This window comes from Xiphophorus maculatus, chromosome 5, assembly GCF_002775205.1.
Source record: "Xiphophorus maculatus strain JP 163 A chromosome 5, X_maculatus-5.0-male, whole genome shotgun sequence".
Classification (NCBI taxonomy): Eukaryota; Metazoa; Chordata; class Actinopteri; order Cyprinodontiformes; family Poeciliidae; genus Xiphophorus; species Xiphophorus maculatus.
Genome location: NC_036447.1, coordinates 19,696,187 through 19,750,063, shown reverse-complemented (window position 1 = coordinate 19,750,063; position 53,877 = coordinate 19,696,187). Strand labels below are relative to the sequence as shown.

The 53,877-nt window shown below is 38.5% G+C and overlaps 4 protein-coding genes across 5 annotated transcripts; 1 reads left to right on the top strand and 3 right to left on the bottom strand.

The window, feature by feature from the left end:
- Positions 1-21,587: 21,587 nt before the first annotated feature.
- On the top strand, positions 21,588-23,018 carry LOC111608565 (protein Hook homolog 2-like). The gene is made up of 3 exons (XM_023333439.1): positions 21,588-21,850; positions 21,922-22,002; positions 22,603-23,018. The coding sequence occupies exons 1-3, from the start codon at positions 21,794-21,796 to the stop codon at positions 22,720-22,722; spliced, it is 258 nt and encodes an 85-aa protein (XP_023189207.1). The 5' UTR covers positions 21,588-21,793; the 3' UTR covers positions 22,723-23,018.
- A 76-nt stretch (positions 23,019-23,094) lies between these two features.
- On the bottom strand, positions 23,095-31,788 carry best2 (bestrophin 2). The gene is made up of 10 exons (XM_005797292.2): positions 31,702-31,788; positions 30,593-30,782; positions 29,338-29,432; positions 28,543-28,776; positions 27,736-27,890; positions 27,524-27,601; positions 25,422-25,574; positions 25,254-25,334; positions 25,001-25,155; positions 23,095-24,805 (listed from the first exon to the last, which is right to left on the bottom strand). The coding sequence occupies exons 2-10, from the start codon at positions 30,742-30,744 to the stop codon at positions 24,028-24,030; spliced, it is 1,881 nt and encodes a 626-aa protein (XP_005797349.1). The 5' UTR covers positions 30,745-30,782; positions 31,702-31,788; the 3' UTR covers positions 23,095-24,027.
- Positions 31,789-32,436: 648 nt separating this feature from the next.
- asna1 (arsA arsenite transporter, ATP-binding, homolog 1 (bacterial)) lies at positions 32,437-37,440 on the bottom strand. Its single transcript, XM_005797239.2, has 7 exons — positions 37,259-37,440; positions 36,063-36,210; positions 35,258-35,406; positions 35,010-35,160; positions 34,737-34,844; positions 34,230-34,427; positions 32,437-33,697 (listed from the first exon to the last, which is right to left on the bottom strand). The coding sequence occupies exons 1-7, from the start codon at positions 37,399-37,401 to the stop codon at positions 33,569-33,571; spliced, it is 1,026 nt and encodes a 341-aa protein (XP_005797296.1). The 5' UTR covers positions 37,402-37,440; the 3' UTR covers positions 32,437-33,568.
- Positions 37,441-40,354: 2,914 nt separating this feature from the next.
- Positions 40,355-51,069, bottom strand: LOC102230627 (target of Myb protein 1-like). Of its 2 annotated transcripts, none has more exons than XM_014476043.2 (15): positions 50,867-51,069; positions 46,369-46,453; positions 46,078-46,156; positions 45,702-45,851; positions 44,815-44,949; positions 44,573-44,725; positions 43,213-43,329; positions 42,524-42,657; positions 42,392-42,434; positions 42,131-42,263; positions 41,836-41,902; positions 41,304-41,379; positions 41,144-41,203; positions 41,017-41,059; positions 40,355-40,921 (listed from the first exon to the last, which is right to left on the bottom strand). In XM_014476043.2, the coding sequence occupies exons 1-15, from the start codon at positions 50,937-50,939 to the stop codon at positions 40,776-40,778; spliced, it is 1,494 nt and encodes a 497-aa protein (XP_014331529.1). In that variant the 5' UTR covers positions 50,940-51,069; the 3' UTR covers positions 40,355-40,775. The 2 variants fall into 2 exon arrangements, with proteins under 2 accessions (XP_014331529.1, XP_023188898.1); XM_023333130.1 differs by having other exon boundaries at positions 41,017-41,056.
- Positions 51,070-53,877: the final 2,808 nt, after the last annotated feature.

Genomic DNA, 53,877 nt, shown 5'->3' with positions numbered 1-53,877 from the left:
AATACTTGGAAAGGGAAGCTACAGGTGAGGAAATGTGCTAGTTATTAATATTTCTCGATTATATCTCATTGAGCATGAGCGTGTAGTGTAAATTAGGAGTGAATCATTTCCTGTTGAGATGTTGGCTTGCTTCATCCTTTTTCTGTCCTTCAAGTAAATCGAGATAAGACAGTTCAGTCGTTGATTTGCTTTTATCTTTAAATCAGCCTTAGTTTTCTGCCACTCTAAACAGAGCTAACGCTACCTTAGTTGAATAAATATTGTATTCTTCCTGAGAAAAGATCACATTGGATAAGGTGACATAACAAGCTATTGAAATGCAAAATGTAGCTTTTTTTTAAAACATCTTTTAACACATTTGAAGAGTAATGACCTTTTATGAAAACCAGCCTGAACTCCATTCATGCCAACGTGTGGGAGTGCAGCATCTCATATAAATATGATTGCCACTGATTATAGCACTTCAATAGTGCTCTCATTCATAATATGCTGAATACGCGGCGAGCTGCTAACCTCACATCCTGTGCAGCAGGAAATGCTTGATTTCCTCTAGTGAAGTGTAGGTGGGGGGTTGTTGTGTATTTTTAAGCCTGAACTGTGTTTTTTTTTTTTGTTTTTTTTACACACACTGGAAGAGAGAGATTGTATTTGGGCATCTAATATGAAGATAAGCACCTTTCCCAGAAACAGACCTGAATAAAAATGAAGTCCATTAAGAGCATCTTGTGTGTTCTTGTCTTGAGGCTCTTTGGACGTGTTAAAATGGTGCGGCTGCATTGTGTCCTATTAGAAGGATGCGGTTAGGTGTGAAGCTGTCTTATCAGCAGCGGTACGTAACGTATAGCTCATATACTGAAATTCTTTAAGTTTGACGTCAGTCTGTTTTCCATCTGTCTGATAGATGAAATAACTTAGAAGTAATTAGCGAAGCTGTGTGATGGTGTTGGAAAACTAATTCAAAACATGTCACACCTCCGTCTCAGACTGATGTTACAGTCACAGAGTATAGCATTACTTACATAACTTTCACTCATGTTATGACTTATTCAGGAGTAATTTTTCTTTGTTTTTGTTTTTGGGCTTTGATAACAAACATGCCACCTCCGATCCCCCAAATAACCCCTACAGTTGTCAGGGAAACAGTCAAAGCTCATCCCATGCGCGTGTGCGTGCGTGCGTGTGTATGCGTGTGTGTGTGTTTGAAATAGCTTTGGTGACGCATACGTTCGCTCACAAGCTCCAAGCCAGCAGAAACCGCCCTCCTTCACCTCCCCATTCTGTGTTACAACATCCATCCATCTGTGCACTGATCTTTTGCATCTTCGTCCATCTTTCTTCCCCGTTTAACTGAATTTTTTCCTGTCTTCTCTCTCTCTTTCTGTCTCACTGCAAGATCTAGACTTGTTTTTTGGAAGGTGGGGGGGTTTCTGTCATGTCCAATCATCACGTTTTATATTGGCTTTAAATCCAACAAAAACCGTAGCTGAAACTAATCCCTCTAATTTCAGCCGATTTGATTAAAAACACAGGAATTTGTCCTGGAATAGCAAAGTAATCTGCCAAGGCTTGTTAGTTTGTGATATCAGCATTAGCAACAGCGCTTATGAGCCATGTATGGTTTATTTTTACGGGCAGTAAAATCCCACGAGGGCGTGATGACTTCACATTGTCTCTGATTAGTGGTTCTATGTGAGGATGGGGAGGGGGTTGGAAAACTCAGCCAAAACTGCTTTTCCTCTGTCCCTTTGAGCCATCTGCAACCTACATTTGTAAATCAGCAATGCTCCGCTGTAAAACTTTAATTTTCACATCTCACTGTCAAGCGAGAGACTATTCAAGTGTCATCTAAAATGCTATGTGGATTTTACAGTTACAGTTATGCCCAAGAAGACATAAATATGTCAGCGATCCAGCATCTGTCCCCTTGTGTCAAATTAATTTTGACACAGTGGGAAAGAAATGTCGATCCCTGGTCCTCAATCAAGTCAGAGTCGCTGCTTGAACGTTTTCATTTCTAATGAGTAACCTCAACCACACGGAATCAGCATCACACAGTCACCTTCATATCTTCTCAACAACAACGTGTGATTTATTCACTTTGAGCCACTTGCAGAAACATCTCGATAAAAGGGAGAGATATCTAACCACATGTGATGACAACTCACAGAGTCACATGTTGCCAAGTCTTCATCTTCCCAAATAAAGTCAGATCAGGGTTTCTTCTTTTTTAAAAAAAACAGTTTTCTAAGCCTAAGCCTAAGTTTGACCCCTAAGCACCAACAAACACCAGAATCTTACTATTACACAAACTCAGAGGATTATAACTAATGAAGTTTGCTGACGTTTTGGCAACATTTGCATGTATGTGAGAGTTCGTGCTCTGCGTGTGTTGTGTGTATGACTCGTTCTGAGTCACTGCTGTCCCTCCTGGGTGATTAGCCAGGCAAAAGAAGAAGAAGAAGGACTCTTATATGTGTGTGTGTGTGCGTGGGTGTGTGTGTGTTGCAAAGAGAGAGTGAACATGCTGTTTTCATTTCTGTAAGTATCTGTGTGATTTATAGATCCCATGCATTGGTGTGTAAAGTGTTGGTGCATTCCTCAGATCTGAACACCCTCCTGTAATGAAAAGCAGCTGACCGTTTCCATCAACAAATCTGTCCAAGTTTTCATCATCTCTAAGATCATTTTCTGCTTCTCGGTCGTTCCAATGACCATCGATGTACAGAGTCTGAAAAAGGTCAGTGCATCGGTCAGCGATCGTTTTTCTGTTTGCTTTCTTGTCATGTTTAAATGTTTCAAAAGAAAAAAAAATCAGACAAAGATGACTTGGGTAAATATGAAAGGAAGTTTTCAGGTAGTGACTTCATTTATTCATGAAACATATGCATTCCAAACTCAGTCTTACGTAAAAAAAAAAAAAAAAAAAAAAAGTAACCACACTAAACCTGATAACTGGGTGAGCAACTCTTGGCTATCAAAACTCCCATCAACACCTGACAATAACTAACAGTGAGTATTTTCACTGGGTTCTTAAATCCTCTACATGTGGACAATTTTTCCCTATATAAATCAAGAATCATAACTTATCAGACTTTGACTAGGTCACTTCAAAACCTTAAAAGATTGTTCTTTTGGATCATTGTTCTGCTGCTTATCCAAATTGTGCTGTAGCTCAAAATAATTACCTGATATGAGGGTACTCGCCCACTTCTACTTTATTTTCTGCAGGAGATCAGAGTCTATCGTTCCACCAATTACAGCAAAGCAACCCCCAGCCATGACACAACCACCACCGTGTTGGTGTGTTGCACTTTTGTTTCATCAATCCACACAATACCTTCCCAGAAGCCTTGATGATCCTTTGGGTTCCTTTTGGGTTGCAGTGGTTTTCACCTTTAATATCTCACATAGATGCCATTTTTGTCTCTCTAATATTGTGAATTATGAACACAAACCCTGAGACAAGTGAGGCTGTGGAGGTTTAGATGTTGTTCTGGATTCTCATGTCACCTCTTGCATGAGTCTTTACTCTTGGAGTAAATTTTGAGACCTGCTTCATGCTGACAGTCGCGTTCTTTTCAAATAATTTCTTATTTCTATTGTTACAATCAAGTCTAATTGGTTAAGCTTGATTGAAATAATTGTTCTTATAATGTGGAATCTGGATTAACTTGTTTTATGACACAATGTCCACTTAAACAAGCATAGATGCCCAAAACTATAATAACATCACATCCACCTGTCTATGAAATGAGTAAATATTGAGTTTAAAATCTTTAAGCACACTTCACTTCATACCAAAACACTTTGGTTGCTTAAATAATTCAGAATTATCCCTTGTTTGAAATGTGTATTAAACATTATAATGTACAACATACCTTAGAAATGGTTATGCTGTTGACCAAAAATGTTTTAAATTCTTTCAGAAGACATCATAAAATCGCGTGTGAAGTCATAAAGTACAACCTGACAGGGAAATGTTCAGCTGTATGGGGAAGTATTGTCCGTGAACGTTCTTATGTCTGACAAATCTACAGGGTTCATACCACCAGATACACACTCATCTGGTGGTATGATGAGTGTGTATCTGGAGTTATGAGTCAGCTGTCGTCCAACTTATCTCCTTGATCTACAGTTTCACTCTGCAGTCTAATAGGTTCTAATAATACGCAGGTTGTCAACGGTTCGAACAAAAGACACTAAGATGAGCGTTTTCTTGCAAGAATTCAACATATTTTGGGTCCTTTTGGTCCCAGAATTAGTGAATCTCTCAAACATATTGGGGGTTTCTGTATTTCCCATTTCAGATAACCATCAGCTTTCTGTAAAGGTCAGCTGTGGTTGCAGAGTGTATATCACAAACATCTTCAGCCTTTGAGATTCAGGCACCCTTTTGCCCTCACTTAAATATAAATATATTGACATAAATATGGACACATTTTCTTTAAAATGCACAGACAATGCCTCATTTGCAATTGGCTGTAAGTCCAATTTTACAAGGTCTGTCTATGTCAGATGCACAAACTCTGGATTAGTCCCAGAGTTAAATCATGGCACAAAATATGAGAAGTCCTTTCAATCAGGGCAAGGACTTTTGCAGTTCAGGACATTAATCTATTCTGTGGGAAAAAGATTCCTTGCAGTGGACTTCTGAATATGAAACGCTTGAAAACATACAAAAGCAAAGAGGGAAACTCCCATTTGCTTCTGTGATTAATACAGAAAAATAGCTGTCAACTAGTAAGAGGAATTCTAGCGTATTTCTTGTATCATGAGTTGCTGACACATGGAAGTGAAACACACAAGCAAACGTTTTAATTATTATCTATAAAAAATAAAATAAAAAGAAAAGTGACGATGTGGGACTAAAAACAGCATGTAGTTCTCAACCAGCTGGTCTGAATCATGTGCCCAGGGTTGAATCAGGCTCCCCCACTGAGTGGTAACAGATTCGGCTGAAAGCTGGTCCACCTGAACTTCAGCGTGTGACTCAGTCCCACCAACAGGGGAGTTGATCGCATGGACTGTTCCCCAGCAGAGTCAATTAAGCTGTCAGCATGTGTGTGATTGGAGCGGGCCGAGCTGCTTGTGTGACTCAGGATGCTGCCTGTGAACCAAATGGAAACCCGGCATCGTTTTAGGGGTTGTTTTGTTTTATTTCAGGGGGCCCACTGTCTGCCCTGTAGGAGGAGATGGCAGGATGAAAAGAAGTAGAGAAGGTGGTTTTACTCTCACTCTGACTCTAAGCTGCACTTCTGATGTAGAGTAAAAACTTTTCCTGGCATAAGTGTAGGAAAAACACACACACACACACACACAAGTGGTCTATTACACATACCAGCTGTGAGTGCATTTGTGGCTTTTTTGATCAGTGTTTACGTCGTCAGTTATTTGAAAAGTAAGTTTGTAGTGGAGCATTTGTGTGTGTGTGTGTGTGTGTGTGTGTGTGTGTGTGTGTGTGTGTGTGTGTGTGTGTGTGTGTGTGTGTGTGTGTGTGTGTGTGTGTGTGTGTGTGCGCGAGTAGGGGTGGGCGTGCGCGTGTGTGTGTGTTTGAACGTGTAAAGCCTTCCCAGAGTAGTCACTTTTAGGATCATTAGCATCATTTCCCAGTGTAAAAAAGCTGACCTTCAGCTGAACTGGGTCAGGTTAGCGGTCAAGCTAAATAAACACTAGCTGGAGGTGGGACACAGGAAGACTCTAGACTCATCCGTCCAAGACGGCACATGGAGGTAAAAAGCATCCAGTTGGAGACGCTCACAGAGAGAGCGTGTCTCAAACTATAAAGGGCTTGTTTCAAGCTGCTGCTGTGACTCACCTCTCCCTCTCCTGGTTTTACGGGAAGTGGAATGTGTTTTTAATTCTTCTCGTTTATTTTCCTCACCCCCACTCCTTCTTGCTTTGGCGAAGTCAAGGAGGGTCAGACAGTCGGCTATTGTTTGTCTTTCTGTGTGAATGTTGTGGTGTGTCTGTTTTGCTTCATGTGAGTGTCTCAAGTTTATACCTGAGGGCTGGTAGCCCAAATTGCTCCACAAGGTGTCTGGGATGGTGGAAACAGTGAGTGTGTATTTCAGATTTGTTTGGTTTTTTTAACAAACATTTTCTTTTTTTCCAACCCATTTCTACTTACAAAACTGGCATAACTGGGCCAGCTTCAACTTTTTATGTTGTTTTTAGAGTAACTCATTGCCTGTAAGTGGAAAATCATCATAATTAACAGAAATGATCTGTCTTAATCCATATAATGTGTTTCACTTCGTGATAAAGTTGTTGAAGTAAATTGACTTTTTAATAATATTCTCATTTATTGAATGGGTCTGCATGGCACCTTTGGGCATCTGGAAATGATTCCTAAAGGTGATCCAGGTTTGTGAAAATCCATTATTCTCCTTGTGATATCTTGACTGATTTCTTTTGAGTATCCCATGATGTCACACACAGAAGCAGCGTGTTCCAAGTGTTGCCTTTAAATACTTCAAGTGTGTCTCAGATTCATTTAAATGTTGTGAAATAACCTGTCGTTGCCTTAGAAGACATAGAAAACATAATTGTTTTTATATTTAAAAAATTATGTTTTGACTTTTAAGAAAGAAAATGAATATCTCTTAAAATAACACAATTCTTCTCATTATTTTGACATTTAGCAAACTGAAATGTTTCTGTTGATCTCAACTGGCCTAAAACAGAAAATATTTTTTTTGTTCATCTATTCTCAAATAATACACACAGACTAATGAGGAGGTCATTTGACACCATATTTTTGGCCTAAACTTTTGGCCAATGATACAGATATTTTTATTAAGATTCAAAGAAGATTTAATCCAAGTCACAAAATGCAAAGACAACTGTCTTTTTGGACATTGTTGTCTTTACTCTGATTTAATATCATTCAGCATAAATCCATTCTGAAATGTAAGCAGTGTGATGAACCCAGAAAAACATCTTCCAGCTTTTGCACAGCTGTCATAAAGTAAGCTATAACAAACTCTGCAACACATGAATGTGGAGACTTCGTGAGAATCCTCATCCAAAAGAGTTTTTGACACAATCCAAACCTGAAATGACCAAACTTAAACTGAACTCTGTCACCACAAAGCTTACAGGAGCTCTCTCCATGAAATCTACATACTTCATCCTGGTTCCACAATTTTCTCCGGCAGCCTAGAGACACACATGTTGGATAAATACGTAAATTTTAAATAGCAGTGTGTGTCTATGTTGATCCCAGGGATGAATTAAATTTCATCCACAACATTGAAAAGGAGAAAGCATGTGAGTGTCTAATTTTGTTTGCTGCTTCATTTGGTTTTTGCAATTGATGTGTCTTGATTGGGTTTAATAAAAGACCTTAACTTTCTGTAATATCTACTACCAGTGTGTGCATGAATGAATTATTTTTATTCCGTCACGGACCCATCTGCAAACTTCAGGCTACATTTAACAAAGTCAGTCTGCAAACTATCTAACGTCGTCATAGCTTTTATTTTCTCAAGTTAGGAAATGTTTTAAAGTAGTAGGCCCAAAAACTGTGCTTTTATTTTCCACCACAACTTTCATTGTTAAGGTTTCAGTTGAAAGAGTGTTGTTCCTCTTGCAACTTTACTTCATTAAGTTTTTTCACACATTGCTGCCCATGTCCACAAGAGAAACATGCGATTTCGTGACAACGGCCTGTTTTACGGGAAGTGTGATCGTATATTTTATAACAGCTAAGCTAACCAAACCGCAAGTGAAAGAAAAAGTGAGCAGTGACTCAAAATAAAAGTGAAGGTAAAATCTTGGGGTGTGTTGAAGTAAATATGCCAAAAAGGCTCTTTTGAACTTTGGGTAACTAGTTAGCTATGAAGTAAAACAAATGTTTAATTAATTGACCTACTTTTCCTTTTGGAATTAAAAATCACAAGTTTCCATCATAAAAACCAAATGAACGGATCTGATTGGTATTACGGGCAGCTTTAAGCAGCATTCTCTTCAAGCAGACTATGATCAGCACCCTCAGCAGTAGCTGAAGAATAATAACAGTTATCATTAACCTGTATGCCTCTAACCCTTACTTTATTGCTGCAAATGTACAGTCTTGTTCTGCCCTTCCCCTGTGGTTGCTGTCAGTCACAAACATCACCTCCAGCCAGGACCTGCTTGCTTCCTTGGAAACTTTCGGCCTATTTCTGTTTGTCTAGGGTTTTTCCAGCCTGGGGTGGCTATTTTGGTCAGATAAATACGGTGTTGTTTTGGAAGCAGAGGGAGGGTGGAGGGGGAGAGCGAGGTGCAGATGAGATCACCTCTCAAGGTTCCCTATGCAGCAAAACAACAGGCAGCAAGACAAGACAGGAGCTGAACAAACCTGGACACCGTTAAGTGTGCATTGAAAGTTTCAGACAGAATCTGGAGAAAACCTGCCCTGGAGTATCTTGGAAACTGAAAGAAATGTGAGAAAAATCCCTTGATATAGTTAATCCCCTGAAGAATGTCTTATTATCAGTATGGAGCTGTGAAAATGAAGCTAAAGCAATGAATCGCTGAAGCCTCTCCACCTCAGAGCATACCAGACGTGTTGGCATTTTGTTGTATTTTAACCACTTGTGTTGGGGCAAGGCCGAGGGAAAATAAGACTCACAACTTGTGGGAGTTCTTCCCAGCCGGGAAGGAGGCCACATACTACGTTTGATTTCATATTTGCATGGCAAGAATGCTTCTCACTGCCTCACGGCCTGTCTGGTTGTCTGGCTGTGTCTGTTTTTTTAGAAGTGGGTATGACTTGTGCTGCTGATATCTCCCCATCAGAGACAATGACTGTGTGTGTGTGTGGGGTGTGTGCGTGGGGGTGGGGGGGGTGAGAGAAAGAGAGCGAGAGAGTGTGTTGCTATGCGGTCGTCTGCAGCTCCAGTCAGGTGTGGAGGTAGACAGCCGCTTGTTTTCTTCTGCCAGCTGAAACACCTGCATGAGCTTTGAAACATAAACAGATGAAGTCAGAACCTGTTGCTGGTGGACGGCACGTTTACTGATGCTCTCTGTTCAGCTTGGAGCCATTTATAAACAGAACATTTCCCCTCGAGACGCTAAATTATCTCAGAGTGGCTGGGTCTTGAAGTCGCCTCTTTCCTATCTTTGCAGATTTCCTTCTTGCATTTTGGATTAATATAGTTTGTAGAAAGAGAGACACTGCAGCGTTCACTGCTTAGGTTTTTTTGTGTTTCACATTTTGCCACATTATAACCACTAACTTCAAAACAATTCAGTGAGATTTTATGTGGTAGACCCAAACATAAAGCAGTGTACAGTTGTAAAGTGGAAGGAAGATGACACATTTTAAATATTTTCTTAAATAAAAATCTGAATGGTGTGGCATTTGTAGCCAACTCCTTATGCTCTGATACCCCTACATAAAATGTAATGCAAGCAATTATTTTCAGGTGCTTTGGAATTATTAGGGTTTTGCTGTGTGGAATTTAATCTTATTAAAAGTCCAGCTGCTTTGTGATGGCTTCAGAGGTTTGTTAGAGAACCTTAGCAAACATCAGAAAACAGCAGAAAGGTCAAGTTGTCTCACAATATGCCAGACTTCTTCCACCTACCAACAGGCTGGGAAAGAAAAACATTGATCATCTGGAGGAGCTACAGAGACGTACATCTAAGTCACCAGGAAAATAGTTGTGCATTGCAGCTAAGCTCATCCTCTCAGCTGGGGAAAAAATTAAATACTTTCAAGAGTCAGGATGTTTAAATGTATCAGAGCTGGTGTTTCCCTGCTGGCACTTCGATATTCCAGTGCTGCTAAAGCAACCCATGCGCAAAGGGGACAAAAATAAAGAAAATATCAAAAGATCCAACATGCATTTATTTTTAAGGCAAAGAGCAGAAGGGCTTTTAAGGATACAGAGTGTTCCCCCCCATTTTTTTTGTTTTTTGGTTCAAATCCACAGTTAGAGTTTGTGCTTAATCCAAAAACCCAGCTGAGCTCTAAACAAGAGCTGGAACCTTGGACTGAACACCACATTAGGTTGCCAAGTAATTAATGACTCACCAGCTTGCAGAAAATGGAAGTTAGTACCTTAAGTTTAGTGTTTGAGTATAATATATCTTGCTTAATACTGCACCATTGGGTTAGGGCCAAAGGCGACAAAAAAAGTCTAAAAATTGGATTTTGCTCTTTTAAAAAAGCACTATATGTTTACAGCTCGGTCATTTCTACTGAGAAGAAATTATTTAAGTATTTGAACAACTAAGAGCCAAAACATTAATCCAAACCACAACAGGCGGAAACACGCAGAAGTAGTGACAACATGAGGAACTGACTATGAGCAAAGGAAATTCAGGACGGCTGTATGAACGCGAAAAAGTGTGATGAGTAAACATTTATAGCCAGCCGAGGAAAATAAAAAGGAAGAAAGTTTATCCAAAATTTACACGAGAAAATATTTACACAATGGAACAGGACACGTGGAAACAACAGAATGTAATAAACAAAACTCATGACTCGTAAAGCAGAAACCCAGAAATACCTGAACAGAGCCAAAAGAAACGTACGTGGTGAAGTGTGGGAAGCTACACCAGCTCATTAAAATGGGAGTAAATCTGGGTTTTTGCTCCCAGTTTTCCATAACTCTCTGTTTTTTTTTAGGAAGCCGTCCAGCACAGGAAGTGATAAACCCCTAACTTTTTGATTAGCTACAAAGATCTCTGACGTGTTTAGGATTTTTTTTTAGCTATACTTGGCATGTTTTCCAACAGACTTCCTGTATTCATTTCAATAGTTGTTCCCGAATATGATTTAGCAAGAGTATTTCCACTGAATCAGATGTAGGTTATATTTGGTGGAAAATACATGTCAGATAGTAGCACCACACATCACAGAAACAAACTAACTGCGTGTTTTTAAATGAAAATGCAGCATAAAATGCACAGTCCATGTTAGTTACAGCTAAAAATGAACTTCTGGCCAATTCACCCCTTCACTACTTATAACACTATGTCATAATTGCTTATCAGTGTATTTCTCCTGTTTTAAAACAATTTTTGATTAATTTTGTTGATATTAAATGTTAAAATCTTAAATGTGACTGACATTAATTTATTATTTGATTATACTTGATTTAACTCCTTACTCCAGTGATTGTGATTTTTGTTCAGACAGTTCACTCCTATGAAATATGAGATTATGTCAAGCTGTCAAGGCAAAGACATTTTAGAGACCAACAGTGTTTAGATAATGTTATATCAAAATGAGCTAAAAATAATTGATTGTCTAGATGTTTGCAAAACATCTCAAAGGGCAGCATAAATTCATGCCTGGGCAGTAAGAAATTTCTGTTTCAGCTGTCACTGACAGATTCTCCTCCAAAGTTACAATAAGTTTCTTTGCTGCTTCTGTAGTTAATCTCAGTTTATGTGGATTGAGCAGATAGAGTTGTACTCTTTCCAATCTCAGATGATAGTTCTGATCTATATGACACTCAAAGCTTGGGATATTTAAAACATACACAGCTGTACTTCAATTACTAATTTTATGTCTGTGAAAATGCTTTGTAAAAAGACTTTACTTACTTACTTACTTACTTACTTACTTACTTACTTACTTACTTACTTACTTACTTACTTACTTACTTACTTACTTACTTACTTACTTACTTACTTACTTACTTACTTACTTACTTACTTACTTACTTACTTACTTACTTACTTACTTACTTACTTACTTACTTACTAATTAGCTATCTTGTTGCACCAATTTTTTATGGGTACCAGAGTTAAGATGACTAAAAAAACTATAGCATGAAATACTTAATTTTTAATTGAAAGGCAATTTTAAAACTGTCATTTCCCTTCCACTTCATAATTAGTGTTGTTCTATAACATTAAACCTCAATAATATACACAGAGGTTATTATGATTTAATATGACAACATATCTTTGCTCTAAGAGCATTTCTACATCATTGTATGTTTTGTTTAAGATTTTAGAAAGGCTCAAATTGAATTCAAGAGTTACAAAAATGTAAAAACAATTCACTTTTGAACATTTGTTTTTGTCTGTACTCTGTGCTCTAATTGAATGCAAAGTGGCCCTCAGAGGTGCTCACATTTCTGAGGTGTTTGTGTGCATGCTCTTCATGCATCTGCAGCTGTTTGAGGGCAGTGGGTGGAGGGAGATGTGCCGTAAAATGAGGTCATCATCGCTGTTGATTTATGTGACAGAAACTATTATTTACACTATTGTGATTTCAGCAACATCTCCACTGACAACATGAATAATACATTTCTTCTCCACCAAAAAAAATACATAAAACAAACCCCCACACACACTTTCTCCTCATCTGCTGCTTGGCGAAGTTTACTTCATCATTACGGACGCATGTCAGCCTGGAATGAGGTGTGCTTGTGGAAGTTTGTCCCAGTTTTACTTCCATACGTGGCAGACCCCTGCGCTGATTAGCTGCCATCTTTCATCCAGTCCAGCGAGTTTAGCCTTTTCTGGGTAATTTGTGAAATTACACAACAGGAAGTGGGAAGGAGTGTGTGTGTCGGCGTGTGTGTGAGTGCGTGAGTGAGTGACTGCGCTGCACAGACAACGCCACACCCAGCGTACAATAACAGTGATTGCCACGTGCGACCGTTTCTCAACACAGGTGTCGAATTGAGTCATTTCTTATATGTTGCATTCGTGAGTCGAGGCGAGCGTCAATGCATTCAGGACCGAGACATTCTGCTTTGCACTCCCAGGAACATGCTGAGATATGCCTGATTGAGAAACGCAAATAAGTGCCAGGAAATAATAGTCATGGGAGTAGGTAGGGAGTAGAGGGGGGTTCTGGATGTGCTTTTTGACGGCCAAGCTCCGACAGCTTTGTTTCCCCAAGAAGCTGCGAGCCAGGCCGCAGGATCACCGCTTCCAAAGCGAGGTCAGCGTGGTCAGAGACGACGGGAAAGATGAAGAAGTGAAGGGAAAAGAGGGGGGGATGGAGACGGCGGGGTGTGGATGGGCCGGGGTGATGGGTTAGGGGACAGGGGACAGCCGTTATTGTCAGCCTCCATCAGGGAGCCCAGGGGTGACATGGAGGCAGGCAAGAGAGGAGGAGGAATAAAGACAGAGGTCGGGGTGGGGAGGCGGCCTGAGACGAGTCACCCCTCAGCCCTGGAGTGCACATGTTTGCCGTCTCATACCATCTCTTCCCTCCCTGCCCCATCTGTTCACAATGCAGATGTGTCGGCCTGCAGCAGTGAATCCAACAACGTGTTCTTCTTGACCCCGGCCTTGGAAAATGTTTTGCATGCTAACTGGGAGTGGGAGGGAAAGTTAGCCGAGTCTGTGCTGCATGTAGGAATAAAGATTAGGTTAAAGCTGCAGTATGTAGCTGTCACAGTTTTTATTTACATTTTTGTTCAGACCGTCACCATGTCCTGTCAGTTTAATATGAGACAGACAATCTGTGAAAAGATTGCGCTGGTCTACCTCATCACCCGAGCTAATATTGCCTTCTACAGAAATACACTGTTCCCCATTAAAAACAGCCAATCAGAGTCAGAAAGAAGGTCTTAGCTCTGTCAATCATCCTTGTGTACGCTCTGCTAAATGTGGTAATGGTGGAAAACAACTTTCCGTTCCAGGAAAACTGCTTATCCACCATCACTGGTGGGCCATGCTAACTAGCCTGGCAGGCTCTGTTGTGGTGAACCAGCTTCAGCGTAGCAGAGAGCTACAGGGAGGGTATGAGCAGCGTGAATATGAGAACAATGGACAGCGTTACGACCCTCTTCTTTGTTCTGATACGTTGTTCCTGACATCTGCTGTGTGTTTCTGCAGATAGAACCTAGGAGAAGGTAGAAGAGCTTTATTTTTACACAGATTATCTGTATCGTACCCTGCTGTCACAAGTCACAACATAATGTTAGTTTTATGTAACCTTTGTATTCTTTTATAAAAGTTACATACTGCAGCTTTAATATACCCATTTCTTCTAGACATAGTATGTAGGATTTTAATAACTTCTCTAACTATAACTACTTTATTTTTGTTTCCATGAAGGTTTCTGTCTTTACTGGCTCAAGTTTCATTCATGTCTGTTTCTATCACAGATCTCATCACTTGTCACAGTTCCTGTGTTTTTGTTGCAGTAAGATTGGATGAGCAGATATTTGAATCTCAACAAGAAAACTAATTGAAAACGTTTCTTTTTTCAAACAAATGTTGAATTATTCAGTAAATGTGTTGATCTGCTTGGTGAAAGCACCGAGCTAGTACCAGGGCACTGGTACCAGTACCAGTACGAAAGGCTAGTACCTTTCTCTTAAAACCAGATTTTTGTACCGACACGATTCTTTATTAATGGTTCTGTTACTGCAAAAAGAAAAAAAACAAAATCCATACAAAATGTTTAGGTCAGGCTCCACAGTAACGTGCGAATGTCCGTTCTGCTTCAGTCCTGGTAATAATATCACCCGGGTTGACTTTAATAATAACCTGCAGTCACGCTGTGGAGACGCTGTCTGTCTTGTTTTCAGATGGTTGAGAGAAAAACATGTTTTGCTGCCTCTGCCACTGCTGAAGGGCTGGGGCCCAGACATAAACACTGGTGGCTGGGCAGGGAGGCTGCTGCCAGGCTGATGCTTCAGGTGGCAACCGGCAGTCAGGCAGTGACCCTGGTATTTGGTATTTGAACTCTAATGTGGAAATTAGTATCAAAATCGTGTCACAGTGTGCCATCTAACAGGTGCCAATTCACACTGTGTGTATAAATGTGGCGTGAGAAAAAGATACCTGTTCTCTCAATTTTTTTTTAAATAAAAAAGAATTGAGACAGATGCTTTTAAAAGGGCATTTGTATTGACTGATGCCACTAAATAAACCCTGTATGACCATCTGCCTTTAGAAATCACCTAGAGTCCGCATGTGTGTAATTACACCTCAGTATCAACCCAGCTGCCCTATTTCTGGCCTCAGAGGTTTTATTAAATAACCATAGTTATGAAAACCAAGAAACACAGCAGAAAGATCAGGGAGAAAGTTGTGGAGAAGCTTTTCACACTTTTACCTGTAAATCGCTTTAAAAATCATGCCTCATTTTTCTTCCACTTCACAATTTTGTGCTATGTGTTGTCTTGTTCCACCATGTACCATCCGAATTAAAATGCCGTAAAGTCTGTTTAAATATCAAGTCGTGTGAATACTTTTGCAAGGCACTGTATAAAAAAAGAACCTTTTTGAAGATCCAGCAATTTTTCAGACCATGAAGTATAAAAAGAAGCTAAACCCGCACCTTGGCTGAGCACGCCTTAAACCGTTTTGTTCTTCCACCCACAGCTCATCCACTGCCAACTACAGCGATTTGCATTAGAGCGTGCATGGACCCTGGTTAATTAGATTTTTAAAGATGATCCCTTGGAAGCACATCTGAGGTGATTGTTGCCATTAAATATAACTTGGTGCAGGATTATGTAACTTTCATTTGATGCCAGCAGAGGGAATAAGTCTGATAAGCAGAATATTCCTCATATTGAGCTGAAAAGTTTAAGTAAAAATCACATGTGATTCATATTTACATTTAATCTGCAATTAAATATTCAACCTATTTGACCTAAAGAATCTACTATAAGGAAGTTTTGGTATTTGTGTTTATTAAAATCTGACGACTTTGGCACTACCTTAGAAATACATAAGAAAATGGAAATAATGGAATTGCATGAATAAAGTTGTGAAATTGAGAGAGGAAAAATTGGGGAGTTACTTGGATTTATATAATTATTTGGATTTAACTTTAGATGACAGCAAATTGAATAGATTCTCCAATAAGGGCTTCATGGATGATTATTTGTTCATTTGGTTTTAAACTTCTGGACACACTGAGAGTCTAAAAATTTAAAAAGAAATAGCTTAACAACCAAAAATAAAATTTATATGGAACATACCAAATTAAACATTAATTTTTTTTTTTTTTTTTTTATCCAGGAACATAATCACAGAGAAAATACTATGAGACCCCTTAGGAATTTTTTTCCCCTCTCGTTTAATAAAAAATTTTGGCAAAAGAAAAAAATCACAGATATTTGAAAGCTAAACAACATAAGCAACAATTTGTCTTACAAATATTTTTTATTATTATATTAGTAATTTCAAGATGAACGTTTTAGAAGTAAAAAGGGTTTAATGAGTGATGCCAGCTGAGAAAGGAAGGCACTGCCATGTATGGATGATGACTTTGTGTTGTCACAGACATGTGGTTTTGTTTTGGTAACACATACAAATAACCAAGCATTTTTCTTACAATGATCTATGCATGAAACTGTAGTGAGCTTTACAAAAGGAAAAAAATTGAGCAAGACAGATTTTTCCTCATCCATCAAAAACAGTGAAAATTCAGACATGCACTATTTGTATTTTATCTTTCCTACCATCTACAGCATGTTTAGCATTAGCTTGGAGCAGATTTTTTAGGGGAAAATCTCAAGTTGTGAGAAAACCTTTAGAGACAGATGAGCACAATTTATGTATTCAGGTGGCAAAGTTGAAGGAAGAAATGTGAGGGCTGCCACTCTTGTGACAATGCTTGTCAGAACAGGAGCAGAAATGTCAACACGTATTTGAATGCTGCTACGATTTAACTGTTTATCACAAGATCTCACTTCCTGCTGTCATAAATCACAAGCGGATGTGGCTGACTCAGAGAGCTTTTAAACCGGGTTGTGGAGCCAGTTTGATAAGTCTCCAATCTACTGTTTTCAGATGACATTTCACCTGATTTCCTCCATGTCATTGGATAAATCACTAAATATTTTTTTACCACATGAACAGTTCAAGTTTGGAGACTTGTCATTACTTTCTGCTATGATACCAGATTTCAGTGCTCCAGACAAAACATCGATATGCTCTTCTTTAGTTTATATTCTGGCTGCATTTGCTTACTTTTTTTTGATTACACATTTTACATATCTTTATAGTTCTGGCTGCAACTGTTGGGAGCTACAACTGAACCCAGTTTAAAAAGGAGTATGGCTGTAAAAAAGTACAGGATATCTCCTTAAAAGGAGATTTGATCTTATTGCCATTACTGACATTCTTTGGAAAAGGAAATGACAACTTAAAAAAAAAAAAAAAAAAAAAAAAAAATATATATATATATATATATATATATATATATATATATATATATATATATATACACACATTAGATCCTTGGACTGTTGCTAAATTTACAAGGCTGACCTATTCTTACAATAGAAATAAAATCAAATAAGGAGGTGCCTTATCTTAAAGATAACCTATCATAAACATCCAATCGCTATGGACAAACCTAACATACCAAAGACATTCATCGTACTGTTCTACTCGATAAAATTACGATCAGACGGACCATCAACAAAAGCTGATTCATCCAGGATCAGAATGAACTGATAACATTTTACTGCTTAAACAAGCCGTACAGTTTGATGGCCAGAAAGATACTACGCCTGTATCTGCTGCTGGCGAGGAGAAGAAGTACCAGTCAACCGTCAGGGCTGACCGGCAGACACACGAAAAACAAGATAGACAAGTCTTAACACTCTGAACGTACTTCTTCAGGAAGGAGGGTGAGCGAGACTGGGAGTGCCTGAAACAAACACACACGCAGCAGACAAAAACAAATGTGAAAAGTACTGGGTCAGGAAGGGAACACCAAATAACGGCTGCAGTCACGTGTGTGTTTGCTTGCTGGAAAGAGGACATTAGACCTTGTGACATAATGTTCAGAGACACAAACAAGATGGGGCTGTAAACTGGGTGTCTTAAAGCATTTTGTGGAAAAATCTCATGTGTTAATTTACTGCAGATGTTTTATTCTTCATTTACTTGCAGCTGTATAATATTTGTCTTAAATAGGCAGATGGATGCTGCCTGTGTCTCTCCTTAAACAAACTGGAACACCTCCCACTCATTAATTCCTGCTCAGAGAACTGCTTTTCTTACTTTTCTCATTCAGCTGGTTAATGAGTGCAGATGGTGCATATACAGTATATATATATATATATATATATATATATATATATATATATATATATATATATATATATATATATATATATATATATATATATATATATATATATATATATATATATATATATATATAACACCTTTCGCCCTTCTGCTTTGTTTGCATGTTGGAACCACTGATGTCACAAATGAAATGATGCAAACAAGACAGAGCATACAATTGAATAGATTTTTATTTGCATGAAGCAAATAATCTTTAAGAAAGCTGCGCACTCAGACCAACAAACTCAAGAGTTACCCTTAATATGATCCGAATCAAGTCTCATGTCTTTTCAAAAAGCATTCTGCTGGAAAAACGCTGTCTTATACATTTCATGAGTTGTTTTTTTTTTTGCCTTTTTGTCACACATAAATGTTTCAGATCCTCAAAAGTATTTTTGATGTCAAAACAAGAAGAAACATCCGCTCGACATAGCAAGACTGTGGTCCAAATCGCACCAGAAGGTCCACTTCTGAATAGCTCAAAATGTAGGTTTTGCAGTGGTCTAGTCAAAGTCCAGACTCAAACCCAATTGAGGTGCTGTGGCATGATCTTAATCAGACCCTTCAACATGGTTCAATTTAAGACGACTGCAAGAAGAGTGGGTCAAAATTCTTCCTCAGCGATCAAAAAGACTAATTATAGATGGATACTATTTATTATTTAGTTTATGTTGTATGATAATAAAACTAGTTTGATAATCTGAAACCTTTAGGAGTGACGAAGCAGGAATCTTTAAGGTGCAAACATGTTTTAAGTGGACAGATCAGTAGCTGCTGAGGGTTCAGATGACGTTTCTTCTTCTGCAAAATCAGGCGGTATCAGAGGCTGGATGTATTTGCATAACAGTGACAGACGCTGTATTGACCTGTTTGTTGGAATGTGCTAAACCCCAGTTATGACACAAACGCAAGATTATTACTGACATTTTGGGTGTGTTCATTTCCAGTTTTACTTCATATCAAAGTGAATCAGACCCCACTCCCACTCGTACTTCTTGCTGGACTCGATACCCAATGAGAAATATAATTTCACCAGCCGCGCTTTTTCAGAAAGGCGACCAAAATAAGTAGAAGAAAAATCATTTCTGCCAACTTTCTGCAGGTCGCGGGATATTTAGCAGGCTGTCCTACCCAGAGTCACAGTCATCTGTTTTGATCTGTGGGATGAGCTGCTGCGAGGAAGCTGACGGTGATGAGACAGAAATGTTCAGAAATTACAGTCTGTGAGACGGCACCTCAGAAACTGCAGCAGTAGGAGGGAAGCTTTCACACCAGATGTTCAAGCTGCTAACAGGAATCTGCCGCACTCGGTGTGTTTTTGTAGCATCGGCGATGCGCATCTCTCATCACTTAGTAAACATTCACAGGTTTCAGATTCCAAGAAACTTATCTGACACGGTTTCCTCCCTTTCCTCGTTTCTGTTTTTGCTTCATTCACATTTTCTTTTTTCCATTTCAGGAGCGACATTTTGTTTTTGCTTTTGATTTTTTTTTTTTCCACAAGTACTTCGTTAACTGTCAGCCGACAGTGTCAAACGCATACAAGCAGCCTGGCTGGATGAAACGTGCTAACATGCGAGCGCGCACAATACTTGTGGTTGAAAATGGTCTGATGGTTTATGAGGAGCAGCAGGGTAGAGCTGAGTTTCAGTAAGCCTTCCTGCTGACCTCACTACTCCTGGTTCCACAGAAAGACGCAGTTCTGTGAAATCCTCCCCCACACTTGTGTTTTCACACTTAATAACAAAAGCGCAAACCTCATTTCCCCTGAAGCCTGCACTAAAACTGGAATAGATTGACCTTTGTTGAAAAATTGACACTGAAAGAGGAAAAAATATAATGTTCTGATAGAAAGAAAAAAAAAACATAGCTGGACAGTCTGGCTGATGCTTAATCTTTTGTGGTATGCAGAGGCTGCAGGTCTTTGAAGGCGGTCAAACGAGAACCAGGGGAACCACGGAGGTTCTGGGTCACTGAAACTGCTAATGACTAAGACATGCAGATTAACTCATGGATTATTGTGGAAACATTAGAACAACAACGCGAGACACATCTGATGTCAAATAAACAAAATTTCATACAACTTTCAAGTTTTTGGTGTCGTTATTTTGGTGCTAGAATGACTGACATATTGTTCTGTACTATTAGAGAATTTCTCTTCTAATTAAACAAATTAAACAACAACCATGAGTTTAAACTTGTACAGCAAAGAAAACAAAACATGCATGGTGGCTCCCACAACACTATTAACATTGGTGCATATAATTTCTGTAAATTGTGTCTCTTGTTTGTCATTGAGATTATTCAATTATCTATTTTATTAAGCTGTTTCTGTTTGCTTAAAATGCTGTGTTAAAAGCAGCACAGCATATGATTCAAATTTACTTAAAATACGACATCAAGGTCAAGAGTTGCTTGGGAATTTTATCTAACTGAGGTTTTGTGGTGTAGTTATGAGCAGTCAGTATCTTATCTATACCAAACAGAAGCGAGGAGGATTCATACTGATTAAAGCTAACAGCTACCAGCCCTTGAGAACAGGCTTACAGTAAAACTGAGATCCTGGACTGAGTTCAACCTTCTAAATTAACTAAAATCTCAAAAATGTCCAAGCGGTTTTAATGAATGTTGCATTTTTAGGTTTTACGCCGTACCACATTTTCAAACCTATCTTATCCAAAAGAATCCACAGAATACTGTTGCTTTGAACTGGTGTGACATTTCCGAGCTTTAAGTTGTCCAACATTTACACAAAGAAGGGGAAAATTGTTGACTTCTCATTGGCAGTTGTCTCTAAAATTAATCTGAAAACTACAGGAATCTACACACTTCAGCACAACTCTTCCAATGTGTGTGAATGTAATGAACTGACAAACATGAGTTGTTTATATATATCATTTTAGAAAAACCTGCCTCTCCTCTCAACCTTCAAACTCTGATGTTTTCTGTTTAAAGCAGGTAGATAGATACTGACCACTATTAAACACTCTGCAAAACCTCCCTCCTGCACGTGGATCAGTCTAACTAAAAAATCACTTCAAACAGAATCAGAAATAATGAGAAAGTAAGAAAACCTTTTATAAATTTATGCCTTTTTAAATAGATGTATGTTTATATGCAAGCTTCACATATTAGACTTTTTTTTGTTAAGTAAATATGATTTGGTCGAATATTAAAATAAATGTGATGTTTGTACACTTGGAGTAGATAAGGTAGATCATGTATATGTTAAAACTCTTTAATTGTTTCTTAATAAATGACTAGTCTCTAAAAAAAACAAAATCCCACATTTGTTAAAAAAGCAAAAAAAATTGCTGCTCAAAAAGAAAACTTTTGAGAGATTTGTATATGTATATATATCGTTTTATACAACACAGCTCATTTATTTATAAGAAAATTCCAGAATTTGCTGCACGCACGCTGCCCTGCCCTGCATTTCAACAAGAATATAATTAGCAGTATCTGCTGTCAAGATAATTGTATTGTATCATGGAACTTAACCACTAATCTCCTGCCTGGTGACTGGCTGCCCAACAGTGAATGTGCCAGAGTCAGCAGGATGGTGCGTTTGACTGCGACGAGGAGGCGTTCAGGCCTGCAGCACCTCTCCATATTGTTCTCTATCAGCGGCACAACAAAAAGAGGGCTCTGCTGCAAAACGCAGCCAGGAGCAGCACTGATCGGCGGACAGTTGGGGCAGGTCAGAGGGGTGCTGCTGTGCAAGCTGGTCAGTCACGCAAATGTTTCTTTTTGTTGTTGGGCCCCGTTCTGCTCAGATTTGAGTAGAAAAATGAGCAGCGACAGTGAAGCCTGTCGGTCTGATGCCCTGCAGGCCGCAGCCTCACAGGTGAGTTGGTGCAACGTGAGTTAAAATGGCAGCTTGTGTTAGGTTTAGATGATTTTTCCAAACTTTTGCAGCCACTTGACTCTCAGAGTGAGACAACCTGGTCCAGACAGGAGCAAGAGGAAAAACTGATCCTAGCTGCGTGGCGAACCATGGTGAGAGAAAAGTCAGATAATAACAAACACACAAAGCTTTCAAGCAGTGCTATGTGATAATGTTTCTAGACAGACCATAAAAGTTGAAAAGGTGTGTGGGAGTGTAATGCTATGCTCTGCTGTGTTTCTATGAATCAAACATGTGGGTGTGTGAATTTAATATGTTTTAGTCATATTAATCCCTTTCTTTGCGATTGTTTTACAGCTCTGTTGTGATTGAGTCAAGCAAAGGTTCTCATTTTACTGTTCGTAATCGAACAATCCCACTTCTCCCTTTATGGCCTCTAAATGTCCTGCTAACTTTTCTTACATCCTGTTTTTTTTTTCTTTTTCTTGTCTTGCTTTGGTCTTGTCGTACATTTTTGTTACATGTGCACCACTTTTTGTGCTCCTTCTTGTGTTTTCTCAAGTTTATCATACAACCAGTTTAGTCATAGGGCTGGCATGGCTCTAAGCCAGGGATTAGATGTGGGCAAAAAGATGACGTATGATGTAATAAATTAGCAGCAAGACTCTTGACATTTGTGTTTGCTCTACTGGTTAAAAAAAAAAAAAAAACTGGACCAGACAAGTTTTAGTATTTGTACTTTGCATCTGCAGCAGCAGAGCCTGTCTGAGAAGGACCTTGCAGCTCCAGGTCTTCCTCAGTCTTTCCTGGCCAAGCAGAGGCGCTCCACCCAGGCTAGGAGGGCCCGCTCCACCCGTACGGAGCCCCAGTAAGAGCCTCTTGAACTGAACGCGTCTCTGTGCTAAAGAAGAAGAAAGGCATGCGAGTTTTTGGTGGGCTGTTATCCCCCCCTGCTGGAGATATCAATCAGAAACATACCACATGTAAAAAAAAAAAAATTATTTTTTTTTTCAGATTGTTGCTTGAAGTGCTGAAAAATATGAAAAAAGACAATAAAATCAAGTGGCGCATCGTTTGTCATTGCTAAAAAAAATTTTTATAATTTTTTATTCTGTAATTGCTTGAATCACATCAGTAAAGTATATGGAACAGTAAAACCGAAAATCTTTTATGAATCATAAGCAATAAAATAAAATAAAAACTTTTCAATCAAAACTTGTGACATTTTTGACCAACTGAAACATAAAGTGTCTTGCAAAAAAACATTCATATTTCATTATTGGGATATTATGTGACCAATAAACACGCCGCTTTGTGTTAATCATCTTCCAAAGGCTTTCTTACGCCTCGCCTCCCTTCCATTGAGGTAATAGCTCACTTTTTGACATTTACTCCCACCTGAGCCATGGTTCTCTGCAGCTCCTTCAAAGTTACCATAAGCACGCTGGCTGCTTGATGCAGCTATGTGGTCGGCCATGTGTTGGGAGGTTTACAGTTGGGTGATATTATGTTCTCGTGTGCGTGAAACGTTCAAATCCCGGGATGTTGTTTTATAAACTAACTCTGCTTTAAACTCTTTACATCTTTATTTCTGACATGTCTGGTTTGTTCATAATGTTCTCTAAGAAAACTCTGAAACCTTCACGGAACATCTGGATTTATATACACTATATTAAATACATGTGACCTCTACTAATTAGATGACTTATGAGGACAGTTTCCAATCTGGTGGTTTTAGATAATGCTGAATACAAATGCCCATTTTAATTAGTCAAAATTTCAAATCCATGTGTTTTTATTTTTGCTTCCTTTAGCAGTAAGCATGCACAGATTAAAATTTAATTTTTCCGTTGCACGCAAACAACAATCAGGTGGACTTTACAAAAGTTACTGGTTAATAAATCTCCACTGGTCAACGTGCAAAAAATCCAACATGGACTCCTCTCTTTGTTTTTAAAGTTTACAGGAGATTAAGTGTTTATTGTATAAATAAGTGATAATACTAGGAGGAAATCATGGATTCTGTTATGCTGTGCATTTAATTTCTTTAAACTACAATGTGATCCTAAAAAGGGCAATCAGGAATCAGGAACAACTCTAGTCCCACTTCAGCTTTACTTATAGAATTAAACCTCTCAGCGTTCACAAAACCAGACGTTTACACCTTGTTGCTGACTTCAGGACCCTGTGAACTCTGACCCCATGCTCACACTACGAAAACGCTGAGGCTCGATGTAAGACGGCACAGTGAGGAGGGACATTTTGTTCCCAGTGGACGGTGGTTTGGGAATGGGAGGCATTGCCCTGGGATGGCTGATCACTGGCTGGGAGCTGCAGTGCTCCAGACTGGACTGGGCGGTCGGGGGAAACAGGAAGGCAGAACGGTGGCGGGACGTGATAGGAGTGGCAGAGGCAGGGCGAGTAGATGTCTCTTTGGAGAATGGAGGAGGAGGAGGAAGCAATGACACAGGAGCTACGGAAGTCTCCTCTGACTCTGCTTCAAATCCATCTTCATCCCTCTGAACTCCTTCAACTCTTTTTACATCCCTGCTCCCGCCGGCTGAGAAGTTTCCTCCTCGTCTTCCCAGCTCCTCCCCAAACTGAACATCCACCAGCGGCGTCCTGGGACTCTTGTCCTCCCTGAAGCTGCACACGGTGCTCTGGATGTCCTGGCCCAGCCCTGATGGCAGCGACCCACCTTTGCCAATTTTACAACTTTTCTCCTCCTCGTCCTCCTCGTCTTCGCTGGAGCATCTGTCGTTGCTGGGAGAGTGGTACAGCCTCTGGAGCTGAGCCGAGGTGCGGCGTAGAGCTCCTCCCATGAAGCCAGTTGGGGATGGAGCCGCGTGAAGGAGGCGGTTAAACAGAGCCATGTTGGGGTGGCGAGTGCCGGATTCCTCCAGATTCTCAGCAATGTCCTCCAGAGGTTGGAAGTGCATCTCCTCCTTCGGGATCCTGCAAATGGAAGTCAGGATTATTTATATTTTAGGCTACTGAAAAAAAAACATTTGTTACATTTGTTGAAAGTGTTTTTTCTTGAACTCTTTCTTAAGCCTAAACGGAGAAAACGTTCTATGTTTCAAACACTAGGCAATGGGGATTCTCACTCGGGCCCTCAATGTCCCCAAGAGGACACACAGAGAAACTCACGCCATGTCGAAGGTGGACCCTTGAAAGGACGGTTTACGGAGGACGAAGAGTGTAGCTGCCGTGTAGGGCGGTCGGGGATTGGAGTCGTTCCAGTAACGGTCTCGCTCCATCATCGGGAGATCGCCGTACATCTCATCCACGGCCATCATGGATACCTGCACACAAAATGTAAAACAGAGAAGCCAAAAAAAAAAACAGAACATAACTCAAAGTCTAAAAGGTTTTAAATCAAGCTTTAAAAAAAAAAAAAAACCTGAAAGTTTCTGTCAATTAGCCAGTTGGTCTCAAAATCATCATCATCTTCTCCAAAGGGGTTAATCAGCTGCTCTGCAACCTTCAAGAGTAACAACAAAAGATTGAATGTCTCCACTTTCTCCTGACATCAAGCTGGAGCAAAACATCAAGGGAGCCTCAGTCTGACCTTGAGCCACCCTGCGTAAAAGAAGAACTGCAGCAATGTGAAGATGGGCACATAGAGGTCCAGGTCATGACCAGGGTAACCCTGACCGGGGTCCAGAAACTGACGGCCAATCAGACACACGAGGAAAAAACTGTACACTGCCAGAGTCACCACCTGAGAGACAAACAGATGCATCTGATCTGTGCTAATGCAAAAGTTGTATTTATTATTACTGACCTTTTCACTGTATTTCTTTATTTGAATCATTTTAAACAAATTTTGTAAAATTGTATCGTTGTAAAATTTAATTACTTTCACTTATTATTCCACCTCTTTGTAGAAGGAATTGTGCGGCATTAAGATAAATGTATTTAATGCCTTGGTTTTGTTCCCGTTGTTTTTATTTCTGGAAAGCTCCTTCTGTTTTATTTTCTTGTGGCGCCCTCTCATGGCCACTGGTGGTAACTCTAGTGAACTGACAATCTCAGCTCAAATGAAGAAGTTACACATTTAACTAAAGTAAAAATATCTTGTGTTTGTATTAATTTAATAATGTTACAAAAGTTTCTGTTCTGAAACAAGAAAATATTTTATAGATTTTTTTCCAGACATTGGGTATTTTGTTAAAAGTCTCAAAAATAAAGAAAGTTTTTGTGTTTTCATAAGTAACATCCTTAGCATTTATTTGGTTAATCTTCCCAGTCATCATGTGCACAGCCTGGTGAGCTAAATGATTAAAACTTGTAGAGAAACATAGAAAACAGCTCCTTCTTTGTCAGACACAGCAACCTCTCCATAAGTGAGTATTTTGATTGACCATCTCCAAAAACTAAACACAGCGAGAGCTGCCAGTGTGTGCTGTCTTTGGCAGGCTGTTCTAATATAAAATTGGCTTCACCACACTTACATTCCAGATATCTCAAATTGGTTTTTGACTAGACATATTAGTTAATTAATATATCTCTAATTACCTTAGGTTATCATTCAGGATATCCCAAATGTAGATGTGTCTAGTCAAAGCTCATTTTTAGACATCTGAAATATAATTAAAATTGTCAGATAAAACTGATTTTATGTCAAAACTGCCTGCCATACCCATACTAGGGACTGCAGTAGCTCTTGGACTTCCCCCCCAAAAAAAGGAGAGAGAAAATGTGCCTTTGCAGTCCGAACATCAGACCAACCCACTGGGGGAAGTCCCAGTCCAGTCCCAGTCCAATCCTTGTCCAATCCCAGTCCAGTCCCAGTCCAGCTTTAAACCACAGAGATCAGGTCGGAATAAGTGTTGACAACTATAAGTCATGGATTCACAAATCTGATCTTCATGGAAGAGTGACGAGAGGAAAACTGTATTGAAAGAAAGCCGTAAGAAATGTAATGTTGCCACAAGCCAGGAAGGGGCACATCAAACATGGAGAAGGAGGAGCTCCATTCAGATGAGACCAAAGCTGAACCTTTTGGTCTACATGCAAAATATTATATACACATGAAAAATTCCCTGCAGCCACACCCACCATAAAACATGATGATGCTGTGAGGATGCAAGGTTCACCTTGTAGGAAACAGACATTAAACCTATAGCCAGAGCTTCAGTTACATGTTTGAGTTTATTTGTGGTCTAGAATGGCCTAGTCAAAATTCAGACCTAAACCCAATCTGTGGTGAGGCTTGAAATTTAATGACAGCTTTGCAAAGCGGAATGGGCAAACAAATTCAGCCTATATGTTGGTCTATCACAGAAAATTCCCATAAAATATGGAAGATTGGACTTGTAATGTGAGAAAATGCAAAAAGGCTGAAGAGTTATGAATGTTTTGACCAAAAGTCCTGATTAAAATACCTAAGGCACAGGTGTCAAACTCCAGTCCTCAAGGGCTGCTGTCCTGCAGTTTCTAGATGTACCACCGGTACAAAACGCTGGAATGAAATGGCTTAATTACCTCCTCCTTGTGTAGATCAGTTCTCCAGAGCCTTAATGACCTAATTATTCTATTCAGGTGTGGTGCAGCAGAGGCACATCTAAAAGTTGCAGGACAGCAGCCCTTGAGGACTGGAGTTTGACACCCCTGATAAGGTATACTAAATAAAAACCCAAGATTTACCAAGTCTGTGAATGATCTTACCTGAGTGTACACTAGAGGCACGCTGATCATGTCATAATGAAACAGCATGCTGCACTTCCCTCTGAAACCGTTCAGTTCCTGCCCACACACACACACACAGCAGCTGTCAATCCACAATCTAAATCTCCATTCAAAAGAGTAAAGAAACTCTGCAGCTCAACACTATTAGCCAGCTTGCGTGAAGGTTTCTGCATGTTCTGGCTGTGCTGCACCTGCAGGAGAAGTTTGAGTGTGTGATCATCTTTGATTCTGCCTTCACAGCGAGCCACAGCTGCCAGGTTGGTGAACCAAACGCACGGGATCCAGTATTTGTTGTAAGGAGAGTGGAGACCCTCAAACTTCTTTCTCTCCTCTCTTGTCATGAATCCTGCACAGAAAACAACAGGAGTCATTGGTTCTATAAAGATCTATTAAAACATAGTGACTTTTTATGAATCACCGTGTTGGTGGTAAAATAATACTTTAATATACACAGTCTCTCAAACTATGTAAGCTTTTTTTTATTTTGCAAATGAAAAAAACAAAATTTATATATCAATGCTGTGGAGAATATCTGTGTTAAAACCCATAGCATTAATAGAAGTAGAGCAGATTTTAAACACCTATGGGCCAGAAAATTTGGTTACTATGGAGACTAAACACAGGTTGGTGGACCAAGAAGAAGCTGGTTTTCTAGGCAACTCCCCCTGCTGCTTGTGTGTCAAAAGATGTGATAAGGGATAGTTAAAGTGAGTGTTTTTGAATATATAAAATGACCCAAAAATAGTAATTTATTGCTTGTTTTTTTTAATCAGTAAATCTCCTTACGTGTCCTCTCGTGAGTTTAGTGAATGCAGAAGCAAACGCTTCACAATCATTGTGTGTATTACCATCTGAAACACCTCTGACCACTTTCTGGTAGTCTGATAAAAATGTATCTATGCTACGTGGTGTTAATCACAAACCCTGAGAGAAATAAGTCAAATTTTGTAAATATGTGCTGTGCAGGGCGACCATTCCCAGCGTCGCCCTGCTCTCACCAGCCTCCACCACGTGGTCCATGGTGGGGAACCGTTTGAAGACGGCCGTGCTGACAGAGCGGAGGATGAGCAGGGCTGAGAGGCTGGCGTAGCGCATCATGGTGCGTCTCAGCAAGCGGCCTCGCTCGTCGTTCCCCTGCAGGCCCCCGGACAGGACGCACATGAGCCTGTCGGGCAACGGGATGCTGGTGTACTGATTCCACCAGCGGTTCACCACCAGGGTCACATAGAAACCTGCAAACAGCAGCACAGAGATTTAAAACTGTGATTTATTATTATTATTATTATTATTATTATTTATTATTATTAACAGGTCACTTTGTTGCATACACTGTAGAATTTCCAATAAATTAAATTCTGAATTTAGAGTTAGATTTTTAGCCCCAGAAAAACATTCAACAGAATGAAGAACTATTATGATGTAGCAGAACAGACTGGTGAATTATTTATGTATTCAGTTTGTGCTGAATTATTTATCAACTAAGGATTATTCATGGGTGCTTTATATACTTTAACACTGGTTAAATAAGGAAATCAGTCCATCAGATTCATTTCTTGCACCTTTTTCATGTGTATTTATTAGGAAAACGTTAACTGGCTTTTAATTACTGGTTAATAAAGTCAGCATACATTGATCACTGAAAACGTCACACCATTGAACACCCTGAATAGCTCCTAAGTTGCATATTTAATATGTTTTATGTAATCATAAAAAAGGTCTTGTGTCATGTTGCTAGAGCCACACTAATCATAACTAACCCCAAGTCTGAAAATGCCAAAAGACTCAAAGCTTACCCAGTACAAAGGACATTGGGATGAGACTGGCATAGTGGTTGCAGTAAATTGCCAGCTTTTCAAAATACCTCTTCTGATCGTCATCCAGAAAAAATCTGAAACGGTAGAATAATCCAGAATGTGTTATATAAGGTATCATGGAGGTGATGATTATCTACAGTTGCAATTAGATTCACCCATCGTGAGCAAGAACTTTGGGATAATGTCAGACTTTTAAGGATTCCTTTGACGGTTCTGTCTTCATTTAAGGAACATTTCTCAGTCCATTGAAAAACAATTTCAAAGGTTAAAAACGTTACATTCCAACCCACAGTAATTTTTGATATAAATATCCCTTCAGAAGGTAAAACTAAATCACACACTTTCTGCTGCTGGAGTAATTTGACCTCTTATTTTGACCAAATAGTTTGTTTTTCTTTGCAGAGACCTGGATTTAAAGCATGTTAGCCTGTTTTATCCATAACAGAACCAGATTATGTAAGATGTTCCTGTTGGAACTCTATGACGTGTTAGAATTTCAATTATCTAGTTGTTGATTGGTGGTGAAGTTGAAGAACTCTGGAGTGGTTATCCAGCTTCATAATTATATCGACTTTGTGAACTAAATTATCAGAAAAACAGACCAATAGCATGATGCTACCTCCACTGTGCTGAATAACTGGTGCAGTTTTGTTGGTTGCTTGGTCTTTGTCTCGTGAACATGAAACTTTTCTCAAAAGTTATTAAGCTTCTTCATGTGGACAACTGAATGTCTCAGTCAAGATTAAAGGTATCACTTTTGGAGAAAATGCTTCTTTCTCACTTGCTACCCTCTTAGTCCACGGTGAAGTAAAACTTGTCTGACTGGACCGTGACGCTGGGCTTCTAGCATATGACAGCAGTGGGTCACAATGGTTCCTCTTTTGTTTCTAAAAATCCTAACCAGTCTCCTTTAATCTCATCATCACATCTAAAAAAGTTGCATTCACACATAGTTGTTTGAAATGATAATTTTGGGATTTGCCAACTGCAGTCAGTCATGACAACCAGCATGAAATTAGTCAGCCTTAGTCAGTCCATTTAAAAGATCTTCCAAAGGCCGCCTCAGGAATACTTTCTACTTTTTGTCCAGCATCTAATTACAAAAAAATCTAATAAATGTACATTTGGACACTTTTGTGGCTTAAATAAGGCACTAGAAGCCCCAAATTAAGCATGACATTAACACTCTTGATGAGTGTGTGTAAACTTGTCATAACAGCGGTTCCTCCCTCACCTGTAAGTGACGCTGGTGGCTGTGTACATGGCGAAGAAAGCCAGAAACTCTTTGTAAAGAACCTTGTAGATGCTGCCTTTCCAGGCCAAGAGCAGCTTGGAAAAGCCACAGAATTTGGCATTTGCAACTCTGGCGGTGTAGGTGACCGTCATCAGGAGCCGAGGATTTCCAGGTTTCCAGAATGAAAGCGCTGTTTGGGAAAAGATCCAGTTTCTAATTTAATCAGTTTCATATGTCCTCATCAGAGTTCCTATACTTTCAGAAAGTTTGAAATTTGATTTCAGTATGTTCCAGGTTTGGAATACACCGAACCCATTACTCCCATATTCCATTGTCTAAATGTAGAGTACCTTGTACCTCCTTTTTATGCTTTCTGCCTTGCTTTCTTTCTTTCTTTCTTTCTTTATTATGTACTCTTTTTCTTGCCCTACCTGCCTTCCTGACATACTGTAGTACACCCTCTCCTTCCTTTTAACTTTTACCATCTTCGTTCCTCGCGTCCTAGTTGCCTTCGTGCTGTCCCTCATTCCTTCAGTGTCCACTTCTCCTCTCTTTACCTCCCTTTATTCCTCAACTGTATCCTTTCCTCAAGCCTTCCTTCCGTGTCTCCTACCTTCCCTACAAACAAACTTTTTCGTAGCTCGGCTCCTTCTTTGCTTCCCCTTTTGTAATTGTTGGTTCCCTGCGCGTTAGTTCCCTCCTTTTTGTCCTTCCACCCTTATTTGTCTCCTCTATCTCCTTACTTTACCTTCCTTCCTATTTTGTGACCTCCTTCCTCCCCTCTTTCCTTGTGTTTTTCATTTCTTTCCATCATTCTTTTAAGCCAACAAAATTTTCTGTGATAAATATGAACGTCGAGATTTAACATTTTAATGAAAATGCATAAAATTTTTACGCAGAACCCCTGTCATAAAATTGACAGTTTAATTTAATCTTGACAAACAGCGTTAATAACTTATAATATAATTATTGATGAAAACAAAGTAAATCTTAGTTAAAGGAGGGATGTATCTAAAAGCGAAGTTACCGTTTTGAAACAAGACTGAGACAGAGATTTCTTCACAAATAATGAATGTTGCTTCATTATTTAACTAAATGCATCATCCTACCTTTCAGAGGTGCGTCGTTCAGCTGATCTCCTCAGCGTATCTCCATGCGTAATTGGCACGCGTCCCGCTCCGCGTTCAGCAGTGCCGCTCTCTCCGAAGGAGCTCACCGCCCTGATATCCTCTGGCGTCAGCTCCGCTCGTCGGCTGCGTGGTTATAATCCTCGGCGGTGGCCAGTGGTTAGCGCGCCCCGGGGCAAATCCCCTCCAAGAAAATAAAGAGGGGGAGGCTCGTTAGCACGGCCCCCAACCGGGCGAGCGATGCTCAGTGATGAACCACAAGCGACAGGCCGCAGCGCCGCGGCCGGAGGAGCGCGCAGGGCCGAGAATAGCAGGGAATTATTAAACAGCAGCAATCGGACCGTGCAAACTTTCCTGCTCAGTAAAATGACAAACAAGAACCTTGCTGGCTGGTAATGAAGCTGCAGACTATTGTACATTTCAACAATTACCTAAAATGAAGTTTAAACAGATCCATATATCCTCTTGAGATGTTTTATTTAAAGGTCATCTGAGGCCTCATGTTACCTTGAATCTCTTTTACTTGAACTTTTATTTGATTGATCAACGCTGGATAGAACTGAAAGGTGTTGCAAGCATGTATGTCCACCCTCTTTAACACGATGCCCCTAAATATGTGATTAAAGAGCTATTTTAAAGCACTCTAAAAAGACAATTAACCTTATGGAAGCATAGGACAACCCCCCCCCCAAAAAAACACAAGACCAAGAACAATTGTTAGCTGAGGAAAGTTTGTTTTAATTCACAATTGAAATATAATTTAAATAAAATCTATAGAAAACAGATTCTTGAAGCAATTAGTGACAGAAAACGAGAGATGTTGACAGGTGGAAATATTGACCTTATACTTATTTTCCAATTGGGAAAGCTTCAATTGAACCAGAACCTTTGTTTCATTCACAGCAGTAAGAATGCTTACAATCATTAGCTCAAAACTTCAGTGATAGGTTATATTCTAAATAACTACAATCAGAATAGTTATCCTGATTCTTCCTGTAATGTAATCAATGTTAGAGAGAAGTGGGTTGATGTGTTTAAGGGGTTCTGAGGGGAAGATGTAGTGACCTTTCAGCTTCACCTTACTGAAATGTCACACTTTGGTCTTATGGAACATGTGGATTCATATCTTAAAACAAACCAATGATGCCAAACAGTAAACAAACCATTCCTGCACTTTTACTGGAATACAAATAACCCACAAGAACTGAAACTAAAAGAATGATAACATTTCTCTTTTTATTCCTTTTTGCCAACAACCTGTCATTTAACTCTGTAGTTGTAGTAACTTAAATGAAAATGAAAAATATACAAGACGTGAATTTGGTTGCAAGTTCAGTCAGAACCTCGACTGGAAAAAAAAAAAGACACAAGCGCCAAAATCACAGAGAAGCCGAGGTGTTGACATCAACCATCTGAAATCTGTTAAACGAACAGAACTGTCAAAGGAAACGGTTAGAACTGAACTCTGACCCGAGATAGGATGGTTCTGTTGAGACCAAGTTGAATGCAGTAAGACTAGAACTGCCACAAAGGATATGAACACGAGAATAAACCGAGAGTTAGACTGCATATACGCACCGCCCCATCTCACAATGAGGTTGTGTGTGTGTGTGTGTTCTCATCAGCTCCCCTTCAGTTTGGGAATGTGAGTGTGTTGTTGATGTAGGAGTGTTCTGCTTCAGAGGACAGAGTGGATCATTATGAGACTGTTGCTGCAAGGTTTAAGACGAGGTGGGGTGGGAAAACTCGGAGCAGCCGCGTTCAGACCGTTGAAGTGTTTTATCTACAGACTTAGAGGGAAGAGAGGGAGACACGGGGGCAGTTGAGAAGAGGTCCGACAAGTGAGAGATCACTTGTTTGGGGGTTTGTATGGTTCCAGAAGCTGCTTCGAGAATGTGTTGACCTTGTCGGCACCTCGAACTTCATGAGGCAGCAGCGGTAACTTAACTATGTGAAAATCTTCATAAAGATCCTCCATCTGCAGGGACAAGGCACACCAATGATGAATACATGGGAAAATAGCAATCACTGCTTTAAATATTGGATAATTACACATCGGTGAAATAAGTCCTGATACGTTTGCTACTAATGTTTCCGTAATCCACTTTACATCCATATTTATACCAATATGGATGTAAATGTTACGATTTATATTTTCTATTTAGTCTCTACAGATGTTCAGGTTGCATTCTTGTAAACTGCAGGCTCCTTTAACAGTGGATGTCTGTGTGCATCTATTTGGACTATGACTTTTGAAATGTCTTTTTTTGTTTTTGTTTCAAAATAAAGGCTCTTGAGGGCAAAATGTATTACTTTATGTGATCAAGACAATATTTCAAAACATTGGGTCACATTCATTTTACATTTTTATTTAGCCCTTTTGCATAATTTGGGGGAATTGGCTGTTGGCGATAAAGAGCCAAAAGAGTCAACAAATGACCGGTAGTTCTGACATTAGTGACTGAAACAGTTAAAACTCTTCAAAGACAGAAAACACTCGCAGGCCGTACCTGGTCTAAATATTTGGACTGAATTTTGTGACGGGCTTCACACATTTTACAAGGCTTCTCTGCTTCGGGGAAAACCAGCTGGTTGACAATGATGTTGTGTGTGTCGATGCGACACTTGGCTAGTTCCTGGATCAGCCGCTCTGTCTCGTAGAGCGACAGGAACTCTGCGATACAAACACAGATGAAGGTCGTCTGTTCCTGGAAAACATTCGCAGAGACAACAGAGGAGTTAGAAAAAGCACGTGCTTTTCAAAGCACATTCAGATGGACGACAGTTGTCATAAGATACAAAGTATTTCACCCCTTTCTAATATTATCCCGTGTATTCAAAACAACCAAGTTATTCCTGGATTCATGAACAAAAGGAAAGACTGATGGACAGACGGAAGAACAGAAAGATAAATAGACAGAGAGTGGGCAGACAGGTCACATTTTAGTGACTCCTTGAGTGACTCCAGTCAGAAAGTGACTTGTAAAGAGTGACACTATTAAATGAATGATACTTACAGGATCTTTGAACTGCTCACTAACGGAGCGAATGACTGGTAGAGTTTCCTCCAGTTTGGACGCCAGCTGGTCTGCATTCATGTCACCCAGACCAAGCATGTTACACATCTGGGAATAATAATAATTATGATAATAATAATAATAATAATAATAATAATAATAATAATAATAATAATAATAATAATAATAATAATAATAATAATAATAATAATAAAGAGATGAAATTATTTCCTCACACAGCTATTTAGACTCTGGTAGAAAAATCCAGTGCACCTGAGAAATGAAGGGGCTGATCTGGTTCTTTATTTTCATGAGGCGACCCAGGCCTCGCTCCACGATGGTGGGGAAGTTGAGCAGACGCAGCGTGTGGCCAGTCGGCGCAGTGTCAAACACCACAACTGAGAAGTTCATTCCTTTCACTAACCTGTTTCAACAGGTAATTAAGCACACCAAGTTAAATAAAACATCACCAACCACATCATTTTACATTTCTAATTTTTATTTCTGCATTTATTTTTCACCTCATGACCTCTGCGTAGCTCATAGCCTCGTCAATGCCAGGGAAAGCACTCATGGCTTCCTGCATCATTTTCTTGCCCATGCTGAGCATGTTGTCCTCCTCAAAGAATTCATCAGGCAGTTCGGCGACGCCCAAGCTTGGGTCAATCTCCTGTTTAAAACAAATATGAAAGATGAAAAAAAATATACAAGTGGCCTGTTGTTTCCTGCCCTTGAGATACTGACAAGTGGTGAACTAATGCAAAAAGCTTTCCAAAAACAGGACAAATAAACCCCTTTGTGGTTTTCTTAATGGCTGACTCCAATTTCCAAATGCTGGATCAGATGAGACATTCTGACAACAGTGGCATAGATTAAAAAAATAAATAAATGAAGGACTAAGCTCAGGCGTCTTAAAGTAACATTATATCACGCACTGAATTTGACTAAATTGATCAAATAAAAAACTTGAATAATTATAGTTCTTGTGATTAAAGTTTTTTATATAATTTTGTCAGTATATCTTCAAATCTCAATGCTGTTTTAATTTTGTCACACAAGAACTATGTAGGAAAAAAACTAATAAAATCACCAGCCACTGTACAATTTGTTGCACAAAAAAAAAAAAACACACAACTTGCACGTGCAAGAAGCCGACTAGTTTGCACAAAATATAAAGGACCAATAGTTTCTAATACTATTAACCTACCTACTAACTCAAACTCTTGAACCTTGCTACATATGTTACTGATCAAAACTCAGATTCTAAAAAATATTTTTGATTTGTTCAAAAGATTTTTATTTCTTTTATTATTCATTATGACTTACCATTGCAAAGAGGTTGTCGTAGCCCTTAACTTTAGTAGGCACCTTTGAGAATTTCTGGTCAAAAGCATCAGAGATGTTATGGGCCGGATCTGTGGATATGATGAGGACGCTCTCTCTGACGGCAGCCAGCTGGACGGCCAAACTACAGCTAAATGGCACAAAAAAAAAAAAAAATCAAATAAGTTTTAGATACTTAATTTCTAGAATTTTGCAGAATGTGAATAAAACTTCAGAAAGGTAGAATAAAAAAAAACTGCACTGCAAATCTTTATGTTTAATAAGTTAATGATGCTTAGTAAAAGCCACGTAACTCAGTATAGATAATAAATGATTAGCAGGAGCTTTGTTTTGCAGATTTCCTCATATATGTGTGATTCTGAGCCATCCTTAATTAAAGCAACCCCACTAAGCCCTGTTGAATATTGGGACCAAACATTGTTGTAAGAATGCACAAAATTGTAAGTATGTTCTTTTGCCTTTTTTGATAGCCTAATGCATGTTAGGCTACAGTAGTTTTGTTTTTTTTCCATTTAACCAAATCAAAGTGAAATCTGGTGCATACCGTGCAAAATGTTAAGTAAACTCAAATATAAATTTAGCAAAGTCCAAATTAGAAAAGAAAATAGGTTGGGGGGAAAAAAATCCCAATTAAAAATAACATAACTTTAAGAAAGAAAACTGACCAATTTGTAGAACTCTCTCATGCAGACGGATCTGCATTTGATCCATTTTTCTGAAAATCTTTGACATGTTTAGTCCGTCCTTCAAGTCTGGTGGCTAACGCTGACCTTTCTGATAGTCGTTTTACGTAGTTGTCCAATTGATTTCATATTATTTTTTTTAAATCAATAAAGGTACGTGCAGGACAATCCGTAGTTAAAAGAGAGCGACACGGAGACGAGAAAGTCATGATTTAATTTCAAGAACAGAAGTTAATGAATTGTGGCAGCAGGCTAACTTTAGCTGCTGACTGTGCTAGACAGTATTTAGCTACCCGATAAACGACAGGTAACACTAATTTACCCACAAAAAATACAAGTAAGGGTGTTCTGATTACGTTTAATTATTCCTATCAATAAAAATAACAGAACGTGTTCATTATCTAATAAAAAAAAACCTTTAGCGTGTATTAAAAGCTAGCTTGAGGTAATTATTTCAGCTAGCTCGAGTCGCTAAGAGTATTTCCTCCGACTTACCTGCAGGTGGTTTTACCGACACCACCTTTCCCACCAACGAAGATCCATTTCAGGGACTTCTGTTCGATTATGTTCTTCAGGGTCGGTTCTAAAGGCTCCACATCAGGTGCGTCTTCAAATTCGTCGTCCATCGCAGCGGCCATCTTGAATGTGTACAGTCACCGTTCAGCTGAGGCAGACTGCTGCGTTCAAGAACTCCCGGAATTCTAAATTATAAGAGCAATTTTTTTCCTGCGGATGTTCGCACTTGAGGTGAGTCTGCAAATACGTTGGGATACGTAAAGTGCACTAATCATGTCAATGTTGCTTATTAAATCCTATTCTTAAATGTACGGAAACAAACTAATTTACACAGGGAATTGTTGTGTTTTCGGTCAACACACCATTAGATGTTTAATCTACATTAATCTCACTGACCATAAGCCTGATTAAACAAGCCAAGTCTGATGGTGCCAGTAATACTCAAAAACAATAATAACGAAAAAATAAAAACAAGCAAAGAAAAAGAAAAAAACGTGCATTTGGTAAATCTAACTTGCGAGACCAGAAATAGGTCTGACGTACTTCCGGTAAATAAAAGCAAGCCGCCAGTTTTGAATGGTGAAACAATTGTATACTTTAAGTAATAGTAGTAATAACACTGCATTTACAATTGTAAAAAAGCAAAATGTCCGTCAGTTGTTGTCATGGTTAATTGTGCGAACAGAAAACCCCACTGGAGCAACCCCTGACCGCAAAGACGTGATGTAGTGAACACTTCATCTCAGGTTGGTGCTGCGTTTGCTGATACATTCACATGCACATCACTATTGGTGTCACAGCTGGTAAGTCTGAAAACACTCTTGCTCGATGATTAAAGTTTATGTTACTAACAACCTATAAGGATTTTTTTATACACTGCTCAAAAAAATAAAGGGAACACTCAAATAACACATCCTAGATCTGAATGAAAGAAATATTCTCATTGAATACTTTGTTCTGTACAAAGTTCCATTTGCGCAACAGCAGGTGAAATTGATTGTCAATCAGTGTTGCTTCCTAAGTGGACAGTTTGATTTCACAGAAGTTTGATTTACTTGGAGTTATATTGTGTTGTTTAAGTGTTCCCTTTATTTTTTTGAGCAGTATATTTTTTTGCCTCAGAAACTTTCCCTGATATGTAGCAGGGAGTTTAAAAAAAACTGTACAGTGTTAATATTATTTCAACATCTATAATCTATGATATGCTAATCTCATTTTTTTATTTACTTACAGGTTCAAAATCAATTCCCCATATAAAGAATAATTAAATGTTTACTATTCATCTAGGAGTTGTGTGAAATCAATAATCAATAAGCTGATAAGCCATTTACACAAAGACTCAGAGGAGCAGTCAATGTGATCAGCTAAATAAAAACACATTGACTTCTTCCATTGCTTTAAGACACAATTTTCTTAATTTTGAACTAAACTAACCAACAAAGTATTACCAAGTGCTTCATGATAATTTATAATCTTTATTATAACACCAAGTTTGAAAGCAGTGATCATTAAAGCTATGCAGATTTAAAAGACATTAAACTCCTTTAGGCAGTGACATTAAGCAGCATAATTGCATTTTGTTAGTCAGCTTTATTCACAACCGAACGCTACTAGAACGTAAAAAAAAAAAATAATCTATTTCTGTAGACAAAGGTAAACAGGGGAGTAGTAAAAAAACATTTATTTACACAAACCGATACATGAGGTGACCACAGGATGAGACACTTGTCTCCATAAGCATCTTTTGACTTCTCCGCTTGTCTCAATCTCAGTGTGTTCACACTTTTCTCCTTTAAGGTTCTTTGATCCTTCTCTAATTTCCAGGCAGTTCCAAGCCAGAATCTTAATTTGCACAGTCTGAGCTCGCACACACTTCATCCCTTTGGGAAAAGAGCAGCTTCTCTCCTTCTCAGGCCTTTCACAGTCAGTCTGTCGCAGCCAGCGTGGCCAGAAAGCTGGGGCCAGGTCTACCCACCGGTGGTGTAGTTTACACGTTGCCAAGTTCACCGGCCAAACTCTGAATGTTTCTGCAATATCAGAGGGAAGAGAACTGAGATGCAGGTCTGCAGCATCTTTCTCCAGTTTCTGTAGATGGATTGCTTCAGCCTTTTTGAGCTTTGGAGAACTATGGCTTAACTTTTTTTTGCCAAGGTGGTGAGCTGAGAGTCTGAGAAAGACTCACTTCCAGAGGCTGATTCTGAAGGCTGATCCACAGACATCCACAATGGGTTTGAGTACCCAAAGCCAGACATCCTTGAGCTTTTAAACAATAACATGCCAAATTTACAAACATGTTATTGAGTGTGTTCAAAGTACAAGTTCCCACACCTCATTTAAGCCTCCAATATCCCAAACAGAAATTCTTGGGCAAAATCTTGTCTCTCACTTTTGCATCATTTTTGTCCACTTGCTTAATTCAACTCTTTTTATCCATCTCTAATTCCACAGTAAAGTATTTAAAGTAATTTGTGTGATTTGCAATGTCAAGTACATGAGTGCAGCTGGAGAAATTGAGAAAGATAAAACTAAATCTTAACTTCTGACCAAAAGGTTGTAATTGTGTGATTGTATGTATTTGCTTAAAAGGAAAGTTGCTAATTCTAAATATTTTTTTGTTTTGTTTTTTTAAGAATACAGATGCCTTCACTCATTTTCTTACCCAGAGTGTCATGCATTTATCTTGCATTTTGAGATTCTACTTTGGTTTTTAATATAAATATTGTTGGACTTTACTTATAAATTAATCTGGATGAAGTAAAAAAAAAGACAAAAAAGGTTATTACAGTAATTAAAAAGTTCAACTTATAACGTGTTTATTTTTCATTTATTCTGCTAATACAGCTAATAGAGATGAATAAACAGATCTCAGAAAACAAGAACATAATTGAAGTTATGCATCTTCAATCACAGAAATATTGGTCTACCAGAGTATGCCGATATACTTTTTATATTAATCACTAAATCAGTGCAGCTTAATGAAATGTCCCAATTAAACAAAAAAAAACAAAGATAAACTTGTTCTGACAACCCATCGTCTTTTCTATTTTACTTATATCTGTCAATTCTTAAGTTTAATTTTTGATTTTAAAAAATCATGTGCTAATCTCTAACAAGGATGAAAGGCAGGGGTCACGTTTTCTTTTTTCTTTTTCTCAAACCAGAAAAATACTTTCAAATAAAAAGCTCTGCATGTTTGGGGAACAGCTCCCCATTTATTTTTGATCCCACTAAATCAAGTCTCCGGTTTGAAGGCACATCATCACATAGATTTTATACATCATTATTTGCAATTACTTAACTATACAGGCTAAGGTTTTTTGTTCACATTGACATTATAGTAAACTTTAAATAGAGTTACATAAAGTTGTGTGTATGTACATGACAACATCAGATTTATAAGGAAATAAAGCATTTACTGTATAAAATTAGTTGATTATGCGGTTTGTGTACATTCATGTATCACTTTGTTGCTCTGAACCCGTTGATGAGGTTTTCTTTAAAGAGAGAAGAGCTGGTCATGCGTGGCGTCCTGTTGCTTTGCGGGTTGCGCCTGAGGTCTTGGTGTGGAGGGCGGCACATTGCGAATTGAAACGCTACTGTGGTCCGCCGCCTTCGCCCGATCGTCCAGAAACTTGTCAAACTCTAAAAAGATGTGAGTTTTATGAAGTCCTCTTTAGAACAGCAGGTTAAATGTTGGGAAATATTTTATTAGAACAGCTAAGGAGACGAAAACGTACCTTCACTGGAGACTCCTTCGCAAACCGATGACTCACCCTCCTGCTATTTTAAAACGCAAACATTAAATACTGCGCTCTACGTTCATCACCCGCTTATGCTAAACAAGTAGCAAGAGCTCCAGCCTACCAGATCTGAAGATAACCATTTGTCAATGTCATTCTGCGAAGCGTTTTTCTCTGGCACCATCTAAAATGAAACGCAAAAAACGAAATGACTCAGATATTGTTTTTAATTCAAGGTGATGATGCTCCTGTAAACTCGACGAATGTCGTCGTGGAGTACACACCCCTCCTGTGACCTGCAGCCTGGAGTCCAGAGCTTCAGCAAGGCCTTCCACCGTCTCAGGATCTTCATACTTGACGCTGGGCGCAAATAAAGAAACTTCATTATGAAAATACGGCCTTGTTTTAAATTGTGCGACGCTTAAATTGGTTTTCATCACAAGCGTGGAAAAAATGAATGCATGCAAATATTTCAGTGTATTTTTTATTTCATTTATTTTAAACAGGTTTTTATAAACAAGTAATCAGCAGGAGAGAGAAAACATGTGCATACACAATCAAGAACAAAACAATCAGCTTGCCACTATTTAAGAAGCAAACACTTATTCATCCACAGAAATAGATCACATAAAAAGATATAGTTGTGTGGATATGTCAAAACTATCAATATGGCATATTGCGTCTGAACTGCTGTTTGCTCTATTACAAAATAGCACTACCAATGAATCAAGTTAACCCCCTGCAGATATTTTCAGTTATGTAAATCATATCGATTTATGAGAAGCATTTGAGAGAAAATTATGTAGCGCTGCTCACCTTTTCCTCTGTTCAGCCAAAGAGCTGCCTCTCGTCTGGGCAAACATGTCAAACTCCTCTTCTACTTCTGCAAAACAGAATTTCAGATGATAAAAACATATAATATCCTGCTTCATTTCAAATAGTACAGATACATTTCTGTTTTCAATGCTCAGCATTATTCACTGAGACATTTGTTCAGATGCAGAAAGTATTTTCAAAACATGTGATTCCCTTTTCCTCCAAGAAATAAAGTTTTAGAAACTTTATTTTTGGGAACTTTTGTTTTAACATAAGTTATAAAAAGATTACTCACTGTGATTGGCTGATGATTGGTGATTGGTCTGGGTGCTGACGGCTGGTTGGCTGGTCGCTGTGATCGTGGCCGGCTGTTTTTTGTTCGGACTTTCAGGACCGACGTCGATGAGATTTGGGCTACTTGCAGAGGTCTGGAAGTCAGTTGTGTCATATTTAATAACAGAGTGAGCACAGGAAGAATGAAGAAAAACATTTGAAACTAGTTTCAATAAACCTTTTGTTATTTTAAACACATCAGGCAACTTCTGATTATTTTTACCTGTTGCGTATTTGTACTTTGAGCCTTGCTCAGTCGCTCAAACCTGACAAAAAAAAAAATGCAGTAGAAGATTAAGTGCTGCAAATTTTTCATCTAATGACTAACAATCCAGCCTGACCTGCGGCAGCCCACCTCTCGAAGCGAATGAAGGTGTTGTTGAGGTCGTCGTTCACCACGAGAAGCTCCTCCATAAATCCTTCATCCACCAGCTGTGGGATCAGTTCAACCACACGACTCTGCATCTTCTTACACACCGAGAAGAGCTGCTGCTTGAGCAGACCAGCAGAGAGAGAGATTAATTGCTGCAGCTAATTAAAACGTTTATGCAACAGAAAATATGATTCCAGGAGCTTTAAGGAGCATATGATTTAATTTACATCTGTCTTTTCCGGACAGATTTTTAACTGTATAATTTTTACTTTGAAATAAAAATATTTCCAACATGTTTCGTAAAATGTGTGAAGACATTTAACGACTAAACTAAGAAAAATTTTCTCTGTAGGTCGACACCTCCGTTGTTTTATGCTTTTCCTGGTAGTTTTTACTGTAAGGTTGACAGAAAATTTGTTTGATAAGCTCTATAATAATAAGTAGCTCCATAAGTGAGAAGGAACTGTTTCCAAATCAAACATTAGACAGAGACATTTCAGCTGTATTAATAAAGTTAAACTAAAATTAGTTGTTGATAAATAAATGTACACCCAAATTAAAAAAACAAAAAATAGACACGTTATTGTAAACTGGAACTGTAAAGAATAGACACAAGTATTTAGTTAGAGTTTGAGTGACAGACAGAACAGATGAGAAACAAATAGACCCACCTGCAGCAGCTCTGCATCATCTGCTGTGCTCTGTCCAGGCTTTAGTTCGTTTAACATTTGAGACATTACTGCCAGGTTTCCTTTAACCAGGGCCAGCTCGCTCCGCAGCTTCTGCTCCTGAAATTTAACAAGATAACAAAAAGCAAGAATTAAAAACAAGTCACAAAATTAGGCACATTTTTGCTTTACCTTTATCAATACCTGGTACAAATAAAGGGCACATCTTAATATCCGAGCCAAGACTGAAACATTTTATTTTCAAAATAAGAGCCTGCAGAATGGCAAAGAGCTCAACATCAAACTTGGCTTCCCTGGAGTGAGTCATTAAACTATTTCAAAACTATTTCTATTGCTTTGACTTGGATTTCATCTGTGAATTTGCCAACATAAATGAATGTTTTCCAACAGTGTAGCAACTCTAACTTTTGAGTAATTATAAAGTGGGTGGGTACACCTGAGGTGTGGGTAGATGTGAGGATATTTGATCCTGAAGGATTAAGAGTTGCTGACTGCTTTCCATTACAGTCTGCCTTGCCTACTTCAGTAGATCTGTTGTTGAAACGATATCTACAGTGATTTTCTGCTGCTACAAATCCTTGTAGTAGCTATATGTCGCCACATGGGGGGCAGAGAATAGTGGCGCTCCAACACAACACTGGTATTTTCCAGGTTTTGAGACTTTAATATGCATGATTTTCAAACTTTTCTCAGCTGTAATGTGACACATTTTCTCATCAACTGATAAGTAAATTTTGATGCTATCTAAACTAACTGCAAACTATGAATATAGCTAAATCATGAAAACAGGGAAATGTAATAAAAATAAATACAACCATAGAAGCTGTACTTTATATGCAACTCATCACATTTACTATAATTGATGGCAGGCGTGAACTCGAGAAGACTTGATGTTAATTTTAAATCAAAAACTGCTTCAACAAATAGTTATGTAGAAGCACTTTTATTTTTTACATTTCCTCCTCAAACATGTTTATATTTTTAGTTTAACTGTACATTTACCATATTGAAAGTGGACAACATTTTAAAATGATTTATCATGAACTTTATTTTTACATCTCGAAACCTGGAATTTTAACAAAGTTTTGACTAGCTTTGAGAGTCACAGTGGCCTGTTTTTTTACTCAGTTTTACTTCAACTGAAGACTGAAAACTGAGAGGAAAAAAAAACATCTTAGTATCGTAGTAATTTGGACTCAGTATTATAGTTATTTGAGGAGTTTATTTGAGAGGTGGGTGCAGATCTCCCAGTATGATCGTTGTGATAGTTAAAACTCAGTAATTCTGACCATAAAAGAAAGTATTTAAAATGTAATTTCAAGGCAGTTTCAGGGCGATCTACCTGTTCGGGAGTGAGCGGGACTGGTCCATTACTGACTTGGACTGGAGATGAGGTATTTTGACTGGCGGGGGCGGCGGCAGGAACTTGCTCTGGTGACGGACGTGTGGGAGCAGCGACAGAGGTTTCCTCAGGTGTCCCGTTCTCGGGGATACTCTGCAGGACACGAAGAAGAGGTAAAATATACGCAGACGTTCATAAAAGCATTACTGTGTGATAACCTTCCAGTTAACAGCCAGGCTCACCCTGTTTGGAGTATGAATGGGTGAGAGCGCGTCCAGGTCTGTCATAGGAAACTCCAGACCTCGCCGCCTTAGGTCATCATATACATGCACCACCCCCACCAGGGAGGGAGAGCTGCGAAATGCATCAGCCCATGACTAAAGATAAAGATATAGGAGTAGTTATGAAGAGATGGCTGACTCCTAGAGCTGCATGCAGTTAGAGCCTCCAGATGACGGGAACAAGCAATAAAGGAACAAGCAATAAGTGAGGCAACTTTGAGCAAGAGCAGAAAGGAATTGTTTTGCAGCTCATTTTTAATGTAATCATATCTTCCAATCAGCACAAAAGTTACAATTACTATATAGCAAGGAATAAAGAGCTATAGAAATCTCAAATACAGTAAGAGATAAACCAAATTTAGCCATAATCAAGTGACTGTTGAGTAAACTTTATGAACCAGACGGTCTTAAAACGGTTTCAGGCTGAAAACACTTTTATAATTAAAACCGTTCATAATTATGCCACCACTAAAAAGAGATCAGAGATGATGTTAGTTTGGAGAATCAGGAGGGAATGGTGGTAAAGTAGTGAATCTACCATCTGCTCAAAATAAAAGACTGAATTTCCATAAACTAAACCAACCAAAAAATAAAGGAAGGTTTGGTAAATATTAAATTAAATACTTTCAACCTTTTATGACTTCAATTCTTGGAACAAAGCGGATCACTTGGGGAAAAAAACTGCTTCTGAAGAAAATAAAAATCCAGACATTTTTTATAATAAATAGATTTATAATGAATATAAAAGCTCCTGTTTGTCACATTTCAACTGACTGATTCAACAAAGAAAGTAAAGACTCTTGATAACAAGATGAGTTAATTGGACACAGTTTCTGTCTGAAACAAACCTGTATGAGGCTGAGAACACGGTCATGCAGGGCTGTGGGGGGGTTGTATTTGGGCAAAATGGAACGGACCAGAACCCCTTCAACAAACTCCTGTGAGGCCACCAAAACATGGAAGCGATGGCCACAGTTCTTTACACAGGTCTCAAGAACCTGCGAGAGCAAAACATAAAGCTAAAACTATGACATGTACCATTCATTAAGCTACTATTGATACGTTCACTAAGCGATTAAATGTTTATTTAACCAGTGGGAGAAATAGTGACGCAAACATTCAATCTCTGATGATGATTCTGGTGTTTGAAAGATTCCCTGACATCCTCACACTCCTCAGTCTGTGACCGCACACTTAGTGCAGAAGCATGTAATTATTACTCACAGTGAGAGCCAGCATAATCTCTCTGAAGTTCTTGTTTCCAACTATTCTTTTCTTAATGGCTTTGACGGCATCTCTGGGCCTGAGGGAAGAAATATTTGCATCAGCTGATCTTTGTTTATTGGTTTATTATCTTGAAATTTAAAAACAAAGAATAAATTGCTGCACAAGCAGATATCAGCTGGTCAGAGATCAGAATCCAGGCAGTTTTTTTAAATCAATCAAGGGCATTGAGTTGAGTTGATTGTGGTCTTTAAAAAAACAAAACAAACAAAAAAAAAAAACAATACCTACCCCTCATCCGTCTCATTGATGATGTCACATATCTCCATGTTGAGTCCCCAGTCCTCCGACTCCAGAGAGCCGCTGGTTGCTCGATCTTTAAACAAATAATTAATATTTAATTAATTCAGTTAATTAAATATTAATTGAAGCACCAATTTAGAGATGCTATTTTATGATTACAGCTGGGCCTCCAATACAAAAGTAGCCAAGTTAACAAAACTGCTAAAATATTCCATCATATCATTCCTTGGATTTGAAAGTGCAGAATGATCTGCACTTTCTCCTGCATTTGAGGAGAATAACAGGAGGAGAATACTGCATGCTGTATGTCAGCTGGCTGAAAGAGGGCTGCTACACATTTTCCTTTCTTAAAAGAAAGACTAATGATACCATTTTTATAAATTTATGGCAGTGAAAAACAAAGGCAGATACGGTATGAAAACTAAAATAGGACCAACCATAATTTCATATAAATACAGTAAGCCAGCTGAAAGTAGCTCGTGTTTTTCATAGTCAACAACAAGCTGACTGTCCAACCAGATAATCCGACTAATTAACTAATATCAGTTTAGGTTTATGGTATGCCATAATAGAGAATAAGATGATAAAACTATATTCTGCAAAATAAGTACCTGATGTTAGTCTATATCTTTGCTTAAGAATACGTGTCAAAGTCAGAATTAAAAAACAACAAATAAAAGTTAGAAATAAATGTGATATTTTAGCATCAATGGGGATAGTTGTTAACTTTCTGTTTTAAACACAAACAATTAGATCATGTTGTATATTCTTACATGTGGTGGTGTATGCATAAGAATTTGTTGCTTATAGTTATGATATTGTGAAAATCTCTTTTCACCCCATGCTAAACTATAATACCAACCATTAGTTTCTCTTAAAAGAAATAATGTCATGCATTGCTTCTACACACCAACGCAATTTCATGAGGTACAAAGAAAAACTGTCACATATAACAAGCTTTTATAAACCTTGTTGCATGCATTTTTAAAAATTGCTTTATCCTCAGTCTGAATTTAGCTAATGATTCCTCATGATTCCTCCAATATGAACGCTTGCAATTTTTTCTAAAAAGTTGTCCACATGGAAATGTCAAATACAGCCTGCAGACACACAGAGGACACACCTGCATTAACCCAGATTTAACCTCAAATCTGGGTTACAGCCACCTGTAGTTTGATAGCAGGAAATAAACAGGCACATCATTGTAGGAATTGTTCTTTAAAGGAGGTTTTAATTAAAATGTATGCATTTTCTCCACTTTGCCCAATGTTTTCAGGATAAAGAGAAAACTGAAATTTGTATCGTCACGTAGGGAAACCATGAAATAAAGAGAAAGAGCCATTTCTGCAATAGCTCCACCTAGATAAAATTTGTTAAGAACCTTGATAAAACCAAGATCAGGCTTCGAGTTTTACATTTATCCATATTTTCCACAATTCCATAATCCTTGCATGAATAGAATATGCTTTTACAATGAAGGTTAAAATATTCTTTCTTGATTAGAACTTGGCCAACTGAAGCCTTTCCAATTGTATGGTAAATCAAGAACATAAAAAAAAATATTCTTCTGTCCTTAGCGTCATCTTGTTGTTGCTATTGTATCCTGAAACATCATGAAAGCAGCTAAAGATCTACTAAAGAACACAGCTGTTCCCATTGCCTTTGAATGCAAGGTTATTGCTCATTCTTATTCACTTATCAAGAGCCATTGTAAAGCGTCTGAGGGCCACATGCGACTCTGGAGCTCCAGGCTGCACAACACTGAACAACAGGAATGCTTGTTGCTTTTTTATTTTATTTAGCCTCAGTGACCTTATTACAAGATGACCTAAGACATGAGATTATAAAGAGAGACACTATTATGTATTTCCCAGACACATAGTGCCATTTCATAGCACAATCAAGTAACTACAGTAGTTATAAAAATGCTGCATAACTCAAACAATAACCTTTCCTTTCTCTATTAAGCCTTAAACAATTGTTTTGAGGAGAGTTGGAATGAGAATGAGTTTGTATGACAATCTCAGCAGATGTGCAATTCCATTTGGTGTTTGTTTGCTAATTGCTGCTGCCACTAGTCATGTGGAGCTGAGTGGGGGAGGGGTGTGCCATGAGGCGGAAGCTCAGCTTGGAAACTGAAGCAGATGCGTGGAAAAGATGACGCTCTGTGAGACCAAGCGTTTAGGCACCCCAAATAGCTGCCATGTGACATTAAAGGATTTCTGAATTATGCATGAAAGAATCAAAGCAGCACTCCAGGTATGTTTTTGTTGAGGGGATGACATTATATCATAATGTAAAGCTCAAAAGAGTCGACTTTACATAATACTGCCCCTTTAAGGACCTGGAGATCTGCTCTTTCAAAAACCTTGTGTGGACTTCCTTTCAGTTGTATCATCATTTCTACAGTGGAGTGGATCCAGTACTTAAGTAAAATCAACTTCTGAACCATGAAATGTTGACAGGAGCTTACACAATCATCAGCAAACAAGGTAAACTTTGTTTAGTTCAGGATTGTGCAAGTGGCCGGTTAGAAGCTTTAACAGTTTACCTCTTATCTGAGGAAGATAAAACTGTAGGAGTCCTCATTTACAATAAATCCAGGTTACTTAGGTAATGATAGCAGCTTGTCCAAGAAGGGTCAAGACCAAAGTGCCTAATAAGTCAATTTTCCTCATTTACTGTGTAAATTGCATCACTTCCTGTGTGGCACACGTACTGAGAATTCAACATATGAAGTGTTTCTGGTCAAAGTAACTTCTGATCTAAAAGTTGGTATAAAATGCAAAATGTAAATTACTTTATTGATTTTTACTCTGCTCTGTTTTTCTAGGTTACATGTTCCACTCTGAATACATGTTTGATGAAGACATGTATTCATGCGCCACCTCCCACCTCTATTTCCTGTATAAAAATTGCCGAGCTGTAAATGACCATCATCTAATGTAAAGCTGAAGACAATTCAAAAAATTTGTAACATAATGTTTCCACAAACTGCTGTGGTGTTTTGTGATTGTCTTGTGAAAGTTGGCCCTGCTGTTAGCTCCAGCCTCTGGCACAAACTGATCTGGATGTAATCCTAGAGATCTATTGAACCTGTGCTGCAGTAAGGTGTTAACTGCTTGTAAACTTTTGACTGAATTTCCACTAGTAGTGTCACCTGGGCTGCTCATTCACCAACCCTGTCTACATTAGGCCTGGGCCAGTTCAATTAGTTTCAAAACCGCTGAAGTTTTTCATTATGTTTAAAGTCTTTTTAAACTGAACTGCCGGCCAGCTGGCTGAACAAGGCCTAAGACATTTTTATTGTCTCTCGCTGATTTTAATAATGAAAATACAGTATTTTACAGTAATGGATGGGACATTTTGGCTGAATGAAAGCACAGCTGCAAATCAACAAACTCACATTCATTATAACCAGTTTTTTTTTTTAAAAAAAAAGGGTTCAGTGGTTGTCAACATAATTCGAAGGACATAAATCACCCCAGAAATTCAGTTTTTAATCTACTGTAACTTCCCTAATTTTTTTACCTACCAAGGTAATTTTGGCATCATTTGAAAATGTGTTTTGGAAGGTGAATCGTCGCCATATTGAAGACGTCTTTTATAAGAATTGCCTGTAGAAACTCAAATTATTCAGCCAACAAGGTCAACCTTTAACATCTTTCCTTTGCAGTATAATCAAGGCCAGCTTTCTTGCACTCCACTCTTCTCATAAGTCTCTAAATCCCATTCCTTTCCACCAGAAACACCTCACCAAACCCTCAACCTCGCTTTGCTCAATCCACATGTGGGCAACTCCTTCAGATTCCCTCCCTCTCCCTTGCTCTGGCCTCCTCCGCTTCATGTGACTGTCAGCTGCTTGTGTTCACATTTGTCTCAGAACCAGCTCACATCTATGTGCAGGAAAGTGAGAGGATTAAAAAGGAGGAAGGAAGGGTTCAGATGGGTGTGCGGGTGCTACTCATGACAGATCTGACACTGCGCCATTCTCCAGGCACCAGCGGCTGAATGAATGAATGTGAAAGCGGCTCGCAGAGCTTAAGATTAAATATGTGGTTTAAATCTGAACATAAAGAAAATATGTTGAAACAAATCCGTTACTTTCGCCGTGAACGATGTGAAGCTGCAGCTTTATGGAAATGCTTCAGAGACTGCGGAAGTGGGTGGAAACAATAAGATGAATGCTGATTGGCTACGCCAGCCGTCACTCAATGCGCACTGACCAATCGTACACGAGAATTAAAAACAGGTCTCACCTCCGTCTGAGTCACTGCCTCTTAAACTTATTTGTTATTTTTTGTACAAATTTGGACAATTTCGGTGTAAGTCGCGAACATAAAAACCGCCTTTTACACCAATACAACCCAGGAGACGTTTGTGTTAACCACCGAAATCTCGAAACATGTCGAAACAAATCTCTAATGACACAAATGACTACAAAAAACACAGCTGTTAATATGTTTAAAAAAAAAAAAAAGCTCACCGATTCTCTGTCCGACGGGCGTTGAAAATGGATTTCCGAGGAGAAACTCCATGGTCTCCCCGAGAGAAAACATCCTGGGAATCTACAACTTGTTGTTCACCGTTAAAACAAATGTAAACAGGTTTCAAGACTCGCTGGCCGCCGTGTTTCCTTTTGCTTTCAGAAGCAGCCACTGCTTGCAGAGGTGCACTAGCTCTGTGGGAGGTCACGTGAAAACTCACACGGAAGCACACACACACCCACACACACAAGCACTAACACACCTCTGATCACATCATCAGCTTACAGTCCAACAAGGTTTCTCTGAACAACCCTCCTCTATTATTTTTGAAGAAGTGTAGAATCATTCATGAACAATTAATTACAAACTTGAGGAAGAAGTATTCTGTTTATATACTTTTTAATTAAACATAAACTATATTTTTTTCCAAAATATAAATCTATATTCTTTATAAATACCTTATTATATATTTTTTTGGTTTTTAAGTAAAATATTGGTTTAAATACAGCAAGTGTGTTGCAGCACCTGCTGTAATTTACAGCATATTTTTCACAATCCGATTTTTTCTTGTGTTCTTAATTTTATTATGGTTGTTTGTTGTAATTTCTTAGAAATATATCAGGGGCGTTAAGTTATACTGGCAGATACTTGCCACACTCTTTTCCTGTTTATGGTTCCTTGGATATGCTACACTCTCGACCAGCTAGGTACAAGGGTGTTAGAAAATGGATGGATGGATGGATGGATGGATGGATGGATGGATAGATGGATGGATGGATGGATGTACATACTACACAAAGCTTTTCATATTTTGTGACTACAACCAAAACATTCAATGTATGGGATTTTATGTCAGCATAAAGTTGCACATGTTTGTGAAGTAAAAGAAAAAGTATACAAAGGTTTATATTTTTTTAAAGAACATTTGAAATGTGTGACATGAATTAGTTTTCAGCCTTAGTTTGTACTTTGTATAACCACCGTTGAAGCTGCAAGTCTCTTTGGGTATGTCTTTCATTTGCACATCAGATTGAATTGTTTCCCCCATTCCTTTTTGCAAATTAGCCAAAATTCAGTCAGAATTGAAAAAAAGTTTGTGAATACTATTTTTAAAGTTCTGCCAAGGATTCTTAATCATATTTAAGTGTGAACTTTAACTGGGCCTTATGGAGATGCTTTAATCTAAATAATGTGTGCTTAGAGTTCCTGTTCTGCTGGAAGATGATTTTTCATCCCAGCCTTAAGTCTTTTGGAGCTCCTAACTGGTTTTCTTATTACCATTTATTTACCTTCATCCATCTTCCTCTCAGCTCTGACACACTTCTCTGTTCCTCCTGAATCAATGTCCACAGCATGATGCTTCTCCTACTGTCAGTCACTGTAGTAAGTCACTATGTGGTCACAATGATGATTAGTTATCTTTAATCTTCATCACTATGTACACGGAAATGCATTGGTCAGATAACTTGCCAGTGAAGGAGTGATTGCTGCTGTCTAAGGAGCAATGAGGGCTCTTTCAGATATTCTTTGTAAAATATATTTTTTAAAAATCATACCATTTCGCAGCTCTGTACTGCTTTCCATGGGTATGTCATGCAAATTGCTAGTAAAATACAATACATTTGCAATTGTAATGTGATAATGAGATACTTTTGCAATTACGTGTACGTGTGTAAAAAAAAAAAAAGCCAGACCGTCTAACAAGAATAATGAAATCTGCAAGTCATTAAGTTTTCTATTAAGATGCATGTAGTTTCATGTCTCACTCAAGACAGAAATGAAACCAGCTGGACCAGTTTGACAACGATTGATATGAAACACTTCAGATTTAAAAAGATTATATTTTGTTTGAACATTAAGTCAAGCTACAACTAGCTGGTGGGCTTCTACAGATTATATTACTTTGACTAAAGTGACCTCTAATGCTTTGTCAGAGATGTTGTATGCAACCATTGTTTACAGAGTGCACAAGAGTGCAGCAAAAACGCGTTTATTTAAAGATTTCTTCTGTTTTTGCATGTTGTCATTATTACTTGTTTAGGATAATGTCAATTTAGATATCAGACAAGAACATCCTAAGTAGAATTTTTAAAAAGGAGTTTTTAAATAAATTCCTCTTTTGAAGGAAAAATGTTATCCAATGTTTTATTATGTATTTTCCGGTGATTTTATTGCTAGATCAATGTTGCCTTGAGTTGTTATAGAAATGCTGCGTAGCAAACATAGCACTGCACCTTTAATTCAACCAAATTACCAGGTTTCCAATGAGCACATCATATAAAATCATAGAGTAAAACTAATGATCAAATCTTGAAGGTTGAGTATTTTGTTGACTAGACCTGCAGATAATACAGTATCATACTGTTCCCTGGAGACGGTGGGTCAAACAAAGTCTGACATTTACATTGTCTTACATTGTCTGAAACATTGTCTTCATATTTATATTTCATGTATGCATATAAACACTTTAGGAGCCATTTTTCCATACAGTTAAGTAAAACTGTAGTAATGTTAGAGGACTACAACGTGTTGACTTTTTGTGTTTTTGCATTATCACCACAAGGTGGAGGCATTCAACAGGAGATGGATGGGAAATTTTAAGTCCAAGAGGATGCAGAAATGTGAACTGGAACCAAACTCTGTGTATCTCTTTTCCACATTATGCACAAAAACCACAAGTAAAACAGCTCAGCCAGTGTTGTTCAACATGTATCTTGTACATGACGTCATTTGTGTGTCTTGCCAATATAAAGCACAAGTTTATTTTTATGATGTTCATGCTATAAAAAAAAATGGTTTATTCAAATGTTTTCACATAAAATGGACAATAAAAAACTGACATGAAAAGTAAAGGAAAGAATAACATTTTAAATAAATACTTAAAAATCTTGCTATTGACATTAAATGCAGGGATCTGCTGTTGTGATATTTATATAAATGATGGAATATTTTGGATACTCAAACATATCTGTGGTATTTTTTAAATAATACTATTCATGATATTCTAAAT

What these genes read in the sequence shown, in the direction of transcription:
- LOC111608565 (XM_023333439.1), top strand. Translation starts at nt 21,794, where the DNA reads ATGAGCAGCGACAGTGAAGCCTGTCGGTCTGATGCCCTGCAGGCCGCA. An exon ending in TGCAGGCCGCAGCCTCACAG is followed by an intron (nt 21,851 to 21,921) that starts GTGAGTTGGTGC and finishes AAACTTTTGCAG; the next exon opens with CCACTTGACTCTCAGAGTGA. An exon ending in TAGCTGCGTGGCGAACCATG is followed by an intron (nt 22,003 to 22,602) that starts GTGAGAGAAAAG and finishes TTGCATCTGCAG; the next exon opens with CAGCAGAGCCTGTCTGAGAA.
- best2 (XM_005797292.2), bottom strand. Translation starts at nt 30,744, where the DNA reads ATGACGGTCACCTACACCGCCAGAGTTGCAAATGCCAAATTCTGTGGC. An exon ending in CACTCAAACTTCTCCTGCAG is followed by an intron (nt 27,602 to 27,735) that starts GTGCAGCACAGC and finishes GTGTGTGGGCAG; the next exon opens with GAACTGAACGGTTTCAGAGG. An exon ending in TGCCTCTAGTGTACACTCAG is followed by an intron (nt 25,575 to 27,523) that starts GTAAGATCATTC and finishes TTTGTCTCTCAG; the next exon opens with GTGGTGACTCTGGCAGTGTA.
- asna1 (XM_005797239.2), bottom strand. Translation starts at nt 37,401, where the DNA reads ATGGCCGCTGCGATGGACGACGAATTTGAAGACGCACCTGATGTGGAG. An exon ending in AGCTACGCAGAGGTCATGAG is followed by an intron (nt 35,161 to 35,257) that starts GTGAAAAATAAA and finishes CTGTTGAAACAG; the next exon opens with GTTAGTGAAAGGAATGAACT. An exon ending in TCAGCCCCTTCATTTCTCAG is followed by an intron (nt 34,845 to 35,009) that starts GTGCACTGGATT and finishes TATTATTCCCAG; the next exon opens with ATGTGTAACATGCTTGGTCT.
- LOC102230627 (XM_014476043.2), bottom strand. Translation starts at nt 50,939, where the DNA reads ATGTTTTCTCTCGGGGAGACCATGGAGTTTCTCCTCGGAAATCCATTT. An exon ending in GTGTTCTCAGCCTCATACAG is followed by an intron (nt 44,950 to 45,701) that starts GTTTGTTTCAGA and finishes CTTTATCTTTAG; the next exon opens with TCATGGGCTGATGCATTTCG. An exon ending in AAAGTACAAATACGCAACAG is followed by an intron (nt 42,264 to 42,391) that starts GTAAAAATAATC and finishes ACTGACTTCCAG; the next exon opens with ACCTCTGCAAGTAGCCCAAA.